Source organism: Macaca mulatta, chromosome 5 (genome assembly GCF_049350105.2).
Source record: "Macaca mulatta isolate MMU2019108-1 chromosome 5, T2T-MMU8v2.0, whole genome shotgun sequence".
NCBI classification, from domain to species: Eukaryota; Metazoa; Chordata; class Mammalia; order Primates; family Cercopithecidae; genus Macaca; species Macaca mulatta.
This window is the reverse complement of record NC_133410.1, coordinates 124,594,872-124,666,960: the sequence shown is the minus strand read 5'-3', so window position 1 is coordinate 124,666,960 and position 72,089 is coordinate 124,594,872.

The window sequence follows — 72,089 nt, the reverse complement described above, 5'->3', positions numbered from 1 at the left end:
AGCAGCACATAAAAATCTAATCCACCACCATCAAGTAGGTTTCATTCTGGGATGGGAGGTTGGTTCAACATACACAAATAAACAGAGGTAATTCATTGCACAAACAGAACTAAAGACAAAAAACACATTATTATCTCAATATATGCAGAAAAGCTTTTGATAAAATTTAACATTCCTTAATATTAAAAAGTCTCAATATACTGGGTATTGAATAAACATACCTCAAAATAATTAGAGCCATCTACGTCAAACCCACAACCAGCATCATACTGAATGGGCAAAACCTGGAGACAATCCCTTTGAAAGCCAGCACAAGACAAGGATGCCTGTTCTCACCACTTCTATTCAACATAGTATTGGAAGTCTTGGCCAGGACAACAAGCAACAAAAATAAATAAAGCACATCTAAATAGAAAGAGAGGAAGTCAAACTATCTCTGTTTCCTGATGACATGATTCTTTATCAACAAAACCCCATAGTCCCGGCCCAAAAGCTCCTTCAGCTGATAAACAATGTCAGCAAAGTTTCAGAATACAAAATGAATGTACAAAAGTTATAGAATTCCTATACAGCAAAAACAGCCAAGCCAAGAGCCAAATCAGGAAGGCATTTTCTTTCACAATTGCCAGAAAAACAATCAAACACCTAGGATTAAATCTAACTAGGGAGGTGAAAGACCTCTACAAGGAGAACTACAAAATACTGCTTGAAGAAATCAGAAAAGATACAAATGAAAAAACATCCCATGCTCATGGATAGGAAGAATCAGTATCATTAAAATGGTCATACTGACCAAAGCACTGTACAGATTCAATACTATTTCTATCAAACCACCAATAACATTTCTCAAAGTACTATAGAACAGTATTTTAAATATCATATGGAATCAAAAAACAGCCCAAATAGCCAAGGCAATCATAAGCAAAAAAGAAACAAAACAACAACAACAACAATAACAAAAGACAAAGTTGGAGGCATCACGTTTTCTGACTTCAACATATACTACAGGACTATAGTAACCAAAATAGCATGGCACTAGTACAAAAATAGACACATAGACCAATGAAACAAAATGGAAAGCCCAGAAATAAGGCTGCACACTTATGATCATCTGATCTTCAGCAAAGCTGACAAAAACAAACAATGCAGAAAGACTCCCTGTTTAATAAATAATGCAAGGATACCTGGTTAGCAGTATGTGGAAGTTTAAAATTAGACCCCTTCCTTACACCATATCCAAAATTCAACTCAAGATGGACTAAAGACTTAAATCTAAAACCCAAAACTATAAAAACTCTGGAAGATAACTTAGGCAATACCATGTTGGACACAGAAACAGGCAAAGATTTCATGACAAAGACGTCAAAAGTAATAGCAACAAAAGCAAAAGTTGACAAATGGGATCTAATTAAACTTAAGATCTTCTGCAAAGTAAAAGAAACTTTCAACAGAGTAAACAGACAACCTGCAGAATGAGAGAAAATACTTGCAAACTATGCATCCAAAAAAGGTCTAATATTCAGTATCTATAAGGAAATTCAATATTAAGAAGAAAAAACAACTGCATCGAAATGTGGGCAAATGACATAAACAGACTTTTTTCAAAAGAGGACATACATGTGTCCAACAATCATACAAAAAAAGCTCAATATCACTGATCATTAGATAAATGCCAATTAAAACCACAATGAGATACCATCTCATAACAGAATAGCCATTACTAAAGAGTCAAAATTTACAGAGACTGGTTAGGTTGCAGGAAAAAGGAAACACATACAATGCTGATGGGAGTGTAAATTAGTTCAATCGCAGTGGAAAGCAGTATGACGGTTCTTCATAGTGCTAAATACAGAACTACTATTTGACCCAGCAATCTTATTACTGGTATATACTGAAATGAATATAATTCATTCTATCATAAAGACACATGTGGCACTATTCACAATAGCAAAGACATGGAATCAACTTAAATGCTCATAATGTTAGACTGGATAAATAAAGTATGGTATATATACACCATGGAGTACCATGCAGCCATAGAAAAGAATGAGATCAGGTCTTTTGTGGGAACATGGTTGGAGCTGGAGTTTATAATCCTTTGCAAACTAACACAAGAACAGAAAACTAAATACCTCATGTTCTCACTGATAACGGAACTTAAATGATGAGAACTCATGAACACAAAGTGGAGAACAACACACACCCAGGTCTAGTTGATGGTGAAGGGTCGGAGGAGCAGATAAAACAACTGTTGGGTACCAGACTAACAAAGAAAAAAAAGATAGAAGACACCAATTGCCAAGATCAGAAAGGAAAAAGTTGTTATTGCTACTTATTCCATGCATACTAAAAGGATGCTACCTAAAAAAATGCAGTATCTACAGACTTACAACTTAAATGAAACAAACCAGTTCCTTGAAAGATGCAAACTGTCAAACTCATACAAAAATAAAATAATTTTAATAGGCATATGTGTATTAGAGAAGTTGGTCAAATAATTTAAAAAACCTTCAAAAAGAAAGCACCAGTGCAGATGAAACCATGTTTTCAAACAACTAAAGGAATAAATCAAAGGATTCCTTGAAAGGATGACCTTTCAAACACTTAAAGGAATAAATAACGCAAATTCTCCACAGTCTCTTGAGGTAGAAAATAGAAACACAGGGAATACTACCTATATTATTCTATGAAGCCAGCACCACTCTAATACCAAATTTCAAAGAGAGACTACAAGAAATGAAAACTATAGACAAATAACTATCATGAGGATAGACACAAAGATCCTCAAAAGTATTAGTAAATTGCTTCCAATGATGTTAGAAAGAATTACACACCAAGACAAATAGGATATTTTCCAGGTATGTAAGAATGCTTTATCACTTCAATGTTAATCATTTAAATTAACAATGTCAACTGGCTAAAGAAGTAAAATTATATGAGCATATTATTGAGGAATGTCTTTTGATCCAATTCATTACTTATTTACTATGTAAACACTCAACAAACAATAAATAGAGAAAATTTCCTGAAACGATAAATAACATTTGCAAAACATAAATAACATTTACAAAAAACCTACAGGTAATGTCATCATTATAGATAAGACAGCAATTTTAATTATTTTATTCTAAGATCAGGAATAAGGCAAGGTGCAAAGATTTTCATTCCTATTCGACATTGTGCTAGATGTCCTGGCCAGTACATTGAGACAGACTGACAGGAAGGAAGAACAGATAGAAAGAAGAAAGGAAGAAAGGGAGGGAGGGAGAGATGAAGAGAGAGAGAGGGAGACAGAAAGAAAAACTATATAGATTGGAAAAGAAAGTTTCTAATAGCATTAAATGAGCTTATAAAGGAGTCCCCAACCCCGGGCCACAGACTGACACCATACCGAGACCATTATTCTTAGCAACTGAATTTAAATATAAATATGAATGTGAAAATCTATGTATCATAAAATCATATGTGCATAAAATCATTCACATATGATTTTGTGTGAATAAATTATGTTACTGAAATATTTCTAAGCTTGTAAATACTTTTGTTTTTCTTGAGCTACTTTAACATTATTTGAACTTTTTTACTAAGATTATGTTTGCCAGCTTCATGTTCCATTTTCTGTGATTGTAATTTTTTTCAAAGTTAATTTAATATATCAATACAGTCTCATAATTTGTTACCTTAATAGATTAACCCATTCTCAACATAAAATACTTACTTGACCTTTCAAAGATTTTGCCTTCGCTTCTACTTTGTCTAATATTTATATTTACACACCTGTTATCTATTTGTTAATACTTGCCTGGTGTATATTTTCTGGTTCTATATTTTTATCATTTCTGGTCATTTTGTTTATTTGATATTCCTTATATATAGCATACATTGTATATCGATGTGATTTCTTTAGTTACTTTTGTTTTACTTTAAATGTTTTAAGTCTTAGAATATAATATGAAATACAATCATTTCACACACAATATTTCTAAAAGTATTTTTAACATCTTATTTTTCTTTTTCATATTATCCTTTAACTTCTTACCATGTTTATCTTGGAATTGTTCAAGATGTCTATCTTTTTCTCTCCCTCTTAAAATATGTTTATATCTATTTCTATTCTTTGAGCTATTATACATTTAAAATATATTTAAGCTCATATTTTCTATACATATTTTGAATTAATAACAACACACTATAGCATCCTTTCACTCCATTTCTTCCAGTTCACCACCACTTTCATTGTCATAAACAGTAAGACCTTATTGTTTTTAGTATTTGATATATGATAGAACTGGTATTCTTAACTATCTATCTATTTTTTTATGATATTTGCTTTCTACTACATTTATAAAACACATTTTCATCTTTTGTTTCAAATGTATATTCCCTTAAACATGTTAAGTTGATTTGGCTTCAAAACAAGAATTCTAAATGCATTATGAACTAGGACTCAAGAATAACAGAAAGTAAATATAAATATATAATTACTTCAATATGTCTGAATCAATTAACAATTATTTGTAGGTTTTCTTCAGTAATGTTTATTAAATTTGTATTTTATCTTTTCTGTTCTGCAGTGATTTATTTGTTTTACTTCTTCAATATTGTTTTTGTTATTGCTGCTAAAATTTTGAGTTTAGAACCAAGTATTAATGGTATCGACTTTCCCCAAATATTGATGTCAGTAATAATCCAATGTGAAAACAAAAACCATGAGACTTATTGTCATTTTAATTTATCTTGCTTTTGTGATATAACATGTAGTAAGTGCATAAAGTATATTAATTGCATAAAATGTATCAATTATAAACACAGAGCTTTATAGATTTCATATATGCAGATATCTGTACAACAATCTGTCAGATTGATACAGAGAGTATATATTCAGAAACCCAGAAGTTTCTCACATGCTCTTTGCTTGACATTCCCTGCAGAGAAAACATCATTTTGACTTTTGTCAGCATAAATCAGTGTTATTTGTGAACTTATATACAGGTTCAATCATTAAATATATATTGTTTTGTGTCTGGTTTATTTTACTCCATAACATTTCTGTAAGGTTTATCCATGTAGCGATTATTCTTTTTTTTTTTTTTTTTGGTTGCTGAGCAGTGTTCTGCTGTACATATTTACTACAATTTTTAATCCATTCTCCTAAGGTAGAGTTGGAGGAAGATCTCCATGTTGGTGGGACTCAGATTACTGAGAAAATTCTGCCTAGGTGGCTTGGTATTTCTGAAAGAATATTATGATGCTGAAAGAATGAAGGAAATTTTGGGGTGACAAATACAGGAATCTTAAAAGAAATTGCAGGTCATGTGTCTCTCTACCATCACGATGTCTTTCCAGAACCTCACACTGGCAAATCCCATGGGAAAGCTGGCTGAAAAAGGAACAATGCCATTTGCAGAGTCCCAGTCCCCAAAATCCCAAAGCACAGTATTAATGGTTGGATTTATGGTTCAGACTGAAAAGTTTAATAGCCAGAACTGATGGCAGTAGCCTGCTTCCTGTCATTGTGGGGGAAAGTTAAGAAGTAGGTTCAATAAGCTTGCTTCACTGACACTCACAGTCCTCAGAAGCTACTTGAATGTCTGCCCTAATGTCTTGTTTGTCATACAGCCTCTTCAGAGAACTAGAGTGCAATACTTCTACCTCCATTTGTTCTTCCTGTATGGATGGGGGTGAAGAAAACTACGTCAAACTGTGCTCTTCAATTTTATTGAGCTACCAAAGTTATATTACAACATTTCCTAGTTAGTTTGAAAATCTGGTTTGGTTTTTACCCTGGGGGCAAATGTCCTTGCTGCATCTTCTCAGGATTGATAGAGGAAAAAGAAAGATTTGGCTGACATACTGTTTACATTTCAGAATTTTCTCTTGCTCTTTTTATTTGATGACTCCTGGATTTAAAACTTTCAGGTGTCATTTCAAAGAAAATCTTTTGGGTTTCATACTGGACTTTAAGTCGCACGAGTTTCCATTCTTTATGACTTATATATTGGCATGCTCAGTCTCCCTGTAACTATTTTTGTCTTTTCAAAACTTTTATGAAACACATTTGCATGTACACACATGAACACAAACTTATTATATGTATATAATTATATAATTCAGTTTATGCATATAAATGGTATTTTTTATATAATGTTACAAGGAAGGACATAGATAAAATATTAATATATAACTTAAAATGTGATTGTATAGATGTATAAAACATATATTCAATAAATGGGGTTTTAGGAAGGAAGGTAGACAGTTGATTTAGATTACCTAGATTCATTTTCACTTTTCCTCCTATTGAAACCACAAATTCTCTTGCAACTACAAAGTTTTTCCAAAATAGAAACTATACCAATGGACTTTACAATAAAAAGCCTAGGGATAAGATAAAACAAAACTTTTTAAATTATGAAATATTGTCGATTGTATTGGGTAAATTGAGTATTTGATAGAAGTGAAAGCATAAAATAGTGGATTTTTAAATTACACCTGTTTTCAGGTATATTTTAATTGTCTTGGGCTTCTAATGCTTTAGACTCATTTTTATGCAATAACTTTTCAAAGCTACATCTCATAAAAGAGACTGCTTTCTGTCATACATGGCTTTGGAGGATAGAAAAAGCAACTAAAGAGAGATCAGTGATTGTCTTCATTGAAGGAAAGCCTTGCTAATTTAGGCATAGTTGCACTAAATCAATGGTTCCCAAATTTTGTACATCAGAGTAACCTGAAGGGCTTATTAAGGCACACGTTATTGGGCCCCTATCCTTTTGTTTCCCATTTTATTCTGAGTTCCAGGTGGGGCTGGAAAATTTGCCTTTCTAAAACGTTCCCTAATGATATTGATGCTCCTGTTCTGAGGACTCTACTTTGAGAACCACTGCTAAAAAAATTGTAAATTATATAATACATCAAATAGAAAGATAAGCCTTATTCAGCACAGAATATATAATTAAGATTATTTACAAAATAGTTTATGTACTTTCAGATGTTTTACATATTATGTAATCATACTTAATATTAAACCTCATCTAAACGTACACCTATAGGCCTACTCTCTAACTCTAGAAATGTATCCTTTCAGGAACATTCCCTGATAATATTTTTAAAAACTAATTCTATAGAAAGTTTCTGATGGAAATCTAATGATATAGTGTATAGACTGGTGAAAACAACAAAATCCATATATTCTGAAATAGAAAAACATAGTGATAAAAAAAGAACACAAAGGGATTGTTTCATGTATAAAGCTACATCATTTTCTATTAGTTTTTCTCTGACTACAATTATTATTATATATACAGTCCATATAAATGCCACTTCCAAAAGTCTGTGAAAAGAGAAGACTTAGGAAGTACATGTAGAATTCAAGCCATCATCTTGAATAGGGTAGCCTTTAATTCAAGATAGTATGAAAAGAAGCAGGCTATTAACAGATTTACAAAAGTTAATAAAGTTTTTTTTTTCCATAATGGAGACTTTTTACTTTAAAATCAATGTGGATGTTATTTGCTATAACAAAAATGTTCATGATGAATGCTTAGAAATAGTTTAAGATGTACTTGTGAGGCAAATCAAACTAATGCATGACTGTCTTCAAGGACTGCTTTTAAGGCCATACATAACTATGAGAAAGTTTTTGTTCATGCCAGTTGGGGTTTCAATGCTTGAATATCCAATGACTGAGAACGGGAGAATCCTCAGATACAGCAAGAAAAGACTTATATCAGGTGCAGGAAGGTGGAAAGCAAGGAACTGAGAGAAGAGGAGCTGGAGAACGTGATCAGGTGGCCTTAGATTGGGAATATTGTTATCTAGGAACGAGTACTGCTTGAGAATTGAATAACTCCTTCCAGTCTTCTATCAAAAAAGGGATCAAAAGAAATTAATTGACAGTGTCATTATTTAACAAAGAATGTCACCATGGCAATTCAAGAAGCTCATTTGTGTTCATGTAATCTCAAAAAAAGCACAGAAAGTAGTGAAGCACCTTTCAGTAAAATAAATACATTTTTCTTTGGGTAAGTAGAGTATCACCAATAGGCAGTACATGTTTTCCTTAATTTATCAAATTTTTATCTAGGAAAAAGTGAATGTGACTTTAATAATTTAACCTGGAGGACTGGTGGAAAGTGGGAAATAGCAAAGTGAGGGACACATGAATCATAGCCCACGGCACTGAGGCATAAAACGTCCTCTCCTCATCCTCTGCCTCTCCTCATTCCAACACCTAACCTCTCTAACAAGAAGTGAAAAAAGGTCACGGTAATTAGTTTTAATGGAGGCCACATGAAAAGGAATAAAACTTTATTAAGGAAAAAGGAGAAACAAGACTGCTTAAAGAACATGGTGTCCTCCTATAGAAGAGACTGAATATTTTCAAGGAATGGTAGTAGGACTGGTGGTCTAAGAGAATTGAAGAAAATGCCATCAATTGGGCATAAAAGTCAAGTCAGGAATAGAAGCAAGAAATGTCCACAGAGTATTCTTTATTGTGAAACTCTAAGTATTTAAAAGGGGGTTACTCCCCAGAGATATCTAGGTGAAATTCTCAGATACTTAGATATTAAACTATCATTCCTACAGAGAATTAATTTAATTTCTTTAGATAAAGCCTTGCACAGTTAGTCCTGTGGGCTGAGGGAAAAGGTGGACCAGAGGAGGGGGAGCAAATGCATTCCATTCTCCCAGCTCCAGGGAAGCAAGTTTGATGCCTGTGCATCTATTACTACCACAGTCTGTGATTACTAATAGCAGCACAACTGAGAAAGGGCCATTGATAATGATCCATTGCCAAGAAGGAATTTTTTTGAGGGAAAATATTCTCAGAAGATAGTAAGAGAAAGTCTCTCGATTGTCACAAAAAGGTAGCCAAGGGTTCCCTTAGAGTAGGGCTTCAGGAAACTCCTGGAAGAAATAAATGAAGTTTTGCAAGATGTGTGTGCATGAGTGTGCATATATATACAGTCCCACATTCTCTCCCAGATCCGGGGCACACATTTTCAAGGATGCGGGCCTAACTAGATATGCACAGAAGTTAGAGCTCTGCAATGTGGAAAAAGCTAAAAAAAAATTCTATTTCTAATGTTTGAAACATTGCTGGGTTTGCAATAAACATAAACAAATCAAAGGCAAAGACCTGAAATATGAGCAATAAGGAAACACAAAACTAGTGTTGAAGCTACAGATACTTGCTTTGGGATTAAGAGACTAAACTTGTGGCCAGCAACAATGTGTAGCAGCCAGTACTCAGATGCCTACATTAAACTAGGGCCCCCACAGCATGCCACATGGTTGCATCAGTGCCCATTCACTCCTGGACAAAAGCAAACCTAAATTCTTGGGAGAAAGAATCTCTAATTTAGTCTCTTAGTATTATTACAAATTGGTTACAATCTAATATGTTGGACCAGTAAAAAGAGAATAATCAACCATGAAAGAATATGTCTTATTTATTTGTTTGTTTGTTTATTTTACTTTAAGTTATAGGGTATATGTGCACAATGTGCAGGTTTGTTACATATGTATGTATACATGTTCCATGTTATTGCAGCACTATTCACAATAGCAAAGACTTGGAACCAACCCAAATATCCATCAATGATAGAAAGAATATGTCTTACAATGAGCTTCAGCAGAAACTATAGCTTTAGATTATATAAATAATACATAAAGAATTATATTACAAGAATATAAAACATCTAAGGCTGACACATTTAAAAATGAAGATGAAGGCCAAGTGCATTGGCTCATGCCTATAATGTATGCACTTTGGGAGGTCGAGGCGGGCAGATCACCAGAAGTCAGGAGTTTGAGACCAACCTGACCAACATGATGAAACCCTGTTTTTACTGAAAATACAAAAATTAGCTGGGCGTAGTGGCAGGAGCCTGTAATCCCAGCTACTCGGGAGGCTGAGGCAGAAGAATCACTTGAGCTCAGGAGATGGAGGTGGCAGTGAGTCGAGATCACGCCACTGTATTCCAGCGTGGGCGACAGAGTAAGACTCCAACTAAAAAAAAAGAAGATGATGATGATGAAGTTAAAATCAGCAAGCAAAAGCAGAATGATTAATTGGAAGGTAGACATAAATAAATACATTGGAATAGAGGACTGAGAGACAGGGTAATGAAAATATGAATGTGAGCTTAGTCATATGAAGGATAGCCAGCAAAATGGGATATAGGATCGCGGAGGAGCATATGCTGCACTACAAGATTGTTAGCGATGTTTTAATTCTTACATTGATTGAGGGTTCACAAAGGTTCAATTTAGTAGTCTCATAAGATAATATTCAATCTTTAATAACACAGTATTCTCCCTCTCTCTTTCTCCGCCGCCGTCCTCTTCATCATTATATTGAAACAAGGAGGTACAGACATGCTTGTTAAAGAATTTTAAGATTTTTTCATCGGTAAATGTGTTCTCAGAATATATTTTAATGACAAAAGAGAACAAGAAATGATCACAAAAAGTTAAGCCAAAAATTGAATTCTGCAGTAGGTGGCTTTGGTCTCTTGATTTTTTACTGATTTATTTCAAAACTATTTGATACCCACAGTAGCTCGTGTTCTGATTACTAGATATACAGGGATAAATGAGACAAATCCCTAGACGATTACGTTCTAGGTGTGCTGATATCACATATAATGTGCTGTTAGAGAGTGAATTGTAAGTGTTATGGAGATAACTTTATTAATAAAATGTGTCAGGTAATGTGAGACTGTATTAGTCTGTTTGAACTGCTATAACAAAATATCACAGGCTGAGTGCCTTAAACAACAGAAATGTATTTTTCACAGCTCTAGGGGCTTGGAAGGTGCTAGTGAAGAGGGTTTTATTCTGAGGCATCTTCTCTTAGCTTGTAGATGGTCTTCTCATGCATGTTCTTATGATCTCACTGTATGCTCCCTCTGTATGCGCTTATGTTTGCAGAGGGAGAGAGACCAAGCCCTCCTGTGTCTCCTCTTTTAAGAATGCTAACCTAATCATGAGGAGCCCATCCTCATGACCTCATCTAACCCTAATTACCCTCCAAAGACCTAGTCTCCAGATACCTTCACATTGAGTGTTACAGCGACATAAACATTCAGTCCATACCAGAGGGACATATCAAGTATTTTGTTTTAGGAAAAATGAATCATATAGTTCTTTCAGGATTCAATAAGATGTCAAATAATATAATTTCTCACCTTGACTCTACCATTGAAAAATTATTATTTTTCTCTAACTAACTTGTAAGATGTAAGATTTCTTCTTTCATTATGTGCGGAATCCTTAGTAGGGCAGAGGATACTATACTCCTTCTTTGTCTCTGGGGAATATGTTTCAAGACACCCAAGGGATGCCTGAAACCATGAATAGTACTGAACTCTATATATACTGTGTTTGTTCCTATATACACATACCTAACCTATGATAAAGTTTAATTTATAAATTAGGCACACCAAGTGATTAATAATAACTAATAACATAGAACAATTATAACAATATATCAACATAAATATTGTTACACTTTGGAGTCACTATTAAGTAAAATAAGGGTTAATTGAACACCAGCACCATAAGAACCCAACAATAGATGTGATAAGCTAGAGAGCTACAAGTGACTAATAAGAGGGTGGCGTGTATAGTATGGATACAATGGACAAAGGGAGGATTCATGTCTTGGGTGGATTGGAATGAAACAGCATGAGATTTCATCACGCTACTCATAATGGGGCAATTTAAAACTTATGAATTGTTTAATTTTGGAATTTTCTATTTAGCAGTTTCAGACTGCAATTGATGCTGGGTAACTGAAATTTTGGAAAGTGAAACCATGGATAAGGGGAGAATACTGTAGTATATTCCATGAATGATATATATATACACACACACATATATGACATACACATACATATGTGTATATATATATTTTTTCTAATTTTCTTTTTTGTTTTTATTTTAAAGTAAGGAGAAAGTTAAAATTTAACTTGAGTATATATGATATACCTCATTACACCCATGAGAAGTTATGGTGACATTTAAGATTTGCACTTTTGAGAAAAAAAAAGAAAGATTTGCACCCCTTTCCTAGAAATTATTGTCATCAAAAGTTACACAGAAATCAGCGTAAAATAAGCTGAAATCAAATCATAGTATACATTCCCTGCTTTAGAAATTTTATAATACTTAACATACAAATTTTCTTTCATCACAGAAATATGTTTTTGGAGTATGACATTGAAATGAGACAAATATTTGGTTAAGGTAAAGTTATTTGAGCAGACAGATTAGACTTTAGAATTTTCTTGAATTTAAAATTTCATACTTGGTGCTCAAATACCTTGGGTCCAGGCAAGAAAGGACCAATTAGGGTATCTTGCTTCAGAACATGGATCAAATCAATAAAAAAGAGTAGGTACAGGTACAGTCCCACAATCTTACATCAATAGAAGTAAGACAGAGAACAAGATACAAAAAAAATGTAGGTGGAAAGCAACTTGTCAGCCTGTAATCAGATAAGGGGCCAATTCACTCTCCCCTGTCTAGCTAGCTATCAACAGCAGGATTAGTTCTGTCTGTCTGTCTGTCTATCTATCTATCTATCTATCTATCTGTCTGTCTGTCTGCTGTCTGTCTGTCTGTCTATCTATCTATCTATCTATCTATCTATCTATCTATCTATCTATCTATCTTTCTATCTATCCTCTATCTATCTCTGCCTGGCAAGAATATTCCTCATTAATTTAGGGAATATTTTGCTTGCAACAGAAAAACAACAGAGGATGGAGAGTGTGTTAGCACAGTTTTTCCTAATTTTTGAAATGCATATGTGGTTGTAACATAATCAACCCTAAGACAGAATTTACTTTTATCGTATTAAAAATCAATCAATTAAGAAAATTATTCATAATAATAAAACTAGCTACCATTTATTGGGCACTTAGTATATATTAGACATGGCATCATATTTTTAAATGCATTTTAATTGAATTTTCATGAAAACAATGTGTAAATTTTACTTGTTTTATTTTGAAAGCTATGAACTAAAAACACAAGACTTAGAGGATTAAATTATAATGCAACAGATCACATAGTTAATAGGTAGTGCAATTGTGATTCAAATACACATTTTTGTGTAGACATTATTTTTGGTGGCAGTTTTAAATTAACACAAAAACTGAGCAGATAGTTCCAAGGGTTCCTACATACCTCATTGTACCTTCCTGCCCTATGTTTCCTCTATTAACTTCCCACATTAGTGCAGTACATTTGTTATAATTGATGAGACAATACTGATACATTACTAATTAAAATCTGTAGTTTAAGTTTGACTCTTTGTGTTGTACATTCTACAGATTTTGAAAAATGCACAGCATACAATGACACACATCCACCATTGCCATATCACACAGGCAGTTTCACTGCCCTAAGAATCCTCTGGGCTCAACCTATGAATTCCTCCTTCCCCTGGCAGAACCCATGGCAACCCACTTATCTTTTCTCTGTTTCATGGTTTTCCCTTTTCCAGATGTCAAATAGTTGGAATTACACAGTATGTACTCCTTTCAGATAGGCTTCTTTCACTTAACAATAAGTATTTAACGTTTTTTTCATTTGTTTTCATGGTTTGATAACTCATTCTATTCTTTTTATCACTAAATGATATTCTGTTGTACACATACATCAATTTATTTATCTATTAACCTGTTGACGAATATCTTGTTTTTTTCCCCATGTTTAACAATTACAAATAAGACTGCTATAAACATGTGTGGTCAGATTTTTATGTGGACAAAGGTTTTCAATGCATTTAGGTAAATACCGAAGAGAACAATTGCTGGATCAAAGGATAAGAGTATGTATAGTTTCATAAGAAACCACCAAACTGTCTTTCCAAAAGGCTATACCATTTTGCATTCCCACTAGCAACAAATGTGACTTGCTGTTCCTCCACATTCTCACCAGAATTTGGTGTTGTCTGTTTTAAATTTTGATCATTTTAATAAGTGTGTAGTGGTATCTAATTGTGGTCTTAATTTGTAATATCCTAATGGCATATGATATTGAGCATTTTTGCCATCTGTATTTCTTCTTTGGTAAACTGTTTAGATATTTCACCCATGTTTTTGAAAATATGTTGCTTGGTTTCTTACTGTTGAGTTTTGAGAGTTCTTTGTATAGTTTGGATACCAGTCCTTTATCAGATGTATATTTTGCAAATTCTATTTCCCAATTTACGACTTGTTTTATTATTCTTAACACTTTTTTTTGCAGTGCAGAAGTTTTCAATTTCAATGAATTTCAACCTATCAATTTTTTTCTTTCATGAATTATGTTTTGGTATTGTATCAAGAAGTCATTGCCAAACCCAAGGTCACCTAGATTTTCCAAATATGCTTTTATCAATACATCTATTGATTAAAAGCATAAAATAGGCCGGGCGCGGTGGCTCAAGCCTGTAATCCCAGCACTTTGGGAGGCCGAGACGGGCGGATCACAAGGTCAGGAGATCGAGACCATCCTGGCTAACATGGTGAAACCCCGTCTCTACTAAAAATACAAAAAAAAAAACTAGCCGGGCGAGGTGGCGGGCGCCTGTAGTCCCAGCTACTCGGGAGGCTGAGGCAGGAGAATGGCGTAAACCCGGGAGGCGGAGCTTGCAGTGAGCTGAGATCCGGCCATTGCACTCCAGCCTGGGCGACAGAGCGAGACTCCGTCTCAAAAAAAAAAAATAAAAAAAAATAAAAAATAAAAAATAAAAGCATAAAATATTTCTTTCAAACTTGAACTATTTAATTTTTATGTATTATTTATTTTGGTGCTTTTATTATACATCTGTAGACTTAACTGAGAATGTCATGAGGGTATAAAAGTACTGTAGTTGATGTAAGATTTTTTATTAAAATTTTAGGAACATTTCTATCACATATCAGACAGATGTGGTTTATATTGAAGAGACTGAGCAAACACTCAAAAGAATGGAGGAAGATCCAAAAGCAGTATGTTAAGACATCATACATTTCTTTCTCTAGAGCTGTGCTTACCCACCTGTATGAATGAGTTCTTTTCCTGGTGTATTTTAACCTGGAATCTATACTGGGAAGAATATTACCTTCTGAAACTTTCCTGGTTTTGTGTAACCTAAGTTAACTGTAAGTACACTTCTGATAAGCACTTCAGTAGTTGATCTCAGCACATATACTGGAGTTTTTAGATATTTAAAACTGCCTGTGATAGTTCTGTGATAAAAGGAAAAATAATTAAAATATCAGTTCATACTATATCTTATACATGGTATAGATATTTTGTCTCCTTCCTCAAAAATAAACAACTAAATTCCAGTCAAAACCATATTCAGAGAATCAGAAATAAGGCACAGAAATAGAGGTGATTACCCACAAGGAAAAACTGAGATTTTTCTCATAATGAGTTTGTATTATTCAATTATCAATCTGTTCTGAAGAAAACAAAGAATAGCTGTAGGATAATTACATATTTGAGATTTTGCAATAAAGTTTGAAATGTCCTCTAGGTTTTCATTTTTTTTAATCTGTAAGAAGAAACAGACATATCTAGTGTTCAAGTCCAAAGCACTGTTCAAATATTATATGCTGTACCATTTAGAATTTATGTAACATTTAGAGAATCTTACTGAGCTGGAAAATAGAGATATGCCCTTTTTTGCCAATTTGTTCTTCACTCATTTTCCAGTCTAGTAGCAAAATAACTGTTCAGAGAATGAAAGTCAGTAAAAGTGCTGTAGGCTGTTCATGGTTTCCATTGGGAAGAACTAGTAGAAATAGTTGATAAAATTTATAAAGGTCTAAAGTGAGGGCACTTAGTGTCAGAAATGAAGCATTTTTAAAACTGCTTTTGCAAAGTGACTCTAAATATGCTCTCTCCAGATTGAAAACATGTCAAATGCGTTACTTAAATTGATTGAAAAAGCACAATATTATGCAAATTTTTCTAAATTAAGTTCATGGTTCAGTGATCTAAGTACCCTACCAAAAATTAAAGTATGTTCTCAGGAATATGAAATCTAATTCTGTTTTAAGGAATAACTGGTAGATAAGGCCTTGGACAAATCAAAGGATCTTTCTAAGACCTAAATTTCTTTACAGCTGAATTTCTTTTCAGTTACAACAGTGCTATGACTTAATAAAACAAAATTTAATAAACATTTTACCAGGCAATTCTAAGGAGTAGGAGAGTATATCTTTCTAACAAAAATATCCTATGACCCTTTATTCTCTCCCCAGAATCCACCCTCCCCCTCTACAATCACCTACTGCAGAGGATTGGGGAGTTCTCTTCTCCAGATTCAGAAAATACTTCACTCTTAGTATCAGAACAATGGACTTCAAAACTACATTCTGTGTTGCATGCCACTGAGATATTTTTGCATTGCATAACTTATTTATTTGAAAGAAACTATTGTATTTTGTAAAGCTGGGTTAAATAGCATTTTATTGATGAAAAGAGTTAAAAAGCTAGAAAAAAAATGCTTGATTTACACTCATGAGGCAACTTGTATTAAACGACGACCAATAATTTTAGATGTCATGTGTTTAAAACATAGTCTCTAGTCTTCATATTTCTACCCAGTTTTTTTCTTTTTTTACTACACACAGTAGATTTTTTAAATTCAAAGAGTTTGGAGAGTATTAATATTTCTGGTTGTTTTGACTTGTTTACATTTGTTAAGATCTGAAATTTTCTTTGAGCTTATTTATTGTAACATAAGCACAGAGGTTTATATTTCAATGTTAGGACTATTTGGTCATTGATATATACATATATATACATCAAATTTATATATCTGTATAATTTCTGAAAAGAAAAAGAAAAACAAAACAAAACAAACAAAAAATCTTATTGACCTGAAAAGGAACTGAAATACACTGGAATGCATTTTAAATTATCACCAACCAATTAAAATTACTGTTTTCCACCACCTACTATAAGACTCAGGAGGGGTCACACATTGATTTTGGACCTATGTACAGTTTTACTAATAGTATTTAAATGTCATTCTTTGAATTAGCCAAGACTCATTAACAAGCACGTTTTCTTCTATGTAGACAATTATATATGATACTATTAGTAGTATCAATTAAGATAGATAAAGTAATAAACTAATTGAATGCATGAGAAGTCTAATGTCTTTGCCTTCCCTGATAATGGATTGCACTCTATTCTCATGTACAATAAGCCAGACACAGGATCAATAGAATTTTATGCTTAGAAAAACTACTAGCCTGAAGGGTACCAATATCTAATTTAGAACTCATTACTCACATTTTAAGTTAATCAATGGGAAATATGTCATATAATCAAAAAGTTATTTCTGAAAACATGTGCTCATGTCATTTCACTCCAAAATACTGGGAGTTTTAAAGTTTTCATATCTATATATGAGCCGTCTAGCTTATAATTGCAATATAAAATTCAAAAAATTTATCTTGTTTTGTTTTGTCTTTTGCTGTTTATGATATTTTTAAGTTACAGAGGTGGGTTAGTGCAACAACATTCCAATAGTTGCATAACTCAGTTGCTCCTAATAAAATCTGAGGAAAAATGTGAAGTTATTGAAACTTGCCTGAGCGCTCCCTTGGTGAAAGTTACACTGATTTTGATGGAGAAACTAATCTTTATTTTGCAGAGTTTCTGCGAATGATAGTGTCTCGTATCAATCACTACCTTGCATTCAAGTATAAAGCAGCCTTGGGAAAGCTTCTAGCTTCTAGATATTTTCCAATATTCTTGATAGAAGCAATTCTGTGAAAATGATGGAGGTGGATGACAAGTAGAATTCAAGTGAACCTTACGCAGGTAACACACTCAAATGAAGTTAGAGTATTTTTAAGCAAATGCAAAGTGAATGAGCTTTGTAGCAATATAGATTTTAACCAAAGCTTTGTCAGACTCATAAGCCTTACTTCTTATCTTACCCTCACAAATAACAGGAGATATCAGAGTAATAGCTTATTGCACAGGAAAGAAAAAAAAAGAATTTCTTGTGAGAATATATTTTATTGTGGTAGATATGATTCACAAGCATACAGATTAGTTGTATGAGCCCTTTGGTCTCTAAGCACCGTACTGCTGCTTTCATTCAGTAAACTAAAATTTAAATTAAAATATTTATATTATACTTAAATATGGGGAAATTGGTATGGTAAAATACAATTAGTTGTGAGTATAACTTGTTACAAACTTTCTGGAAAGCAATTTGGTATTATCTACTAAAATGTAAAATTTTAACATATGTTTAACGGTTGACACAGCAACTCTGTTGTGAAGACATTACCTTTTATGAATGTAATCATAAAAGTTAACCAAGATGTATTATGATTTAGCTCAACTTGAAATAACAAAAATCTGTTTATATCTAAAATGTTAATAAATAAACTTAGTAATTGATAATCTAAAGGAGTATACCTAATGAGTTATATCTGCATGTGCTGATATGGAATATTCTTAAGATTTATGGTTACAATTAAAAGCTAAAATATAGAAAAAATATATCTATTTTATAACACAAGGAAAAGTTAATAGGAGAAAATTAGAAACAAACAAACAGATAATAGGAAGATGTGGTTTATCTTTCCAGAGGTAGATGCAGGAGCCATTTAAAAGAGGATAACTTTATGCTAAGGATTATATTGTTTTGTTTTGATTAACTTTTTAATCACATGTATATGCAACTTTTATTTTTTAATAATATTCAAACAATATTTCCATGGGATGATAGGTGGGTATGCCTAACAGAAATAGAAAAGCAATAACTAGTATAAATATACATATTCATAAAACACATTAAGATCTATGTTCATTCTCATATGAAGTTATACAATATATTTTCCTCTATTTAGTATGTTTTGTGTAGCAATGCTATGGTTAATTAGGCAAGCATAGTTGTCAACATCATTCTTTCCTGGATTAGATAATTTTTGTCCTGAGATAGATATTTGACCATTGTGACTTTGAAATCAGAATATAAATTATTGTTTATCAAAACCCCCATAATACCTTTTATGATTATTTTGTAAGCAATTTTTAAAAAGATGAAAATATAATGTTAAATATTAATTAATTTATATTTTGGACCACTATGAACTTATAAAATATATAGTATAATGGAATGGATTTAAATAAATATATATTAAATACATATATATATAAAATATATGTTGAAATTATTTGAAAATTAATAATAGTTTTGAATGTTAAGTCCATGGAAATACACTAAATAAAATGATGATATTACAATTAAGAAAAAGTATTGTTAAGCTTTTATTGAACTATTGGTCAGACACTGAGCTAAGCACTTTAAACACAGTGTTATGTAGAATTAAATCATGAAGCATCATCAAAGCAACCTGAAAGAAAGAACAACTTGAACTTTAAGGATAAGATATGTCAAAATTAAAACACTCATGAAACTTTATGGAATCAGTGTTCTTTTCAATAATGGCATGTTCTGCCTCTGTTAGGACTAGAGTATGTTCTCTGGGGTTCTTATGGTACATGAGAAAGTAGCATAGAGAATACTGGCTTTGAAGAATGACTGTCCAGAATCCTGAATCAACTCTACAAGGCACAGCACACTTCAGGCTGTGTTACACACAGTAAAATCTTTAAATAGATATTGAAAGTCATCTTACCATCCTAATGTGGAAGACATTGCAATGTTTTCATAATTTACTGTTTTTACTTTTTTTGTCACCCCATCATTTATCACATCCTAACAAAGAAAACTTTACTTGTGTCATGGGATCCTTGGGGTGTCACTTCACCAGCAGGAAATCTCTGTGGCCAGTGGCACATTTGCCCAAGTTTTACTCGGGCCCACTGGGCTCAAGTGGTGGCCACTTGGCCTGGCAAACTGTGCTCAGCTTCCACTATCAGCCAGGATCTGACACCTGCCATGGGTGAGCAGGCATGCAGCAGCATCGGGTGCATGAGCGAGTGAACCTAGGGTCCAGCCACTACACACAGCCCAGCATGACAGCTGTGGAGGGGTAGGCAGCTCCAGGTGCCAGCAAAGGCATTGGCTCTCTGCAAGGCTGCAGCCAGACTAGAAATATTTCAAGTGGGTTCCACTGAGGACTCTGGGGGATGCAGTGGGACCTGGAAGCTTGGAGATGCCAGGAACTGCAGTGCCCCAAAGAGTGTGTCACAGCCCTGGCTCAAAAAGTTCCCAGGTCCGGGATCTTCAAAGGGTCACAGCTCTTCTCTCCTTCTCTTCACCAGCAACATGACTAGTGGGGGCGTGTGTTTCAGTCCTGTTTGTGTTACAGCTCTTTCACTTCCACTATTTGGCAGGTCTTGCCCCACGTCCAGGAAGAGTGAGGTACCTGGACAACTGGAGGGTGAGCAAGGAGAAAAAGTGCTTTATTGAGCAATAGTACAGCTCTCAGGAGACCCCAAAATAGGTAGCTCCTTTCTGCAGGCAGGTTTTCCTGATAAGTGCAGCTCTCAGCGAAGAGGAGACCTGGAGTGTGTAGTTCCTACTCACAGGCAGGTCATCCTGTCATCTGAAGAAGTCTGGCTGAGCCTGGGGTTTTTATGAGCTTCAGAGGGGAGGGAGTGCATGCTGATTGGTCCATGGTAGGCCATAGGTGGACCAGGAAAAGCACCATAAGTTCTTACTCCATTCAGGGAACTGGCAACTTGGCTCCTGCTTCAGGTCATCCCTGACTTGAAGGTGGGACTTCACGAAGCACCCGCCTCTTTCTGCCCAGAAGCCTGTCTGCCTCCTACTGCCATCAACCTGCCACCCATGGCTCCCATGGCCCCCAAGCTGTTCATGCCAAGGGGCAACTGCAGGCCCACACCAATCTGCCCTCAGCCCATTGTTGGCCTCCTTCCCATGCTCATTAGTGCCCAAAGTCTGGAGGTGGACAAGGCAGCAGGAAGCTGATGTGTCAGTGCTGCCCTGAGCCCAGGTACACCCACCTGGTCACTTCAAAATCAGAGCAGGGTCCTGGAGCAAGGAGAGGCCAGGTGGCAGGAGCAGGCTCTTCCAAGCCTGTAGAGGAAGTGGGGCTTCCTGGGCCCCCAAGAGTGCAGGGATTCCAGGGTCCACAGCAGTGGCTGGGCAGCTGCCACTGTGCCTGGGAGGGTGGGACTCCAGGTTCTCCAATCCAGAAACGCATGGGTTTCCCACCTGTTCCCAGCTCCCACTGGCTCTGTGGAGTGAGCAGCCCTAGCCACATCTCCCCTGCTGCAGCCAGTAACTTGGCAGTGACCACTGCAGATGGGTTGCCACTGCTATCAGTTGGTGATTGAGCTTTGTCTTTTCTCATATTTTCAAATACAATATTGTCATTTTCTGGACTAAGATACATGTTTATAAAATTCTATTAACTCTGTTGATCTACTTGTTTTGTCAAATTGATGATATAAGGCTTAAATAGGTATTTTAATTTGATAGAAATATTGATAGAATATTTAATGGAAATTATATTTTGGAGAAAATGCTTTATGGCAGAAATCCCAGCCACAGGGCAATGTACAGAATAATGATACAGGAGCAATTTGCTTCCCACGTTTGTTTTCTATCTACATTTCTTTATTTGTTTCAAAACTTCATTTTTAATTTAATGATGAACATTTAGTTAAACCATATTTAATGCTAAAATTTAACAAAAATATAGTTGGTTTAATTCTACATATATTTTTATTATATATAATTCTGATATATATTAGACTTTTATTATACAAAATTCCTACATATATATAATACTATATCTATTATAGAATTAAACCCTCTACTTGCTATTGTCTCCTGGTTCAACTGTCTTTTATATGAAGTAACCAAGGGTATTGGGGGACTTAATTCCAGGAATTTTAGAATCTTCTCAAAATTCAGGAGAGTTATCTTGCAAGAGAAACCCATGTCAATAGCTAATATCAGATTTTATATTGTAAATTATGTACTTAGGAAAATTTGATATTTGTAAAATATAATCTCATACTCACAAATATTTTGAACTTTCATATTAAATAGGCATTAATCCAAACATGTAATGATCACTTCAACCTAAGTAGAAGGCAAATGAATATGTCCAGGTAAAGTTCTAGTTAAAGTTTATTATATAAAGATAATAGAAAATAAATGTGCACTCGTAATGATTTGATTTTTGTATAATTATTTTATCTCCAATGGGTCTATTATCTAATATGGATTAGACAGCATATTTACTTGGTTTGTAGAACACACACAAAAAAAGACATGCATTTTTCCCTAGCCGTGTATCAAACAGATATTACAAGTGCTAGAAAGAAGCAAAGAAATGCCAGACTATTTTTAACAATTCAGAAAACATTTGGATGAAATTTGGAAGTTACTTATTTGGGACCCAAATTTTTCTCATCATTTTGGTAGGGGTATTAGACAAAATAATTTTCAAGGTCATTTTCTACTGTAAGATTCATAATTCAAATCCTTAAAGCTAAATACCTAAAGTGATCATTGGCCAACCTTTCCATTATGATTAGTCATATATTTGTTTGAAATAATTTTGCCCATTGGAAAGACAATTTTAATATTAAGAAAAATACTTGATCACTACATAATCTATATATATAACAAAACATGCTTCTATCCCATAAATTTATATAAATAAAAAAAGAAACATAGTATCAATTAAGAAACACATATAATTTTTCAGCTCAGTATACAGTAGGGATTAAAAGGGGATCTATTGGGCTAGATTTCTGGGATTCACACTCTTGCTCTATCAATTATTAGTTATGTGGTTTACTAAAGTATGTTACTTAACATCTCTTAGAAATTGAGTTATCAGAAAATAAGATATACTAAGGATGTAAAACCTCAATAATATATTTGGGATTACTAAATACATGTACTGAGTCACAAGTGGTCCATATTCATTCAACCAAGAATGTCCCTAGAATTATTGGTCTTGATAACTAAGTATTTTGAAATATTTGCTAAACATTTTTAATAACTTATTAATTCTAGTGTTTAAGAAAATTATTGTGAGTTAAATTCACATTAATGTGAATTAGAATTCCTGAAAAGCATAGGCACAATTATATTCACATTAACATTATGACTTAGAACAAAAATATTGAAAAAAACCCTTTATTTTAACCTTTATATTTCAATGAAAGGTATATATTCAATGTGTTACATTTCAAAATTTGCCAATAAAAAAGAATCTTATTAATACATTGGCTTGGGTTCCTTGAGCCCTAAGAAACACCACTCTGTGTGCCTGCACTGAATACAAATGTATACATGAGTCCGAAGTATACAAGTAATATGTAGTTACCACATAGAGGCTTTCAACACTGTATAATTCAACACTGTATAATTTCACTTGGAATTTTTCAATAAGTATATATACTAATAAACCACAGCATTTAATCAACTAAGTGTTACAGGTGATCTGAAAAGGCATGTTAATGCAAATTAGGTCATTGGAGGAGTTTTCTTCAGATAAGGGATTCAGACCCAGGACTTAAAGAAGTAGTGGAAGTAAAATGATGGGGAAGGAACTGGAAATGAAATGAGGACCTTACAGACTCAGCAATGATACTGATTTATAGAAGAACATATTTGAAAGATAAATGAATAGCTTGGTCAGAGCGAAGATATGTCATACAGCGAGATAGATTGTGCAGAAATGCGAAAGGAAATGGGTGTGATTTTATCATACCAGAAGCAAAGAATTTTTAATTCTTTTTTAAGACTGATTCAACAATAAATCTAATGTAATTCTTCAAAATAATTTGTAAACAAAAGGTTGGCCATTTATATTCATTCATTGGCAAATATTTCTTTAATGGGAGTCACAATCTTCTTAAAATGAACCAATATTCATTCAATACATATTTAATGTAAATCTCAAATATTTTCTGTATGTATATACCATGTATACACAAAGTATATCATATGTAAGCCCATTATGTATATGTTTGTAACGATATATTCATACATTTATACATGTATGTTTGTGTATAAATATATCTTTATGCATTTATACATTACATCACAAATATCAAATTTAATTAACAATTTAACAAGTGATAATATACAGCCACTATATATAGGGGCTATATATATACATATGTATGTGTGTGTATACATGTATACACTAGGGATCACACATTATGCATCTTTTAAATTGTTAACTAAAGTTTGTATTAAAAGCACCTCTTTCTAAATTATTGCTTTTGCTTTATCAATGAAATTACTTAGACTATTACTATAGATTTTTTATTATGTTTATCCATTTGTCAACTTCTGAAAATTCTAATTTTTCACTTTTTGTATTTTGAAATGATACCATCAGGAACATACCAATATATGATCACTATAGCATTTTGGGGGGCTTCTCTTTAATTATTGTATTATATTCCTTTTTAAAGCTTCTAATTATTCATTTTTACCTTAAATTCTTTTTCATTTATGCCAATATTGTTACCGGAGTTTTTCAAAAATTGGCTGTTGATGTAATTTTTGGTGAATATTTTTCTAGTTAGATAATTTTTTCTTTAGCCTTATGTTGAAAACTTTCACTGAAGTGCCAGTTAGCATTTCAAATCATCTTCTCAGTCATCTTGAGAAATTTCACGATCTTAAAATATCATTTGGATACACTGTCCATTTACTTTTGTCATTATCTTTTAATATTTCATCTTGATTATTTGTGTTAGTCATATTCCTTTAAAAATATGTAGGCAAATTATATCAATAATGATATAAATGTAATTATATCAATTACATTTCTCAACTTCATCAAATTATGAGGTCACAGTGTTTCTTGTATATTATGTATTCTCTCTGTGTTCAAATTTTTATTTAGTAATAACACCGTTTAATATAAATTTTAATAAAAATCTGGGATTTATAATCATTGTTGGTCTTTAGTATGTCTGAAAGTATCTTTATTTTGCCCCTATCTTGAACATTAATTTGGCTGTGTGTAAGAATTCCACAACCCTTTGAAGATACTACTACCATGTCTTTTATCTACCTCAATGGCTGCTGAGAAGGAATCATTATTCCTTCATTATTTGTATATAATCTGTTCTTTTTGGACAGCTTTTAAATTGTTTTCTTTATCTTGGACATTCTGTAGTTTTAATAAAATTTGTTTGGCATGACATTTATTATTTTTTATCTTGCTCAACCTGAGACTAATTTCTTGATTTGATTCTAGAAAATTCTTTGCAAGTATATTTTCAGGTATTGCTGTTATCCCATCTCCTACAGTTTATTCATTTGAAACTTCCAATTAAAGAATATTGAATTAATCAACTTCGTGCCTTTTATGTGGATGCTCATATTTTTATATACATGCATCTGGCTGAGCTTCTTCTAACTGATTATTTTGTTGTTTTATGTGTAAAGTATAGAGTTCATTTTATCTCTTGCATTTTTTATTTTATGACTCTACACTTTATTTCCAAAGCCAGTATCACCTCTTTTTCACACATGTATCAGATATTATTTGATTTCTCCTTGTTTTTATTTTACGATCTTTTAAAAAATACACGCTATGCTTTTAAATTTTATAATAATGGAACATTTCCCGTATGTTTATTATAAAATCTTTGAAGGAATATAACTTAGAAATTTTGTTTGAAAATATGGTATCTCTGATTTTTTAATTTGTTGGCTACCATTGATTTCTGTATTTTAATATTTTGCAATGCAAACCTTGTTGTGTTTTTTAAAACTCTTTATTTTTACTCTACTCATCTTTTTCTCTTTAGCATTTGTAGGTGTAAAATATGACAGGCTCTATCTCACACAGAAGTTCAATTGGCCCGTAGAAGCCAGACTGTTGTTTGTTCCATGACTTTTTTAGATTCCAATGAGCAGTTCAACAGTCTTTTTAAGGCTCTCTCTAATGAGTTCAGAAGACCGTTGTCTTTAAGCAGTGAGTCATCTAATGGCTCCCAGTTCTGTGCCAGTACACTTTGTCTCCTTTTCTACAAACATTTTAAACATATTTTATAACCTCTGCCTGTTTCAGGATCTAAATTGAGCAAGCCCATGGCTTCAGACTTTGTTTTCTGTTTATTTATCTGTTTCTATTCTACTAAGACACAGGTATTTTGTTTGAGAATGGATTTTTTTTAACCTTCACTTTTGCCGTTTTGAATGAACAGAGAGTTTTCAAGTGTGAATTTAACTGTACTCCATAGATCTAGAAGAAGTCATTTTATTGCTAAAAATAATAATCTACAAATAATTGCTTCCTTTTGAACTCTGGCTTTCTGTGCATACAATTCTATTTTCCATACTGGTTAATACTTTACAATTTTTTTTGCTTGTTTCTATCTTCCCCATTCTTTATGTCAAAATGCCCCATTTAGACAGTAGATTTATTATCTTTATTTTTCTTAACCCATGTCCTTATCATTTTTTCCAATCATAAGGCTATAATTTATATAAATATATAAATGTCACCCATATACTAACTATAACTCAAACATTTCCTCTCCATTCTAGAATTGCATAAGCCATTATCTACTCAATATATCCAGTGGAATATCGAATATGCATCATAAACTTAACATGCACAAAAACAAGCTTCTGAACATTTTGCAAAACTATTTCCTTCAATACCTTCATAAAGCCTTAAAAATTGCCTCTCATAGCATTGTCTCAAGAAGTTCATGGAAATCTTGCTATATAAGAATAAGGTGCACAAAGGCAAGGAGAGTTGAGTTAGGATAAGTAGAATACTACATATGAGAATGTAAAAAGAAAACATTCTGAATTCCCTGGATCATGGTTCAGATACATTTCACAATGTCAGTTATGTAGCACAAACAGAAAACTAGTAAAGGCCAAAGCAGGACGTTTAACATCTAATACTTTTCACCAAAAACAAACAAACTAACTAAAAATTATGGTGTTTTCATTACCATAGCTCTGTAGCATAATTTGAAGTCAGATAATGTGATCTGCCCACTTTTGTTCTTTTGCTCAGGATAGCTTTGACTAATCTGGTTCTTTTGTGGTTCCACATAAATTTTAGAATGTTTTTTTATTTATGTGAAGAATGTCATTGGTATTTTCATAGAGATTGTATTGAATCTGAAATATATTTCCATATTTCAGTGTCTTCTTCAATTTCTTTTATCAGTGCTTTAGAGTTTTCATTGTAGCAATCTTTCACTTCTGGTTAATTCCTAGGTACTTAATTCTATTTTTAGCTATTGTAAATGGGATTATTTTATTATTTCTTTTTCAGATTGTTCAATGTTGGAATACAGAAATGTTACTGATTTTTGTGTGCTGATTTTGTATCCTGCACATTTACTGAATTTGTCAGTTCTGGTATTTATTTATTTATTTATTTTTGGTGGAGTAATGATGTTTTTCTAAATATAAGATTATATCATCTGCAAAGAAGGATAAATCGACTTCTTTCTTTCCAGTTTGGATGCCCTTTATTTCTTTATCTTGTCTAATTGCTCTAACTAGGATGTTGAGTACTATATTCTATAACAACGGTGAAAGTGAGCATCCTTGTTTTTGTTTTGTGATTATAAAGACAATGATAGTTTTACTCAGAATGCCAGCGTGTGAACTGTTTTTAATTTGTGAAGATACATATATTTTAAGCCAGAATGTAAATTGCCTATGTCAATGAACATACTGTTGTGCTCTGTTGACTATATATAAAATACTATGTATAAATATACAACATAATATATATGTGTTTACTTATAGAACATGTATATTTTTACTTTTGGAGAGGGATATCAAATCTGTCTTAATATAGGAAGCAATGCATTGGTTGATTATATATTTTTCTTTGCCTTTAAATATACCATACATGTTATTCTTTATATGCATTTATATTTTTACTGCCTATATCTCTTTAGAAACCCTATCTTCTTAAAAAAATTCCTACAATTAACAATCTCCACCAGTATATCTTTAAATTATATCTTTGTCCATTTTGTGCTGCTACAATAGACTACCACAGACTGAGTAATTTATAACGAACAGAAATTTATTTTCTCGCAGTTATAGGTATTGGAGAGTCTGAGACCAGAATCCAGTAAGGTCCTTCTTGCTGTGTAATCAAATGGCAGAAGATGACAAAGCAAAGAGAGGGCCACAGGGGACCTTTACTATTATAAAGGCACCAGTTCCATCCACGAGGGTGGATGGCTCATAACCTAATCACCTCTTAATGATTACAATGGGAATTAAATTTCCACATGCGTTTTTATGGGGACAGATATTTAAACCATAGGAAATGATTATCTATTCTTTATTCCCCCTGGTATTTTTTCATTCCTTTGGCTCTGCAGATTCAGTTCTCTCTTGGGTTTAAAAATATTGTTTTACATTTCTTCTCACATTCTCAGATTTTAAATACAATATCTTATTCTCAGAAAATATTTTCTCATCCATCCTGCAAGTTGCTTTCATTCAAGCCCATACCTCTAGCCTCATTCTGTAACTCTCTATCTCAATCAGCTTCTGATTGTTTCTTTCATAGAACTGCCATGGATATGTTTACTGGTAATCATCATCCATTTCTAGCTAATGTATGCTGATTCTGCAGACAGCAGCAGAGATGGTGCCTCTTGGCTATAGCAGGTCTCTTGATTGTGGGAGATGCTCATTGTGGTATCCTGTGGAGCCAGCAGCTGTAGAGGCAGTTTGCTGTGTGGTTTCCTAATCCTAGAAAAGACAATGTATTTGTTTTTTTAGGGCTACCTAAACAAATTACCATAAATTTGATAGCTTAAAACAACAGAAGTTTATTCTCACAGTTCTGAAAGCCAGATCTCCAAAATTAAGTAGAGGCAAGACTATTACTACTCCAAAGATTCCAGGGGATAATCTGTTCCCTGCGTCTTCCAGCTTCTGGTGACTGGCAGCATTTCTTGTGGTTTCACCACTCCAATCTCTGTCTGAGTCTTCAGGCAACCTTCTCTTCTGTGTCTTCTGGGTTTAGAGTTCATCCACATAATTCAAGATAATCTCCTTTGAAGATCTTTAAATTAACCACATAAACAAACACTTTTTCTCAAAATTGTGTTCACAATTTTCAGGATATAGAGACCTCCTTTTGGAGGCCACTATTCAATCCACTAAGGCAGTATTCCCCTTGGGTTATCAGCTTGGCAGTATAAATTAGAGAATCTTTCCTAAAATTAAATTTGGAGTTGCTTTCTTTAGGCCTTGCAATGATTCTTCAACCTCTTATTAATCCATGATAAACTATTTTCTGATTAAATTAGATAGAAACTCTGACAAAAATAGCACTTTTCTAAATTTATATTTATTTCATTAGAGTAGTAATAATTGTTATTATTACTGTATGCCCCACAAATATGTTTCTGAAAGATTAGAGCTATTCTTGTTTAGTTTACTGATGTGATCAGTATAGGGCCTGGTAAAAAATAATTAAATAATTAAAGGCCCCATCAACAAATGAACGTCGGTGACCTGTGTATTATCTTGAATTTTCATTTTCTATATTCCATTTTCACTATAATTTCTGTGGCCTTTTTCTTCCTTTTGTCATATTTCATAACATATTGAGAATTGTTCTATTTTGTTCTTTAATTGGCATATGTAAGATCTTAATTCATAAATTTATTTTTAGTAATAGGTTTCAATTTTTTTCTTGTATTTTTAGATTTATTGCTATGTATTCTAGCCCATTCTAACATTTAATTTTTTCTCTATGTCTCATTAAGTTATCTTTTTAAATCTCTTAATGAACATTGCACTCTGCATCTATTAATTCAGAGTCCATGTTTTCCTGTAATTCACTAACACTATAGTGAAGATTTTTTTTTAAATTTACCTTAGTTTACCATGGCAAATACTTTTACTCTTCTACTTCTTCTGCACTTCTGCATTGCCATCTTATATTTTGTGTTTTGCAATTTTTAGAGGCCCCAGAAGAATTATGTGCTCAACACAAATTAGGACTTTATGAAATTTATATTGAATAAATTGACTTTTTAAAAAATAAGGAATGAATGTTGAGTGAATTTGTCTTCTTTACATTCACTGGCCCTTTGATTCTTTTTTGAAACTATTCTCTAAATTCTCAAGATAAAGGGCTAGTGTATCTGCATAATTCCTAAACCAATTTCTTATGGCCTCAGAACTGAGATAAGATCCAATGCCTCCACATTAGTCATCTTATGAATAAAAGATTATCCCTGGGCAGGAATGCCTGGAGGCTTCCTAGTGGTGAAGCAACAGGTGATTGGCCTGTTCCTGAATGCTCCAAATTCTAGGACTTTTTCTGCAGCAATAGCAGCCATGCTGCCCATGTTCCCAACTGTACTGGTCCTGGGTGACTAGGGTCACCAGGATTAGGCCAACCCTTCTGAAACAACTTGTTTCCCTGGTTAGTGTACAGTTTTAAAAAAATATTATAGAGATAACATGAATAGAAATAGCTGACTAGTTGCAGACAAGTGGAACAGCTCCCATGGAGGGACTGAGATGACTGGTGTGCTTTTAACAGATCTTCAGAGGGAAGGTGCTGAGAGTGGACAAAGAAGACAAAGTGGACAAGAAGACAAAGAAGCTGGGCTGCAGGGAGAGAAAGCTGGGAACCCTGCATGGGCTATTGCATGCTAGGACTCTTTTTTGAAGCATAATAGCTCTGGGAGAACTGGTGAGTTGAGCTGAAAAAGAACAACCTGCTCTCCCCACAGTACTCTGGAACCTCAGCCTGAAGGGACCACTCAACCACTACAGGCACTTGATGTGGCAGGGAGAGCTGCTTAGAGAAGTGGTAGGGCAGGAAACCAGCTGATGTGCAGCCCAGGAGGTTTGGTGAAAGAGTGTCTGCAATGGAGCATGGCCAGGGATGGGCATCTCCCTAGGCTCAACTTGTTCCCGTAAGAGACGTTGGCCCTAGGGGAACTGTCAGATCTAATCTCTACAGGGTGGTCTTGTACATCAGTTGGCATTGGTCTGACCTGAGAACTCTTTGGTCTGTTTACCAATCCTGGGGCGCCAGCCTGACCATGCCTGCTTACAAGGCAGTCTGAGGTGCCCTGGAGCCCACACTACAGCTTCCATGCCTGGGGGACCTTGGCTAATCAGTGGAGAGCTCCAGCAAGGCAGACCATATGGCTGCATGCCAGCCCCATACTGCAGCCTCTCTGGAGCCCAGAGCAACCCCTTACATCACTTTGCCAGTGAGTATCTGCATAGGCAGGTTTTGCTTTACTTGCTCCTCCAGGACATGGGAATTCAGTATGCTCTTCATCCCCCACCAACTGGCATTGCAGGCAGAGTCTTTGGTGGGCACAGAGCCAGCAAGTCCCACCTCCACTGGTGGTCCACCCTTGGGCTAAGGCTGTGCAGAGAACAGGGAATCCTCCCATACCTTGAATAATCACTCCCGCTTTTGGGAAACAGAGAAGGCACCCAGGTCTACACTGGCCAGCACCCCACCGCAAGCCAACACCACCTGCATTGCAACAGATCTCAGTCTCTAGCAGGGGCACCCCCCTCCCCACTTCCAGCTGCCACTGTGCTGAATACCACAGGGAAGCAGGCACCTCTTCATCCACTAACACTCGAATGCAGCTTCCATAACTCGGCTCCCCAGCACAGCGGACTTCCAACATCAGGGAGCCAGATAATCAATTCAGGTCCCAATACAAGTTCCACAGATGTAGAGCCACAGTTAGAGAGTTTGGAGCTGAGAGTTGGACCCCTAAAATCTCCCAGAAATAAAGCCAGTTAGCTGAATCTACCCTATACTACAATTAAACTCTCAAGGTTATCAAATACGATAAAGGAAATAAAAACCTATTCAAAGGTCAGCAACCTAAAAGATTGAAGGTAGATAAGCCCACAAAAATAAGAAAAATTCATCACGAGAATGCTAAAAACTGAAAAAGTCAGAGTGCCCTTTTTCTTCTATATGATTGCATTATATCTACAGCAAGTGTTTGGAACCAAGCTGAGGCTGAAATAGCTAAAATGACAGAAATAGAATTCAGAATATGGATAGCAATGAAGCTCATCGAGCTACAGGAGTATGTTGTAACCCAATACAAGGAAGCTAAAAATCATGATACAAAAAAACGTCAGGAGCTGAGAAACAGTACAAAGAAGAATGTAACTGATCGGATAGAGGTGAAAAACACACTGAGAGGATTTAATAGTGCAATCACAAGTATTAATAGCAAAATAGACCAAGTGGAGGAAAGAATCTCAGAGCTTGAAGACTGGCTTTCTGAAATTTGTCAGGAAAGAATGAATAGAAATGAATCAAACCTCTGAGAATATATGATTATGTAAATAGATGAAATATAAATGCTGATTGCTTTCCCTGAAAGAGATAGGAAAAATGGAACCAATCTGAAAAACATATTTCAGGATATTATTTATGAGACTTCCGAAACTTAGGCCAACATACAAATTCAGGAAATACAGAGAACCCCAGTAAGATAACTCACAAGAATATCATCCACAAGCCACATAATTATCAGATTCTCCCATATAAAATTGAAAGAAAGATAATGCTAAAGGCAGCTAGAGAGAAAGGTCAGATTACTTACAAACGGAAGCCCATTAGGCTAACAGTGGAACTCTCAGATGAAACCCTACATGCCAGAAGAGATTGAGGGTCAATATTCAACATTCTTAAAGAAAAAAAAATTCCAACCCAGAATTTCATATCCAGCCAAACTAAGCTTCATAAGCAAAGGGGAAATAAGGTTATTTTCCAACAAGCAAGTGCTGAGGGAATTTGTAATCACCAGACCTGCCCTACAAGAGCTCCTTTAAGAAGCACTAAATATGGAAGAGAAAGATTGTTATCAACAATTACAAAAGCTCACTGAAGTACACAGACCAGTGACACTATAAAATAACCACATAAACAGGTCTGCAAAATAGCCAGGCAGTATCATGATGACAGAATTAAATCCACATATATCAATACTAACCATAAATGTAAATGGGTTAAATATCAAATTAAAATACACAGAGTGGCAAGCTGTATAAAGAACCCAAACCCAGTGGAATGCTGTCTGTAAGAGACCATTCTCACATGTAATGACACACATAGGCTTGAAATAAAGAAACAGAGAAAAATCTACCAAGAAAATGCAAAACAGAAAAAAGCAGGGTTTTCAATCCAATTTTCTGACCAAAACAGTCTTTAAACAATAATGATAAAAAAGGACAAAAAAAAAAAAAACAATTATACAATGATAAAGGGTCCAACTCAATAAAAAATTGAACTATCCTACATATATATGCACCCAAGAAAAGAGCACCCAGATTTATAAAGAAGTTCTTAGAGACCTTCACAGAGAAATACACTCCCACAAAATAATAGTGAAAGACATTAATACCCCACTGACAATATTAGACAGATCATCAAGAGAGAAAATTAACAAAGGTACTCCGTACCTGAACTCAGCACTGTATCAAATGAACCTGATAAACATCTACAGAACTCTTCAACGAAAAGAACAGAATATACATTTTTCTCATTACCACATGACATATACTCTAAAATCAATCACATAATTGGAATTAAAACACTTCTCAGCAAATGCAAAAGAAAATAATAACAACCAGTCTCTAAGACCACAGTGCAATGAGATTAGAATTTAGGATTAAGAAATTCACTCTAAACCACACAACTACAGGGAAACTGAACAACCTGCTCATGAATGACTACTGGGTAAATAAATAAATAAAGGGAGAAATAATTAAGTTATTTGAAATCAATGAGAACAAAGATACAAGATACCAGAATCTCTGGGCCACCGTTAAAGCAGTGTTTAGAGGGAAATTTATAGCACTAAATACCCACAAGAGAAAGCAGGAAAGATCTAAAATCAACAGCCTAACATCACAATTAAAAGGACTAGAGAAGAAAGAGCAAACAGATTTGAAAGCTAACAGAAGACAAGAAACAACTAAGATCAGAGCAGGACTGAAGGAGATACAGACATGAAAAACTCTTAAAAAATTAATGAATATCCCTGATGAACATCAGTGCTAAAATCCTCAATAAAATACAGGCAAACAGAATCCAACAGCACATCAGAAAGCTTATCCATCATGAAAAACTCAACTTCATCCCTGGGATGCAAGGCTTATTCAACATAAAACAACTTAGTAAACATAATCCATCATATAAACAGAACCAATGACAAAAACCACATGATTATCTCCATAGATGCAGAGCAGGTGTTGATAAAATTCAACACCCCTTCATGCTAGAAACACTCAATAAACTACATATTGATATAACATACCTCAAAACAGTAAGAGCTATTTATGACAAACCCACAACCAATATAATACTGAATGGGCAGAATCTGGAAGCATTCCCTTTGAAAATTTGCACAAGACAAGGATGATTTCTCTCACCATTCCTATTCAACATAGTATTGAAAGTTCTGGCCAGGGCAATCAGGCAAGAGAAGGAAATAAAGGGTATTCAAATAGGAAGAGAAGAAGTCAAATTGTCTCTGTTTGCAGATTACATGATTGTATATTTTCAAAACCCCATTGTTTCAGCTTAAAAACTCCTTAAATTGATAAGCAACTTAAGCAAGGTCTCAGGATACAAAATCAATGTGCAAAAATCACAAGCATTCCTATACACCAAGAAGAGACAAACAGAGAACCAAATCATTTTCACATTCACAATTGTTACAAAGATAATAAAATACCTAGGAATACAACTTACAAGGGATGTGAAGGAACTCTTCAAGGAGAACAACAAACCACTGCTCAAAGAAATAAGAGAGGACGCCGGGCGCGGTGGCTCAAGCCTGTAATCCCAGCACTTTGGGAGGCCAAGGCGGGTGGATCACGAGGTCAGGAGATCGAGACTATCCTGGCTAACATGGTGAAACCCCGTCTCTACTAAAAATACAAAAAACTAGCCGGGCGTGGTGGCGGGCGCCTGTAGTCTCAGCTACTTGGGAGGCTGAGGCGGGAGAATGGCATGAACCCGGGAGGCGGAGCTTGCAGTGAGCCGAGATCACGCCACTGCACTCCAGCCTGGGAGACACAGTGAGACTCTGTCTCAAAAAAAAAAAAAAAAAGAAAGAAATAAGAGAGGACACAAAGAAATTTTTTAAAAAATCATGCTCATGGATAGAAAGAATCAATATCGTGAAAATGTCCATACTGCCCAAAGTAATTTATAGATTCAATGCTATCCCCACCAAGTTACCACTGACTTTCTTCACAGAATTAGAAAAAAACTACTTTAAATTTCATATGGAACCAAAAAAGAGCCTGCATAGCCAAGACAATCCTAAGCAGTAAGAACAAAGCTGGAGGCATCACACTAACTGACTTCAAACTATACAAGGCTACAGTAACCAAAACAGCATGGTACTGGTACCAAAACAGATGTATACACCAATGGAACAGACCAGATGCCTTGGAAATAACACCACACATCTACAACCATCTGATCTTTGACAAACCTGACAAAAACAGGCAATGGGGAAAGGAGTCCCCATTTAATAAATGGTATTGGGAAAACTGGCTAGACATACGCAGAAAAGTGAAACTGGACCCCTTCCTTAAACCTCGTACAAAAATTAACTCAAGATGGATTAAAGACTTAAAACATAAGACCTAAAACCATAAAAACCCTAGAAGAAAACCGAGGTAATACCATTCAGGACATAGGCATGAGCAAAGAGTTCATTACTAAAACACCAAAAGTGATGGCAACAAAACCCAAAATTGACAAACGGGATATAATTAAACTAAAGAGCTTGTGCACAACAAAATAAACTATCATCAGAGTGGACAGGCATTTTACAGAATGGGAGAAAATTTTTGCAATCTGTCCACCTGACAAAGGGCTAATATCCAGAATCTACAAAGAACTTAAACAAATTTACAAGAAAAAAACAACCCCATCAAAAAGTGGATGAAGTATATGAACAGACACTTCTCAAAAGAAGACATTTTTGCAGCCAATAAACTCACCATCACTGATCATTAGAGAAATGTAAATCAAAACCACAATGAGATACCATCTCATGCCAGTCAGAATGGCAATCATTAAAAAGTCAGGAAACAACAGATGCTGGAGAGGATGTGGAGAAATAGGAACACTTTTACACTGTTGGTGGGAGCCTAAATTAATTCAATCATTGTGGAAGACAATGTGGCAATTCCTCAAGGATCGAGAACCAGAAATACCATTTGACCCAGCAATCCCATTACTGGGTAAATACTCTGAAAATTATAAATCCTTCTACTATAAAGACACATGCACACTTATGTTTATTGCAACACTGTTCACAATACCAAAGACTTGGAACCAACCCAAATGCCCCTCAATGATAGACTTGATAAAGTAAATGTGACACATATATACCATGGAAATACTATGCAGCCATAAAAAAGTATGAGTTCATGTCCTTTTTAGGGATGTGAATGAAGCTGAAAACCATCATTTTCATCAAACTTACACAAGAACAGAAAACCAAACACCGCATGTTCTCACTCATAAGTGGTAGTTGAACAGTGAGAACACATGCACACTTGGACGGGAATATCACATACCAGAGCCCGTCGGGGGGTGGAGGGCTAGGGGAGGAGAAAAACTTATTATAGGAGAAAAACCTAATGTAGATCATGAGTTGATGGGTGCAGCAAACCACCATGGTACGTGTATAACTATATAACAAACCTGCACGTTCTGCAGATGTATGCCAGAACTTAAAGTATAATTTAAAAAATTAAAAAAACAAAAAGGAAATTCTGACACATGCTACAACATGGATGATTCATGTGGACATTATGCTAATAAAATAAGCCAGTCACAAAAACTTATTTCTTTGCTAGTTAGTTACATTTCATCAAGAAAAATTCTTTAATTGCATGTTTCTGAGCCTTTAGCTGTATAATTTACATATGCTGCCTTTAAAATGAAAAAAGACTCCACAGAACGTTCTTGGGTTATTTGCTTTTATCTTGTAATCTTTACAGTTATTGGGCCATTGACTTCTGGAGTTTAATTTTGGAGGTCTATATCTTACCTGTTTCTTGTTATTGCTTGTTTATTTTTAGATATACTCTCACTATTACATACCTGACAGCATAATTTCTTGGTCTTCATTTCTAAACCCTTTTACATCTGCATGTTTATTAGGAAAAGTTTTCATAATTATAGCTTTAAATGTATATAAATCTCTTTATTATTTTTGCCGAGGAAATTTTGAACTGTTTCGGTCTAATAAAGTATTTCTATTTTGGTAAAGGACATCTTCTATCATATTATTAATTTTTATTTATTGTTTGTATTTTATTTGATATTCTTCAAGATGTTGAACATTCTTAATAGAATGAAATAATTTCCTGTTTTCCATTACCTGTCATTTTCATTTTAGTTATTCATTTGCTCTTACATTCTACATTTGGAAATATATCCCGATTACATCCCTATACATTTGACTAAAATTTTTGCAGTGTTAATCTGTTTTATCTTGCTTCTAGGTGGATATTATTTTGTTTTATTTTTTGTTTCCTGCAACAATTTATTTTCCCAGATACTTTTCTTTTTGCTTCCCTCCTCGGTTGGACATATTCTATTATTTACTCATTATATCCTTGCCTTGTTTTGTAGAGGCCATACTTTTTATATCCTACATGGGAATGTAAAATAGATTATATATGTAAAATATATACATATATGTATTTTTAAAATTTTTTAATGTGTGTTTTCCATTTTAGTCTTCATTGTAATATTTCCTTTCAAATACCAAAATTATTTTTATTTACTAATTTTTAATTGTAGAGAAATAACTGTGTTTGTTTCTCAGTGGGCATTGAGGTAATGCTTATTCGTATCCATTGCTTCATTTTAGATATTGCCAAAATCTTCCACTCCATTCTTTAGATTCTGTTGTTTCTGGTAACGAATCATTAACGCAGTTCACTAGAATAAGAAGGTTTTCACCTGCCTACATTGTTTTTCAACTTTAAGCATACTATCTGAAAAATCTGAGTTTTTTCTTGATAAACATGCAGGAAAATGCAAAGGACTACTCTTCAGCCAAGGCTTCCTTAACCCTTCTATCCCAACCACACTCTGTGCTCTTTGATGGCACCTCCCAAGATAAGAGTTCTCCACATAACCTGCATAAGATATTTGTCAAATTCTCTTCAGTGATAAAATGGGTTAGTCTTAGAACTGTAGTACCTGGATGTATGAGAAAGTCATGAAAAAATTTTATAAGATAAATAAAAGAAAGAGGTTTGAAAGAAGCTTATAAAATGATGATGCATTGGCTACTCAAAAGACACTTCCATAGAGTAGGGGCAGGGTCACATTTTTAACTATTTTCTCAAAATTTTCATCTTAATGGAGGGGAAAAATGTAGTTAAGACCAAAATCTTATTATTTCTACTTCAGATGCAATAGTAAGGGTTTTAAACAGAAAAAGTACACATATATCTATAAGCATTGTTTACCAGTTCAAATCCTTCATCACTTTCACTGGTAAAATTCACGGCTTACTTGGCTTATTGCATATTCTTACTATTTCTCTATGGTATTATTGCTAACAGTTTTGTTGTGCTCAAGGGTACTGTGATTAAGAAATGAGAGTAATTAAATCAGGAACTACTTAACTTCTGACATGCTAATTTAGAACTTAATAAACATCGTAAAAAGGAACATGGGAGGTATGTTAGGACCTTTCACAAAAGTATGTCATTACACAATTTCAGGTGCATGATTACTTAAATTATGCCTTTTAAATATACATAAGAACAAGATTTTACTCTGACCCACAAAGACTCATTTTATTTAATAGCTCATTGTCTTAGTTACGTTTATTGCTCTGGGGAATGTCGTCATTGTAGTGGAGTCAAGACTGATAAGCAAAAATTAATTTAAAACCCATCATGTGCCAACAGCTCACATCAATATATAAACAATTTTAGGAGTCAAAAAATTAAGTTTGAATATTATAGTGACAGAGTATCAAAATGTAGTGATAGTTCAACAAATATCTCAACAGAAAGTTGAGTTTTACTAACAAAGAGATTAAAATGTGAGAAAAGCTATAAGATGTCAATCAGTGCATGGGTAACTGAAGGAGAGAAAATCTGACGTAAAACAGAAAGTAAGAATGAAAATCTGTGTGAACCCAAATAAAATGTTCACTACTACAAAATCTGTGTCCTTACAGAAGGTCACTTGAGAACTGTAACTGTTATTGTCAGCATTTTAAATTAATGAATATTATATGAATGAAACTGTGTAAAGTAACTGGAGCATATCGTCTTGGAACCAGTGATCACTCAAAACTACTTAGTAGGCCATGCATAAAGAATAAAAACACAAATAGCATATTTTATTTCTATACGATTATAGCCTTGGTGCTTTAATCTTGCGTATGAGATTAAATAGATATGGTTAGCTAACTTCTGGTAATTTCAATGCATTCTTTCTGAAAGTTATCTTTTAGATAAAAAAGTGTGGAAATAAAATTAGTATATATGCATTTCATAGAAGTATTTAATAAAATATTGACATATTGGAAGCCAGTCTGATATTCTCTAGTGAGAGAGCGTCATCAACCTAATTTTCATTCAGCTGTTTCAAATGGCATATATTCTGCAAAAAACTGCATAGACACATTTATCAACTTCTGCAGGCTCTGAATTATAGATTCTGTTTAAGAATGTGTTAGGCGGATGGGTGCGGTGGCTCACGCCTGTAATCCCAGCACTTTGGAAGGCCAATGCGGGCAGATCAAGAGGTCAGGAGATCGAGACTATCTTGGCTATCATGGTGAAACCCCGTCTGTACTAAAAATACAAAAAATTAGCTGGGCATGTTGGCAGGTGCCTGCAGTCCCATCTACTCGGGAGGCTGAGGCAGGAGAATGGCATGAACCTGGGAGGCGGAGGCTGCAGTGAGCCGAGATAGCGCCACTGCCCTCCAGCCTGGGCAACAGAGCAAGACTCCGTCTCACCAAAAAAAAAAGAATGTGTTAGGCATGCAAACAAAAAAAAATGAGCTGAGAGCTTTAAAATACTAATTTCATGATGTGTGTAATATTTGTTAAGCATTGCAACTCACAGCTAATTTATTCAGTATCTAAAAGATTATAATGATGAGGAATAGCTTCATGATATATAAAATCTTAATAAATCTAATTTTATTTTACATACATTTATTTATTTAGGAGGTTGATAACCTTTCTCTATTCCTTTTGTTGCCTGGCTAAATCATACTGGACTATTGCTATATTAATATTCCACTTTTTTTCTCACCAATCCTGTCAATGTGGCACAAATTGTTTTTTACCCAAATTGTTTTATTGCACCTTCCGTACAAAAGAAAAAAGGAACAAATTGTATCTAGGCACACTATTGTCCAGCCAAACTATCTCATCCAGTCTTCCATATCATTAGAAATGGTGGATTTTTTTTTTTAAATTTGAATACCAGCCAAAGTGGTATCTGCCATTTCCATTGGGTAGTAGGAAATTGGTATGTCAATTTCACACTTTCTTTCTCTTTTCTGCCAGAGGAAGCAGACATGGCAGTGACCTAGCTTCAACCATGCTTATAGCAACAGTGCCCTAATACAGTAGTTGGAAAACTGCAGGCCACAGGCTAAATCCTTCCTTCTGCCTGTTGTTAAAACGTATTGGAATGCAGCCATGCTCACTCATGACGTGGAGTCTGAGGCTACTTTCCCATCACAGTGGCTATTTTGAAGAGCTACAACAAAGTAAGTACTTCTGGGAAGCCTGAAATATGTACACTTTGTTCTTTTACAGGCATACGTTTCCAGACCCCTGTCCTGGGAAATGGAGGAACAACAGGATGGAAGCAGCCTGGGTCCCTGAAGGAACACACTGAGCAAATCTACACCACTGCCAGGAGTGACAGATAAAAAAGAAACTCATTTTTGTTTTTCAGCCACTGTATTATTGGTTCTTCTAATTACCAACATTTTGGTGTTTTCCCAAACTAAGCCAGTCAGAAAAAGAGTAAGTAAATGAGCAATGGTAAGGAAATAATACAAGTAATCAAAATATCTAACCAGCAGTCTCCTAACTCTGAAATAAGGCTTTACTTCATTCTGGGGAGTTTTTCTCTTTCAGAATAGACATCATAGAGAAACATATTATTTTGCAAATAATAATAATAGCACATTGTTGGATTTTTGTAATAGACACTTAGTGTCTCCTTAAATGTATAATTCACGTGCAGGCAATATAGCTAGCTGATTTTCATAAAAGATCCATTTGCCTAATGAATCCTTATCTGAAGTGCTGTGTGAGTATTAATAAACCTTTTAATGTAATATCGAAAGAATTTTATATGTGCAATTTTAACATTATTGGTCTTAACATAAATAACATATTTTAATTTGTTCAGGGAATATTCCATTTATCTGATGTATATTTCAAGTCACTATTGCCAAATTTATATTATTAAATGCTCTCAGATCCATAAGAACCAGTTATTTAGAGAAAAGTCACAATATTGTTTCTATTTTTAAGAATGATTTAACAGAAGCAGAATGCAGGTGAAATTGGTACTAATTATGAGACCAATAGAGCTAGGATAAGGAAACCCTACCAGCACCAAACATTGTTCTATTTGTTTTGTGAAACTAAAATCAGTTGAGGAATATTGAATCTCCCGAGCTTCTCTTTCCATATTTCCATTATATAGGCCTTAGCAAGTGGATTACTTTGTGAGGTTAACTAAATATTCCTTCCAATTTCTAACCTCTCTACCTGTTTATATCATTTGCTGTAACTGGGTGATTTTATAATTTCCCCCAAAACATAATAACAGGGAAATGTGTTTTTGAATTCTGGAAGTCATAATCTCCAAAAGTAAATTTAGTCCATGATATTATGTTAATAAGATTCCTGAAATACCAAGCGTTGTGTGCTGGTAATTATACTTTTTTATACACCAAATTCAGAGATCAAAAAACTAAGAAGGAGGAAATGGAAAAACCCATTACACAGCAGAGGGATGTACACAAAGTTAAAAGTCTAATGACATGAGAATAATTCAATTCGCTTTGACTGGATTCTGAAAATAATATTAGAACATCACAAGTAACCTTTAGTGGATTAAATAACATAGAAATGGTTAAGTCCATTTCCTCAATATCCAAAATCTCAATAGCACTGTTAATACCGTCCAGCAGGAACAGAATAAAAATATTATGACAAATAAAATGTGTAACATAAAAGACCTGAGAAAGTATTACAGATTATATAGACAAATCACAAAGCCATTCAAATAAGAAGAAAGAAATTTTGATTAAAATTAAAAGGAAACAATACAGTATGATATGGGCAACATGTGTTCATGACTCAAATAAAATATACCATATGCAATGATTAAAATATAACAAAAGTCAACTTATGTACTAGTCGTGTTTGATGCTTATTTGTAAGCAATGTGACCTCTTATTTACATAAGGAATAAACAACTTATTGATCTTAATTTGGATAGTTCACTGAATCTCTATGATGAGGGAGAAACAGGGTCAGAAGGTTGGCTGGAGAAAAAGAAAGCTAACCAGCCAGAGATATTGCCCATATCACACACCAAACTAGATGAGTGAAAATAGCAGCTGTTAAACCTCAACACCAGATGGCTTGCACCACGGATACTGAAATGGACATTGAATGCTACTGTTTCCCATGAAAACTAGATTTTCATGGGAAAATCTTCAACTAATGACAGCTTTTAGCTCTAAGTGCATTTTACGTAGTTTTTGCTTTTCTTGCATCATAAATCCTGAAGACATGTCACAGGCAAGGGCCTCGGAGGCTAAGTAATTTGTGGGTGTCCTGGTTAAAAGGGGTGACTTCTTCAATTGGAGGTAAACTCTATTCATTTACATAGTAAGAATTATCCCATCCTCCAAAAATGGCATATATGCTAGGAAACCAAAAAGAAAAAAATGTCAGGCCGGGCGCGGTGGCTCAAGCCTGTAATCCCAGCACTTTGGGAGGCCGAGACGGGCGGATCACGAGGTCAGGAGATCGAGACCATCCTGGTTAACACGGTGAAACCCCGTCTCTACTAAAAAATACAAAAAACTAGCCGGCCGAGGTGGCGGACGCCTGTAGTCCCAGCTACTCGGGAGGCTGAGGCAGGAGAATGGCGTGAACCCGGGAGGCGGAGCTTGCAGTGAGCTGAGATCCGGCCACTGCACTCCAGCCTGGGTGACAGCGCGAGACTCCGTCTCAAAAAAAAAAAAAAAAAAAAAAGAAAAAGAAAAAAATGTCCTGAGTAATCCAAACTTTGGCTTCACAGTGTCAATACAAACCTTTCTTCCTATAGTTTCACTACCCTTGACTATGCTTCCAGTAACAATTCAATTATCCTCAATCAATACGAAGTACACCTCAAGGCCCATTAATTCCACATCCATCTCCAAGCCCCAAATCTTTGGGTAACGGTCATTCTTTCTCTCATTTTCTCATTTCCTATATTCAAAGAGAAAGCAAAGCAAAGAGAAAAAAATCTGAACATAGATAAATATAACATACATATACACACACACATAAAATATAAATATATAAAACTTAGTATGTATTATAAAATATAGACAGATACAGAATATATTTATATATTACATCAATCTATACATGTATTACATCTATCTGTATGATAGAGGTGTGTCTGTATATAATACAACAGTGAAGAGATGCTCATATGAGATACAGTTGTCATATCACTTCTGTAAGTGGTAACTGGGCATGACTGACATGTTTTCTCTTCTCTGTTATCCATCACTTTTTTGTTTCTATGGGCTCCCAGCTGCGGGTGACTTGCCCTTAGAGTTATGCCTGTGGCCTTAAACTATACAGAGAGTACCCAAATGGCCCAACATATGTAGTTAAAATTTCCTTAACACTAGCACAGTGTGTTTGTTAATAAAATAAACACTCTAGGTTCTCCTCCCCACTCTTTCCTTCCCTCTTTGTGTAGTAGTAACCCTCATTTTTTGTCCTCAAGTAAACATAAAAACTCATGTTGTTCTTGCAAATGAATTATTAATTATAGTAATCAAATGACCTTTCCCACTTTAATATCTTAGCAACAAGATATGTGTATTTTGGCTTTGGAAAAAATGCTTCATATATGGGTCACTAATATGAGCATAGTTTGAATGCTTAGACAACTCCTGTTTTTTTAAGGACAGTACTTTTGGGTGAAAGGATATAAGTATAATAACATCAGAAAATCTCTTGAAAAATAACTTTATTTACTCCGAAATAAGTTCTTGAATGTGAAGCAATGTGGGTGGAATATTATTTCATAATTAAAGCCATTTAATAAGTCCAAAGAGCCCTTCAATAATTCTTCAGAAAAAAGTAAGCATGACAAGCAAAAACAAATTCAGATGAAATATGTATTTTCATGAGAAATATCACTGGCTCCTCCAAAACAGAAAAGGTTTCATTGTAATCAACTGCTGTAGAAAACATGCTGTTCCCCTGAATTATAGTGTTGTATTGATATCATGACTAATTTCTACTAAAGAAAAAGTAGCCACATCATGTGAAGAGAATAACATGTTTTTGAGGTCCTATATGGCTTCTATCCTGACATTAAATTTGCAAAATACAGAGACTCTACTCAGAGTTCTCCCTTCTGCTTAATCTAAAACATCACTTATCTTCCTTTATGCTCTTACTCTGATGTAGCACATACTGTTTTCTGAAATAATATTGTCTATTCTTTGTATTATCTATTTAATTAGCTAAATTGTAAGCCCATTATTTTGCCTGTTTGTTTTCTGTATCTCCTGTGCTTAAAATAGTGCATGATACATTAAAACCCTTAAATAATACTAACATTGGTCATGTGAATGAACAAACATGGCAGAAGACAGGAAAGGTGGCTGAATTAATAATCTGTCAATTTGTCTGGCTAATTTCTAAGAATCTATTCAATAATCAGACATCTTAATGGTAATTCATAGAGCACCTATACTTTTGTGCTACAGATAATTCAAGTGCCTCTTTCCCAAACAATCATGACACCAGTTACAAAATGTTGCTTTTTCAAAGTCTGTGATCATCTAACCAATGAAAAGATAGTAGCTAATAATTTTCTTAGGCCAGGTCTTCTCGGCAAGGGGAAATCAGGGAACACTCCCTGGAATGGTTTTCCCCATTCCATATGATACTAGCTGTGGGTCTGTTGTATATGGCTGGTTTTGTGTTTTATTATGAATGGATTTTGGATATTATCAAATACTTTATCTTCATCTATGAATACGATCATGTGATTTTTCTTCCTTTAGCTAGTTGATGTAATGAACTTCATTAATTGATTTTTGAATGTTGAACCTACCTTGCATATCTGTAATAAATCCCATTTGATTATGTTGAATAATTATTTTTATACATGTTGGGATTTCGTTTGTTATTTTCCTGAAAATTTTGTATTTATGTTCATGACAGATATTTGTCTATAGTTTTATTTTCTTACAACCATTCTGTCTGGTTTCAGTGTTAGGGTAATGCTGTCCTAATAAATTGTGTTGGGAAGTATTCCTTCTGCTTCTGTCTTCTGGAAGCGATTATAAAGAATTGGTATAATATATTCCTTAAATTTAGAATTCACTAGAAAACCCGTCTGAGCTGGAGCTCCTTTTTACTGATGAACAGACATACTCTAATAAATTGGAAGTTCTGGCAAAAAGACCATACGTATTAAATTTATTCCAAAGCCCATATTTTCTTGCATTTTGTATTTATTCCTCTATATTATGCCAAGTAATATCTGAAACTTCAGTTTCTTCACTATTTTGTAATTGTTGAATCAGGGTTTGAGTCAACCATTAAAGCAAATAAGCTCTAGGGCACTACTCTCCACTAACACTTATGTAATGAAATACATGTTTTATACCTGAAAACCCTGCAAAACAAACACAGAACAAAAGATTAACAGCCGTTGGGCAATTATAATAGTATCAGAGGCTTGCAACATAATATTAACTATGTTCCAGATAAAAAATCAAAATTACCCAACATTAAAAAAATAAACCAAGCACATAGGAAAACAAGACAAATGCTTGACAAGTTTGGCTCCAGGCCAAAATCCTAAAAGGCTCCTGGGTCTGATCTTTCAGGCCCAGATCCAGGCAATTACAAAATCTTTACCTAGATGGTCTCATGGGGGAAAACTGCTCTCCCATAAAAAACTTGGTGCACAATCAGTGGACTTCAGTCCCTGAAAAAGAGTTGCAGTCTAACTCAGGAGACTTCCATCAGAGGCCTCTCCCTCAGCATTGAGCTAATCCCCACTTTTATGCTGATAGACCTACCCCTTACTCAATACCATTCTGTGGGGAAAAATGAAAAACCGGACTCTGGGAGGCCGAGGCAGGCGAATCACGAGGTCAGGAGTTCGAGACCATGCTGACCAACATGGTGAAATCCCATCTCTACTAAAAATAGGTGGCGTGCGCCTGTTATCCCAGCTACTCAGGAGGCTGAGGCAGGAGAATTGCTTGAACCGGGGAGGCAGAGCTTGCAGTGAGCCAAGATCTCGCCACTGCACTCCAGCCTGGGCGACAGAGTGAAAATCCATCTCAAAAAAAAAAAGAAAGAAATCTGGAGGTCCCAGTGCTTTTTCCTGTTTAGCCTCTTGCTTTTGCTATATCAATGAGTGACTAAAAGCTTTACTGTTACTTTCATTTTGGCTGTTGCTTTAACTGACCACCTAAATACCTGGGAGCTCAGTTCTCTGCAGCTCAGCTCTTGACAATTCTCAAAGGAAAATGAAATAAACAAATGTCAAACCTTCACAGACAAAGACTTCAAAGTGCCTATTGTAACCAATCAACATGAGATAAATATAATATATATTATAATAATATATTATATATTACATATAATATAAATATAATATTATATATTATATATATATAATCCAAAACAATACATTCACTAGATAGTCTCAATAACAGAATGGAGATAGCAGAGAAAAACATCAGTATACTTGAAAATAGATGAATATAAATTATCCAATCTCAAGAAGAGACAGAAAAAGTTGGAAAAACAAAAAAAGAATAAAAATATATTATCAGAACTAAATTGTAGGACAATATAAAAAAATTTAATATTTTTATTATTTGAGTCCCCAGAGGAGAGAAGAAGGAAATTGGTGCAGAAAGATATTTGAGGAAGGAATGGCTCAAAATTTCTTAAATTTGGAAAAATAGATAAAATATATACTCAAGAAATTATCCAATCTCAAGAAGAGACAGAAAAAGTTGGAAAAACAAAAAAAGAATAAAAATATATTATCAGAACTAAATTGTAGGACAATATCAAAATATTTAATATTTTTATTATTTGAGTCCCCTGAGAAGAGAAGAAATTGGTGCAGAAAGATATTTGAGGAAGGAATGGCTCAAAATTTCTTAAATTTGGAAAAATAGATAAAATATATACTCAAGAAGCTCAGAAAACCTCAGACAGAATAAACTCAAGTAGAACTACACCCAGACACACCACAAACAAACTACTAAGAAGTCAAAGATTAAAAATAATAAAAGCGGCAAGAAAACAAATGACACAATACATATACAAGAACAATTATCAGAATAACTGCAGTTTTCTGATAATTCACCAGTTGAAAGAAAAGAACCAGCAACCAAAAATTCTTTACCTTTTAGCTGTGATGTGGATATTTTTTCAAATATGAAATCTTGGATAATTTCTCAACAGCTGACTTGCTCTGAAAGAAATACTAACCCAAGTTATTTACGCCAATGGGGAATAATCAGAGAGAATTTGGAACTCCAAGAACAAACAGCAACAGAAATGGCAAATATCTAGGTAAATATGAAATATTATATATTTGCTTTTATGCTTTTATTTTTTAAAATATATATTATTGTTAAAAGCAAAAATTATAAAATTGTCTTGGGGAATTCTCAGTATATGTAGATGTCATGCATATGACAACTGTAATATTATGTGGAGAGGCTAAAGGGACTTATACAGTTTTAAAGTTTATATATTTTATTTGCAGGGATAAATATAAATTTTAGGTAGACAGTGGAAGGTTAAATATAATGATCACAAAAAATACAAAGATATGGTCTGAATCCAGTAGATCAATTAAAATGGATACTAGAAATGTTTAAATAATCTAAATATGGTACGGAAGTAGAGCAGAGAAACAAAAAAATGAGGAGAAAAATGACTAATAAAATGGTAGACCTACATCAAATTGTTTCAACAATCACATTAAATGGAAAGGAGTTCTACAGTTTCTTAGCTGTAAAGTTATGAAACTTTATAAGTAAATACAAGTTATGCATATATATTTACAATATGACTTAGAAATCCTGCTCCTCAGTGTTTAACTGAGATAAATAAAAACTATCTTCATAAAACCTGTATGCAACTGTTCTTAGCAGTTTTATTCATATTAATTTCTAAAAACTGGAAGCAATTCAAATATCTTTCAACTGGCAATTTTTTTCAATCTGATAATTCATAGAATAGGATTCTACAGAGAATAAAAAGAAATAAATATTTATAGATGCAAAAACATAATTGATGATGCTAAGTGAAAGAAGTCAGACTAAAAAGGCCCATTATTCCATGATTTCACTTATATGGCATTTCAGAAAAGGCAAAATCATACAATTGACGGGTGGTTGCGGTGGGCCAGAGGTGAGAGGATGGACTGACTGCCAAAGGGGATTATGAGGGATTTGGGGGGTGAATGTTCAAACTGATCTATGCTTTGATTGTGTGGTGGTTACGTGATTCTATGCATTAGTTGTAGTTCAATGACCTATACAGCAAAAGTGAATTTTACTATATGTAAAAACAGTAATTTCAGAGCACAAATTTAAAAATAAAACAGTGCCTTGGAGAAATATTCAACAAATATGTGCTATAACGGCCACTATTATTCACATAATAATAATGTTAGTACATTTAAATATAGAATGACAGGTAAATGCAACCATTTCTATAAATTTACCTCCATCTACAATTATCTTCTTTGCTCTTTGTCTGTTCTTCCAAACTCCACTCCCACATATGTTTTCTTAAATTTTGTTTATATAAAAGAGAAAAGTCTTGAAATACTTTTGTGAAGTCAACCTTCTACTTTTGCTGTTAACTTTAATTTGCCCATCAGAATATAGAGGTCCTGATTCTAGTTGTATGTATAGAAGCAATGAGCAGTGGTGGAAAGAAAGGTTAGAAAGGGTGATTTCTGGAAGGAGAATTAGCTTTCCCTCACACGTAGTTCACTAACATTAAGTAACTGCACAAACTGCACCTAATGCAAGAAATCATTCCTGAATAATAACCAGCTGTTCAGGTGGCAATCCCCTCTGGGGATCAGGAGATGAGTTACCAGGAGTCTCATTTTAATTCTTAGCTTCTCTCTATATATTCTTAAATACCTTCAATTTTGTTTGTAAATCTTGTGAAATTGAAAATCCTAGTAACATTGCAACTTGGCAAGCAACCAATTGAGACTTTGCATGTGGATTTTACTTACCTTAACTTTACGGTTTCAGGAATTAAGAAACTCTTTCATCAGAGTTATAGAAAGTTCCTGTGATTCAGTCTGCACCTTGAGAGTAAATTGTAGACGTTTTGGTTTATCCTTCTCTTTTTTTCTGGTTCTCTGTAATTATTCGAGATATCCAATCTGCCTTCAATTCTTGTTTCCTCATCTTCTTCAAACAAACAGTTGTGGTTTTTTATTATTTTAAATGAAGGATTTTTTATTAGTTTTAATCAATGGCCACTTGATTTTCAGTCTTGAATTGTGCCCTTCAATTCTAGGTGACCGTAAGTTACTATTTAATTAGTTGTTTTACTACTGTGTGCCACATGCTTCCAAATTCTATTCTTTAATACTTTCTGAATTTTCACTGTTCTCAGCCCTAACTGAACCAGATAGCCAATAACATATTATTACTTTTTAAAAATCTTCTACCTACAGTCAGCAAGCACTCTGTTATCTAAACCTCTACTAGTCAGCTTTGGTTTGAAAAAAATGCAAGTTTGAAGAAAGAAAAATAAGCATTCAGTGAATTTAGGGTAAATCAGGAGAAGTACTTTACAGTATTTCCCAGAATTCAGAAAGAATTTGGTAAATAGATGCTAAACCTTTTGTACCTAAGATGTACAAAATATAAGCAAAGGTACTGGATAAATGAACAAAGAAGACATTTACATGTGAATATGGCCAAAACTGTAATATTGATCAACATCAAAGGAGTATCAGTCAGTCTTCATTTTGTGACTTTTCTATAATTAACTTTTTCATTAATAAAAGGACAAAACTACACAGTTTTGAATCTTTTTCCTGAATAATGCTTTCTAAGCACTCTTTCACCTGTTTTTATTCTATATTTTCTTTTATTTAAGGAACTTCCATGGTTTTATTTCTACTTAGAAAAAAAATTGCTAAAAGAGTGAATATTTGTGGGTGAGCAAGGAGTGGGAAGAGTCCTAAGGGGGACTTTCAAATTTACACTGTTTCTTTAATGCCTGATTATGAAATAGATGAATAGCATTTCACTAGTTTATTTCCCATAAGCTAATTATTACAACATAATTTCAATTGTAATAAAAGCAAACATAGAAACCTGAAGGATACAAACAATCTAGTGTAAAGTCACTTTTGTCTACAGGGTTTAGGATACTTTGTAAGATGACTATTCCTCAGAGCTGGTGGTTACAAGTGGTACAGTAGCTAAGAGTGTAGATCCTAGAAGATTATTGTTTGAATCCAAATATTAGTTCTGCCACTAACTAGTTGGATGACCGCCAGCTATTACTTAACCTCACTGCGCTTCAGTTTCTTCATTCATGAAATGAAGGTGGGAATAATCACTATTTCATCAATTTATCTGAGGACATAAATGACTTATAGACAAAGAATATAGAACAGTGCCTGGAACAGAGTAAGGGGCAAAATTTTATTATGAAATAGAACTGAAATGTGTTTTGGCATGTGGAGAATGGAGACAGGGCTAAAAGGTAGGTCAGTGTGAAAAACAAGAGTCGTTGCTGTTTTTTCTGGGATAAGGTGCAAAAAGCTAATAATAAAGAGCCCAGAGCAAACAAAATGCAGAGAAGATACTGAAAATCACAAGGAATGTATTGGGTGTGCAATGGAAATGCAGTGAATGCTCTTAAGTCTATGAATTGTGTGGTGTTTGTTGTGATTTTCATAAGGCCTTTAACAGCATCTCTTAAATGTATGGTAATTGCAAAATAAATGATTTTCCAGTCCCATTTAAGCATAATATGAATTGCTTCTTACTTGTAAATATATAAAAATATCTAATATATAGGATACCTTACAATTCAAACTAGAATCACAAAGAGGAGCAAATTAGAAAATTTTTATTAATATTAAAATCTCTAGAGAAGTAAGGAGTTCAATTTTCAGACAATACAAAATGCAAAGATGCCTAATATCAAAATATACATATTACACCAAAATGCTTACAATATCTAAAGTCCAAAATTTACAGGATGAAATCATTGCAAGGGACATGGAAGATGTAGTCTCTGAGATGGCTAGTACTAGCCTTTGGGAGATCCCAAATGTAGAGGTAGGAGGGTATCACAAGTTATTTGAAACATGTATAGAGAAACATATTAGAAAATAATATAATCTTTTAACAAAAGGTCTTTTAAGAGTCACTGGTTAAACCTAAAACAGTTTATTTCTTGAATGTCATTTAAAAATTAATAATTGAATGTTTTTCCATATCCTGAAGGAGAACTAAGTCTACATTAACCATAGTCAATAGGAACATCTATTATTTATTAGGTATATTGGATGTTTCTATCACTTGGCAGCCTTTGGGCACATTTCTAATGGAAAGAAGGATACTATAGAGTTTCAAACAGTCCTCATTTGCAGATTTAAGTATAGAAATGGAAAAGTTAGGTTGCCCTGCAAATACGACATTTGTATTTATATATTCATCTAATACCACTTAAAATGGAACTTGCAAAATAGATTTATTTCTGTTATTCTTTTTATATGGCCACATTTTACAATAATATGAGCTCAGAATATTCAACGACCAATTATATCCTGAATGTTACTCACCTGGGAAAGCTGAAAGTTATAGACCTGCAGGGTAAATGTCAAGTGAATGTGGTTCACTATGGCCATATCTGATTAGCAAAGCTGTTTTCAGCATAGTCAATTGCCAGGCATATGTAATTTGCCCTGTATTCCTGAAACATAATGGAAGAAAATAGGGTACTTTGCAATCCCTAGACAATTAAGGCAGCAGGGATGGGGCATTAAATTCTAATTAATAAACATTTATTGAATATCTAAAATCATAAAATAAATGGGATAAATGATGTTGAAACTTTTTATGGGATATTCTTCACAGCTCCTTCAGCTATTTAAATACTTCAATTTTTTATATATATAGATTACATTTCTGATCAGATACTTGAAATACAAATTATCATATTTAGATTACAAATTGTTTATTCATGTATGTCTTAACTCTTTTTTTTTTTTTTTTTTGAGACAGAGTCTGGCTCTGCCGCCCAGGCTGGAGTGCAGTGGCCGGATCTCAGCTCACTGCAAGCTCCGCCTCCCGGGTTCACGCCATTCTCCTGCCTCAGCCTCCCGAGTAGTTGGGACTACAGGAGCCCGCCACCGCGCCCGGCTAGTTTTTTTTTTTTTGTATTTTTTAGCAGAGACGGGGTTTCACCGTGTTAGCCAGGATGGTCTCGATCTCCTGACCTCGTTATCCGCCCGTCTCGGCCTCCCAAAGTGCTGGGATTACAGGCTTGAGCCACCGCGCCCGGCCTATTTTCTTACCTTTCATTGGTGAAATTTAGTCCTTCAGGGCATTACAGGCCATGTCTGAGCAAAAGCTTAGGAAAGTATAAATTTAATTTATAAAATAAAAGTTTAAACACTTACATTTGAAAATTTAACATTTGTTGTATGTAATGATACTAGCAATCTGCAGACTTAATAAAAATGATTATATGATATACTCCTACAACAAAATAAATTAATCTTACAAGCATATAAACTCGGTGCTTGAAAATTAAGGGTGTAAATTAAGAAATATTTCTATAATGATCTAAGCATTAAAACAACAACTGAATATATAAATGATTAGCAATTTACTTTGAGTCCTAAATAGGTTAGGACTCACACTAAAGCAAGTTAACTTACCAAATTTTTCTTATATCAGGGAGCAAACACATTTAAAAAGTATTATCAACAGATAAATATGTTTATTTTTTACCTAATAATGTTTTCTAATTTTTAGAATGAGAATATTTTAATATATAATTGTAGATGTTTTTTACATTAAATTGAAAATAAGAAATCAAATATCTTCAAGTAACTATCACAGCATATTGTACAAAGTGTTTCTTTTTTTATTATTATACTTTAAGTTCTAGGGTACATGTGCACAACGTGCAGGTTTGTTACATATGTATACATGTGCCATGTTGGTGTGCTGCACCCATTAACTTGTCATTTACATTAGATATATGTCCTAATGCTATCCCTCCTCCCTCCCCCAATCCCATGACAGGCCCTGGTGTGTGATATTCCCCACCCTGTGTCCAAGTGTTCTCATTGTTCAATTCCCACCTATGAATGAGAACATGTGGTGATTGGTTTTGCTCAGAATGATGGTTTCCAGCTTCATCCATGTCCTTCCAAAGGACAAGAATTAATCCATTTTCATGGCTGCGTAGTATTCCGTGCTGTTTATGTGCCACATATTCTTAATCCAGTCTATCACTGATGGACATTTGGGTTGGTTCCAAGTCTTTGCTATCGTGAATAGTGCCACAATAAGCATATGTGCGCATGTGTCTTTATACAATGTGATTTATAATCCTTTGGGTATATCCCCAGTAATGGGATGGCTGGGTCAAATGGTATTTCTAGTTCTAGATACTTGAGGAATCGCCGCACTGTCTTATACAATGGTTGAACTAGTATACAGTCTCACCAACAGTGTAAAAGTGTTCCTATTTCTCCACATCCTCTCCAGCACCTGTTTTCTGACTTTTTAATGATCGCCATTTTAACTGGTGTGAGATGGTATCTCATTGTGGTTTTCATTTGCATTTCTCTGATGGCCAGTGATGATGAGCATTTTTTCATGTGTCTGTTGGCTGCATAAATGTCTTCTTTTGAGAAGTGTCTGTTCATATCCTTTGCCCACTTTTTGATGGGGTTGTTTGATTTTTTCTTGTAAATTTGTTTAAGTTCTTTGTAGATTCTGGATACTAGCCCTTTGTCAGATGGATACATTGCAAAAATTTTCTCCCGTTCTGTAGGTTGCCCGTTCACTCTGATGGTAGTTTCTTTTGCTGTTCAGATGCTCTTTAGTTTAATTAGATCCCATTTGTCAATTTTGGTTTTTGTTGCCATTGCTTTTGGCATTTTAGACATGAAGTGCTTGCCCATGCCTATGTCCTGAATGATATTGCCTAGGTTTTCATCTAGGGTTTTTATGGTTTTAAGTCTGACATTAAGTCCTTAATCCATCTCAAATTAATTTTTGTATAAGGTGTAAGGAATGGATCCAGTTTTATATATTAAATTGAAAATAAAAAATTAAATACCTTCAAATGACTATCACAGCATATGTTACAGAGTGTTTATAAGCTTTAATTTAGGTGTGATAAATGTTTATCCAGTTACAGTGGAAAAATATGATATAGTATTTTTAACTCAAAAGTTTAGCCTCTAGCCTTCCTTTATATATTTTTTGCTTTATGAAAAAACAATGAAACCATCAATATTGATTATAACACAGGCAATAATGAATGAACAAAATATAATCATAAATACAACCAGGCAGAATTAAAACACCCTTATGATAAAGAGACATGAGGTAAGAACTTCAGGTTTGTGTGTATATTTGCTTTCAAATAAAGAACACAGTTGGGCACAGCGGCTCACGCCTGTGATCCCAGCACTTTGGAAGGCTGGCCAAGGTGGATCACCTGAGATCAGGAGTTCCAGACCAGCCTGGCCAACATGGCGAAACCCTGTCTCTACTAAAAATTAGCCGGGCGTGGTAGTGCATGCCTGTAATCCCAGCTACTAGAGGGGATGAGGCAGGTGGCAGGAGGCAGAGCTTGCAATGCAGTAAGCAAAGATTGTGCCACTGCACTCCAGCCTAGACAATAGAGCAAGACTCCATCAAAAAAAAAAAAAAAAAAAGAAAAGAAAAAGAAAAAAAGAACACAACAGTGTGAGAAATAGAAGGTGGAAGTGAAAAATGCTTATGGTATCTTTCCTCTTCTGTCATTTCAAACTAATGGATTAGGTGGTGTACTTCTAATTCTTGTTTCTGAGTATGAAACTGAACTGGCACAATCGACAAAAACTAGAAACTAATGAAAAATGGCACAATAAAAACTAGAAACTTTGCTGAATTCAGAAAAAGAGAGCAGTGTTTGCATATATTGGAAGGATCTATATTTGTAGGTTTTTCAAAAGAACCAAAGTGAGACCTATAAATAAGCTTGTTGTTGAAAAAAGGTTGCTGCTAATTGGGCTAAGGAAGCATGATAGGCTAGAACTAAGCGGCAAAACATTGACTGTTACAATACTGATAATGGGAAATGCTAACTCTAGGAGCCAAGATCTACCTATTTATATGATGTATTGCAGACTGATCTTTAAGGCAGTTTCTTTGAGGATATCTTAGAAGTATAAGCGATTACTGCAACTCTGCTGAACATACCACACGGAGGGCAATTCTAGTTTCTTATCTAAAATTAGGCTAAACTGTGAACTCTGAGCAGTAATCTAACCCTGACATTAAACTCTGTATTGAATGCCACACAGTTTTATAGCTCTTCAAAAAGCTAGTTAATTTGTATTCTGATACTTATCACATGGGAAAAAAATAGGATAATGTACAAAATATATTTATCATCCTGATCATAATCTGCTTTTATACTGAATTGTCACTATTTTTACAGAATGTAAATCATCCAGAAATGGTATTTGTTAGGTTTTTTACAAAACTTAAGAATAGTTTTTTTTTCCTTAAAAGGAGGAGAAGAATAAATGCAATCCTAGTGACAATGAGAGAACTTTACTTTTGAGTGTCCACTGGCAGATGGTCTCCTGCCTTGAAGTCATGGTTAGGTCAATGAATAAAACGCACATATTTCAACAGAAAGTGCATCCTATAATATAAAATCATGCTTTAACTCTACAATAATTTCTGCAATTTTATTCTATTTCAGAAAAAGTAAACTTCGTTTGAGTAGTCTTTTATTTACCCCAAATGTAATATATTTATGAAATAAAATATATCCAAAAATTTCCAGTCTTTTCTAGACAGTCTATCCTTTAAATATTTGCAGGTAATAAAGACCATACCATTGACTATGTCAGCAGTATTTTTTTGTGTGTGATTTCAGAGCCATTTTCCCAACAGTAAAATAGGGTGGTTAATCCTAATGCTTAATACAAGGCATTTGCTTAAAATATTTATCTAATAAATAACAGTTCACAAAATGTATACAAAAAAAGAAAATAATAACAGTTACAGAAGAGATACTAAGCTAAATATATTGAATCTGATCAGGAAATGAGTCGGGAAAATTTTAATTCAACCATAGCAAATCTGTTTATGACTCTTTTCAGGAGTCAGACTGAACTATTTTCTAGTATATGTGCTGGAAAGTAGTTCTTTTTTTCAAGTGTGAGAATCTTGGCAAAATTAATTTACAAATACAGGGACATGGATGGAGCTGGAGTCCATCATCCTCAGCAAACTAACACAGGAACAGAAAACCAAATACTGCATGTTCTCACTTATAAGTGGAAGTTCAATGATGAGAACATATCCACACACAGAGGGGAATGACAGACACTTGGGCCTATCAGAGAGTGGAAGGTGGCAGGAGGATGAGGATCAGGAAAAACAACTAAGGGGCACTAAGCTTAATACATGGGTAAGCAAATAATCTGTACAACAAACCCCATGACACAAGTTTACCTATGTAACAAACTTTGACTTGTACCCCTAAACTTAAATAAAAGTTAAAAAAAAGAGAACTATACTGCTCTGCCTCAAAAAAACATAGACACAGGAAAATGAATTTTAAAATCAATCAAGAGGACTAAGAAAAACGGATAAAGAATAAGAACATTTTTCTCATAATTTTAAAATTAAAAAAGAGTTTAAAATATATAAAGGTATTTTAAACATTATCTTGCCTTTTTTTCTATCATTAGACCTAGTATTATCATAAGTAAGTCATTTATAAAAGATGATGTTGGTCTAATTTTATTTTTTTTAATTTGTTTTATATTTTTCAAACTTTTATTTTAGAAAAAGGAAGAAAAATAATCAGAGAAATCTGTCATATTTTTAATTAACTTTGTCCTGGCTACTAGGATATTTCTGCATATATCTATGTTAAGACATTTATGATTCCATTTTTAAAATTAAAATTAATGATATGTGGATCTCTTCTTTTTTCTCTATGGGAGTAAATGGTGCATCTATCACTTTTATTAAATTTGATTTAACTCCTATACAACAAAAACATTTTTAGAATTTCCTTAAATTTGCTGTGTCCTGGGTGATGTGTAAGACAGATTTTCTAGAGTAAGACTCTCTTAATTTTATTACTTTACCAGTAAAAAAATTAACTTGTATCTCAATAAATATTTAATTATTTATTTATGTTATGTACTTGTATTATTATGCTAATATATGACATACATATTACATCTAAATAATAATGAAAAATAACAGAGTAAAACAAAAATAATATAAAAGTTATGCTATTTTTTTCATATGAAGATTGAAATCCTCTTGAGTACACACAAACAGCAATGTTTGAGAGTGAATAGGTCATACATATTCATGTATTTAAGGATGCCTTAAATCACTGTATCATCATTATTTGGTCCTTTATATGAAATTGAACATACCACTGTATTTAGAAATTAAATTTCAAAATATGAACTTCATTTTTGTTTTGCTTCAAATATGATCATTTTTCTACATGTACTCTTATATATTGCCCTGTCTCAAAACTAGTAGTAATATTTTAAATAGTATCATTTCAGTGGTCAGAGTAGCCTAACAAAACTAAAATAGATCTTAATTGTATTTTAAGGATCACATTTTTTAAACAGATATACATAATTGAATTATTTGTAACACATAGTCTTTTTAATAGCTAAATTTTAAGACTTACATCTTTATTCATTTATGATGAAAATCGTTTTAATGCTATTTTTATATTCACATTAAACTCTCTACAGGATTGCATATTTTGAAACTTGGGATAAGCATCTTTTCAGTGTTTTACTAAGAATGGGATCTCTAATTCTTAAAAAAGAAATGTGAAAGTAAAGAAAAAGCAGAGTGAATAAAAACATAAATATTCCCGAGTTCACATTCCCCATTCACTCACTTTATCTTAAATAAATTGTATTCTATATTACACATATATAATTGCATATGCTATGTTATATATACATATACATCTCTCTATATCTATGTATATCTATATCTATATCTATCAAAGTACTTTGATGTATTGGCCAGAAATCCAGGCCATTTGGACTGACAACACTTTCCTTGTAAACTTGTCTATGTTATTTTTTATTGTTATTTTTTGTTTAGTTAAGAATACAGAAAACTAAAATTCTCAAATTAGGATTTTTATGTATCTCTACATAACACCTTCTACCTTTGAATCTCAAAGCATATTATTAGCATTAATTAGCAGTGCCTGAGGATAATGTGTGAGATACAAATTGAACAATACTCAAGACATTGGACAGATGAGTAAACTAGGCTTTAGTGTAACTGTTAAACATCTATATGAATCCTAATTCATAGGAAGTGATGGGTTTCTGCTTTTTAAAGCTATAAATTCCAGACAAAAAAATAGAGAGAAATTAAGATTGAAAATTTCAAGAAAATTTGACGAGTAAATATTCTGAAATTGACCTACTTATTAATCTCAATGTATGCTTAGAATTTAAATAATGATAAAAATCAATTATTTTTAACCCTTCCCCCAATGACTATGTCCTCTGTTGTTTCCTGTTATTGACTTGTAATAACAAATACAACACAAGATATGTATTTAGCTGTTACATACAGCATGTCAGTCTGCATGGCCCATAGCATTATTGAATGCCAGTCCTGTATTTGGAGCATCTTTGGAATAGAATAAATGTTCAAACTGGCTGATTGGAAGTGAGAAAATAATGCAGTGGCAACAACAAATGTTTTCTTTAATTATAATTCTTAATTTATTGAGAACATGTCTCTTGAAATATTTAAATGTGTGTGTATATCACATGTAAAAGCAAATAGGAAAAGTGAATGACTGTAAGGTTGTTGTCATCACTTCCAATGGCAAAACCGCAATTCCTTTTCAACCAACATAATATTTGCTATCTCTTTTCCATTGTTATACTTGACGAAGCATGTGAAAGAGTAATTACATTTTATACTAACGTTATCTATTAACAATTTCCTCCTCTCACGGTCCTTAGGAATCCTTATTCTCGCCATTACCTCTGCTTCAGCTGTTTTTTCTTAGCCCCCATCTTGCTATTAAAAATACTATTAAACTTTTGGATCGCAGTTTTTACTGTTTTCTCTGACCTCTTAAGCACCCAGAAATCTCTTTTTCCTTAGAACTTCTGCATCTTTTATTTCTTCTTCAGAAAAAAGAAAAAAAAAAAAAAGAAAAGGAAGTGGCAAAATGCCTTGGATTCTTGTTTTAAACTTTTCATTTTTTAAAATACATTTCCTTTTTAAGTAGAATTCAAGCTCCTCTAAAGTAAAAGTTGTGTTTTATATTTGCTCATATGTATGTGAGCAAATACTTGGGCAGTGTGTGTACATAAAATGTACTGGATTGATAATCTGCTAACATTATTTAGTTTCAGCTATTATTAGCTTTTGATAAATAATTTTACATCTCTGATCTATAGTTTCCTTGTCTATAATAAGGGAATATGTCCTCCAATGCTTGTTCAGAGAATCAGAGGGTTAAATAACAGGATAATGAGTTGGAACAGTACCTAAGTACTTGGGAAACCTTCAATAATTATTAATTGAACCAAAGTTCACATACTACATTATATTTAGGACATGGTAAACAGTCTATATGTGTATGGAAAATACATGACAGGACTTTACATATCACATATATAGGTTTTTAAGCTAGCCTTGTATGTATCTTATTTGATGTTCAAACTTTATTAGAAAGATGGCTATATTCATTTTGAAAGTACAGATGTAAATTTTGTGTGATTTCCTCACATACTTTTGCAGACTCTAACTTGATTCTAGATCTTTTCATTTTTAACTCCAGTTTTTTTTTTTAACGTACATGTTGAGTTAGAGTGTAGATGTGTTTTATTATTTAACTATACAGAGTTTCCTCTTCAAAAGGAAAAAGGAAAAATTTCCAGGAATATAGAGTAGATTTTTTCACATTTGCCCACTGTGAACAGATAGCATGGTTTATAGTTCTTTTATTCTGCAGTCCCCTACCCAATATTTGGTCCTGAGTTGGTGATCAATAAATACTTGAATACTGTTAGTTGGCTTAAAAGGAAAAGAAGAAATATATGTTTTCTTGTTTTCGTTTTTACATATACTAACAGAGAAAGAAGAGTATTAGCAAGTGAAATCTTATTTAGATGCCAAACTCCCTAATTGAAATGGAGGCTTTGACCACCCCTCCATAAATCACTTAGATTCAGCCTTTTTGCTTGTGATTAAAACAAAAAACAATTGGAACTCTATGTTTGCCTAGTCAAAATGTGAACAATTTGTATGGCACAATGTGAATAATAAGCGAAAAATAGGATATTGTCATTTTATTAAGAAGTATGACAATATGTTCATGGGTTCTACTTTTCATTTATCTCACTTAGTCACAAAAGTGAGATGTCAACCCCCTAACAGCATAAGGATGAATGACACAGCACTTGCTATTCCTGCTATGATATGAATGCAAAGGAATAGCTAATGAAAAGCAGGGGTAAAGAACAGCCTTCTGGTCCTGAATGTGGCATCGGTTTCCCATGTGTGGTAACAAGCATATTAAACCTTTTTTTATTTCTCTCACCATTCTGACAGGAATACTGCATAAAAATATGTCTGCTCCCTTTAATCTTCAATAATATTTTGTATTAATATACAAAATATTAAGTCATAGTCTACATAGAACTAGGTTGCACAAGAAAGTATAAAGACTAATGTGTTTTTATAGTAGTGCAAGAATTAATTTTACATATTGTAAATAATCATAGGAATTAAAGAGAATCAGATTATAAAGAAGAAAATTTATGAGATTAAATTATACTTTTTTCTGATTTAATTTAAAGACAGTTTATGAGTACAAAAATGTAATAAGACATGACGTTTTTAAAATTATACATGTAGGTGCAAAGACAAAAAATATTTCAAATGAGTTAAAACCAATCAAGTCCATAAAAATTATGCATTTAATCATACCTGAGTTATCAAGAGTAGAGTTTGGCTTCCTTGTCAGTGTGTATATGCACATTCCAGCCCGATACTTGAGAAGGAGTCAGAGCACTCTTCCAAATAATGGACCTTCAATGAATGATACAACATCCTCCATGATACTTGCCTCTTTCAGTCTAAGCATTCCCACAGCATTGCATAGTCATTTACATGCCATGCTTTCTAGACATGGCCCCTTTGTTTTACTTCATCAGAATTCCCTAGCTTATCAGTGCTATACTTAAAATGATTATCCAGAATTGAATATGGTAATATAAATGTTCTAAGCCTGGTCCAAAATGCATGGAAATTATCACCATTCTTGACCTCTATATCACAATATCAGATACTATCACTACCTAATATTCACTCATCATTTGAAATTGCTCAGAACTCTGAGTTTACTAACAGTACCCTTCACACATAACTCACTGCTGAAAGGTAAATCCTGATGTGTCCAAGCCAATTACAATGGTCCCATCCAGTGGTATGCTTATAAATATTTAACAATCATCTCTACAGATTAAAAGATAGATACAAAGACAGAGATAGAAAGATTAAAAATTAACTGGTTCGTAGGACTCTTATTTGTTTGCTGATTGTTTTGGTGTAAAGTCTCCCGTTGTGGAGCTATTAACATGTTGCCACTGAATATGGAGTTAGAAATTGTTGCCCACAATTTGTTTTCATGAACTGTTTCAAGCCATGAACAAGCTGTTCCCATCTCTCATGACAGAACTAATTTCATGCAGAAACTGAGTTTTGATTTAAACATGTGTCCGACTCTGCTAATAAACTTTGAAGAGAAATTCTTCTTAACCACCTTACATCCCCACTCACCTTCCCAGAAATATCTTAATTTAAACTGTTTAATGTATATCCATCCTGACCAATATAAAGATAGACAGATGATAGATAGATGGATATGTTTGTATTTACGACATGCATACTCACAACTGTGTGAGCTTCCATAACTGACATCTATTCATATTCAAGTGAGAACTGCTCATATTTTCCTATGAAGATCATTTTTAAATTAATAATATATCTTGAATATTGAAGATTTTTCTATAACTGACAATCTAATGTTAAAATAATCTTAAATGTTTAAAATTTTGCTTGACTTTGAATGTTGTATTTTTATTGCCCAAAAGGCTTCACTTATCTCTATTTTTTAAAAAAATGAAGTGTGTATATTTGATTTCTCTTTTCTATTGGGTTCCTGATTTTTCTGCTAAGTTATAAGCAATTTTGTTATGCAAGATATATAAGCCTTCCAATATATACAACAAATGCTTTTGGGCATTTGTTTCTATTCATCTATTTTTTTAAAAGAAGAGATTACAATAGTTAAATGCTGCTATTCATTTCTTCTCAGATGTCTAGCCAGTGTGAAAGATCTTCAAATGTGAGGGGCTATTTTCTTGATTAAAATAATAAAAATAGTCACTTGTACATATCCCCTAAGGATTTTTATAAACACTTATATTTGAAGGTTTGTAAAAATTACGTAAAAAGTAGAAACCATTCTCACACTGTGGTCTCTCCTCAGAAGGATGGAACAGGAAGAAGCTGAGATATGGGATGAGGCACAAGCTCAAGGTGGGATCTGGATATCTCCTGAGTTTGTACTTGCTTTATTCAATCTGGAGTCATTCTTTTCATCTAACAGGTACCTCATATTGACTGTAACAAATTGTTTGTGATAAAATGTTATTTTCCATTTAAGGGTATAGCACCAAGGGGCAAATAGAATTGTAAAGAGGAGGCTGGAAACTTTGAAAATAAATTTCCCCTTTTTCATAGTTTTTGCATAAAAGCAATCCTGAATTGTAATTTTGGATTGACACTCCCTCATAATAACTGTTTTCTCCACGGGAAGGTGATCTCAAAAACATATTTTTCATGTCTATTTAAAGACGTGATCATTGCTGCCTCTCCCACTTAGTCAGCACACACCATTTATTCTTAGTATTAGAGCTTGGGAGGGAGCCTAAAACCCACTCAACTAACCTCAGGCTGACTTTGTGCTTTTACTCCAAATTAAACCACCACATCTACTGATTGCACAAAGGCATAATCAGCTATGGTTGTTGCGTCTCCAATAACAATGTCATGGTTATAATAAAATTCCTACCTTCCTTTGCCTTCAGCTGTTCCCATTGTTTGCATTTACAGGTTCTTTTTCAGTTGTACACACAAAGTGCTGTTTTGGCATAATGCCATTTATCAGATTGGCATATTAACTCCTTGAATTCCCTCTCAAATTTTCTCCTCATACATTCACTTAAAAACAAGGAAGAGAAAAGGAATTTCTGTGACTCTCTGGATATTTTTCTATACCTACTCTTGGCTTGGAGCAAAAGTGTTCTTGATAAAGAATTGGCATAAAAATAAAAAACTATTTACATTTTTTTAAATACCTGTAACTCTTTTGCCTTCCTTTAGTACAGTGTACTTTTACATTTCCTCCTAGCTTCATACAAGCTTGAGTCCCTCTTCTATGGGCGGAGTTAATATGATAACATAATTTACAGTAGAATGCTTATAATACAGGTAAATGCATGTTTTTATTGTCTTTAAGTAAGTATAATGATAAAATGGTTAAAGCACTTAGGTTATCCTGAGTCAACTCCCATTTGTGTTTATAATAAACTCTAAATTCTCCATTAAATGTCTTTTTGCCCACCTCAGCTTATCTATGTGCTCTATCTTCATTTCAAATAAAATAGCCTCAAATATGTCTTTTTTGACTGATCCTGTGAGCCAGGGTCTCATTCTTTTGCCCCAGCCATAATGTAGTAGTGCAAACACAGCTCACTGCAGCCTTGATTTCCTGGGCTGAAGAAATCTTCCTGCCTTAGCCTCTCCATTAGCTGGGACCAGAGGCACACACCACCATGCCTGGCTACATTTTTTTGTTTTTCATAGACATGAGGTCTTGCCATTTTGTCCAGGCTGGTGTCAAACCCTTGGCCTAACAATGCTCCTGCCTCGGCCTTTCAAAGTGTTGGGGTTACAAGCATTAGCCACCACGCCCAGCCAATAATTTCTATTTGTTCTGAGTTCTAATATACTCTGAATCAGTACTATTGGCACAGCCAACACAACATAATACTTTTTGAGCACCTACTCTTGTCAGAAACACATCTAGTCACTGGATTGCAGATGTATATACAGCACAGAGCTTCCCCTCACAGTATTTGGTGCTCTTGTTGCTGCTTCTTCCTTCTTCCTTCTTCTTCCTTCTTCCTTCTTCCTTCCTTCTTCCTTCTCCCTTCTTCTTCCTTCTTCCTTCTTCCTTCCTTCTTCCTTCTTTCTTTCTTCTTCTTCTCTTTCTTCCTCCTCCTCCTCTTCCTCCTCTTCTTCTTCTTCTTCTTCTTCTTCTTCTTCTTCTTCTTCTTCTTCTTCTTCTTTCTTTTGACTTTGTTTGTACAATGTTAAAGCTTAACTTTTTCTGCAGAAATATCTATCTCCTGTGAAGAGCGCCTATGACTTCTCATTCTTCTTACATGTTAAGAAAGGTAACTAAAAAGCACCAAGGAGATTGGGGTCCTAAAGGCAGAGACAGTGTCTATTCTCCTTAATTTTCTAACACATAGCACAGTGCTTAATGTAGAGCTAAACATTCAATAAGTGATAGTAAATAAGAATTAACATAGATTTGCTTGGATACTACAAATGCACACTACCCCAGGCATATAAAAGAACAACAGTTTTCACAAGTAAAGCTTCAGTGAGTGAACAACAGAAAAAGAGTGATCAAGCCAACATATAGATTTGTGGGGATGAGATTGGAGATATTGTGAAGAGAATGAGCAAAACAAGAGTGAAGTTTGTAGCCAAAGAGATCAAACCAAAAATGAGGAAGATAGTGTATCAAAATAAACTGGCTAATGTATGTTTTGAGTTTTCTCCAAAACTGAAAAAAAATGCTGTTCATGCTCATTAACACAATAATAGATCCTATGAGAATTAAACTCATGGGGATCATAAATGTGAGGCTAATTATCCTGACACTTATTTTTTTCATATATCATTCTTACCCCCAAGTTCGTGCTTACTCAAGAGACATCAAATTAAATTAAAAATATATTTGAAGAGATCAATTACATTGTAGTATTTAGATTTATAATTTCCTTCAGAGTTGAAGGGTATTTTTGTATAAAGAAGTAAATCTTTGTTTCTCCAGCTCATTACTTTCTCTTTATCATTGCACAATACAAATGCTAGAGAAATAAAACCTGAGATGGCACGCTAGGTAGAGTGAGAAGTAACTAGAGAAAAGTTCAAAGCGGTGGAAAGTGAAGGCTGTTTTCCATCTTGGCCAGGAAAAATGTTTCACTCTACTTATGGGGTTTGTTTTTGAGGGGGGACAGGGGGTTACGGAGTCTCGCTCTGTCGCCCAGGCTGGAATGCAGTGGTGCGATCTTGGCTCACTGCAAGCTCTGCCTCCCGGATTCACGCCATTCCCCTGCCTCAGCCTCCCGAGTAGCTGGGACTACAGGTGCCCGCCACCACACCCGGCTAATTTTTTTTTGTATTTTTAGTAGAGATGGGGTTTCACCGTGTTAGCCAGGATGGTCTCGATCTCCTGACCTCGTGATCCACCTGCCGCGACCTCCCAAAGTGCTGGGATTACAAGCGTGAGCCACCGCACCCGGCCTCTACTTATTGGTTAATTGTTTTTCTGCCCTACGCTACAGAACACATAGTTTTGGTTTACTTATAAATATATTCACTTAATATGAGAGCCAAATGTATACAAAAATTATAACTATGGTTCAAGTGAATATCTTCCTGAAATTTTCTTTCTGCCTTCAGCTCTGAAAAGTGGTTATTATTCGAGTCTCCAGTAGGTCTGCTGACAGCCATGGCATCAATTTCCACGGAGGAAATGGAAGCCTGCAGATATGTGTGCATGTACTAAGCTATCTGGAATAGGGTTTCTCTGAGGAAAATCTTTGCATTATTTTCAAATCTAATGCCAGAGGGAAAAAAAAGAGTGCAAATATTTTGTGCGGTATATAGTATAGGCATAACTAACTAAAAATAACAACCTAAATTTCTTTATATTTTCTTATGTTTAGTGAAGCTGACATCATTTTAGATATTGATAGTTTGTTTTTATCTTAAAGGAGCCCATAATTAAGAGTTCTGAAAAATATTAAGAAAATATTAATTTCTTAAAATGTATGTATATATAAAGAATAAAACTATATATTGTCATGCTAAACACAAATGATTTGAATGGATTCTGATACTTTAATTCCAGATACAAAGACATAAATCAAACATGCCCTACATAAAATGAGTTTCATTTAATTTCTTGAAATTACCTAGCTGATATGTCAGACAAGATATTTAACCACTTTGGCCCTCATGTAAGTCTACCAATAGAAAAAGTATAGCACTTGGGCATATAATCTCAAAGATTTCTTCCAGCAATACAGCTCTGGTGTGTACACCCTTTAAGCTTCATTTACTACCTCTTTGTCAGTGTTCCAACATGTCAATGTGCTATAGTGTAGAAGAGGTCATCTACTATAGTGGTTAAGAAGGCAGGAAGACTCAGCCCTGCTATTTCTAGATCTATTATAGAACTGGACCACTACTTAAAATGTATATATAATTTTCTAATTTGGGAAACGTGGAATAATGCAACACTTAATTCCTTATAAGAATAAGTTAAAGAACGCATGCAAATTATTTAGCAGAATGGATGTCATTTATTTGGTGTGTGATATGTGTTGATTATATAGCTACTGTGGAAATTATGGGGTTTCTTTAGAAGGCTGCAGGTCAAAGAAGCGTGTCAGAAGATATTAATGGTTTTGGATCTCAAAATCCCACTAATGATTTATACATGCCTAATTATAAAATGAATCATTCATCTTATGTCAACTATAGATTAGAAAGGCTTATAAATTTACAGACCAATAGATTTGACTACACACACAAATATAAACATACAAAAAGCACACATTTATACCATACACAACTCCCATGAGAAAGAAATGAAAGAGAAAAAAGTCAAGACCAATAGACTAACGAAGTATGAAAAAAAGATGTAAAATGTCTTTTGGAGAAAGATTGAAAATATTAGTGACAAATAGAAGCAAGCATCTAATAGAACCATCTCAAAAACTAAATAGTTCCAAGTAAAAGTGTTTACCTTATAAATATATGAAATATTCAAATTAAGACAATACCTATATGCTAATTGTACATTTCAAATTGGGATAAACTTCATAAACTTATGCTAACATGTGCTACTTAGCACAGATGTGAGGAAGAAAAATGACTATCCAGGGACTGAAATAGGATGTGTTGCTTATCATAATAAAGCTATGGTAGCTACAGACAAGTTACAAGTAATGCATGAAAGAGTACATCAGAAACATAGCTGGATTTTTTGACTTGGATATTAGTTTAACAACTTCAGAGATAAGTTTTGACAATTCGCATATCAAATTTCACCCTCAACTCTCTAGAAAGAGACCCTCTCTAGAAAGAGAATTGACTTTATTAGATAGATTAGATAGATAGATGATAGATAGATTATAGATAGATAGATAGTAAATACTTAGATACATAGACAGAAATATCTCTGAGTATCCCATTGGGTATATCTGGGCAATTTCTCAATAGGCATCAAATATTTGAAAACTTATGCAGCATTTTTAACTTTAAAATTCTACTAAGAATGTATCACATAGTTATTATTGCTTTCATAGCATCTACTATTTATTTTAGCAGTTTTATATTTCAGTCACTGGTATTATATTAACTCATCCAAGTTTCACTCACAACAATTTCATGAGGCAACAAATATCTTTATCTACATTTCAGTTAAGGAATTGGAGGTACAGAGATATTAGATCACACAGTACAGGTCATTCAACTTGCAAGAGGCTGAATCATATTTCAAGTTCATGCAGTCAGTTTCCACAGCCTGCATTTTATCCCCTACATTGTTGGTTGTTATATCCAAGGATAATCTGTTTCATTATTATGTCTTTGAAATCGTCATAGGCAAATAGAATATTGCCCTTGAAGGCAGAGTTATAAAGTACTATTTTATGATATGGGAAGTTATATATGGATGGAAAGTATGTACATTCAAAGAACAAATTTATTAAACATTATACCATTATGACTCCAATCCTGGAAGAGCAGTGAGGAAACAAACAGATTGAGAATAAATATATCCCAAACAATGATATCACTTCATTTGTTGGGCTATTGGTAGCTTTTGTTTATCATCTCTTTGCTTATATTTTAATTTATATTTTATAATGAACATCTTCCTTATTCTTATAAAGTAAAAATGTGTTTGTTTGTTGTTTGTTTTAATGCTGGACCATTCTGAAAGCCTCTTGAGGATCTGAGGGAATTAGTCTTATCTTAAAATTTCATTTATTTTTGATAAAGCTTTTCTAGTCAATAAGAAGTGGTCTCTTGGTTGTTGCCATAGGTTGACAGGTAAGAAGTAAACCCATTGTTTTAGGTGTGAATCACATGACCAAGATAATTATCATTATTTTTACATCATTCTTGATTTTTAATTCTGTATTGTTTTTAAAATGTGATATGCACCTTTTTAAATAAGTCACTTATATTGCACCTACTATAAATTGCCCAATGTTACTTTATAATATATATGTTTCCTCAGAATTCCAATAATCCAAAATTCAACAATTTCACTGAAACTATTAAAAAACCTGGACACATTCAATGTTTATTTCATCCATATTTCAAACACTCAATATTTAATTCTACTTTGATGGTCTTAGATTTTAATTTCTTTTAATTTTCTCCCAGTAGATCAGTTTTCTGGATGTGTTTTTCATGCCAAACAGTGAATAAAAATTCTTTCATTTAAATATCAAAGACCTTAAATAAACATATTTGTTTCACCTGTAATAACTGTTTAAACCCTAGGAAAGGAAAGCTGATATTAGAGAAATTCTAATTATAACTACAAACTCAAACTCTTTATTATGTATTCATTGAAAAGCAAGATTTCTACAAAGCTCCTTAAAGTAAACCAAGTCAATGTTCGATGTAACAGAGAATGAAGTGGATTTTCACAGCATCAGCTATTGTTTCTTTCAACATCTCATTTGACTCAGATTGCTGACAGAGAAAAAAGTACCAGTGCTCCGATACATATTGAAAAATATGGAGAACTGGTTCAGAAACAGAAGAAGTACATACATGTCCAGTGAAAGCACAGTCAAAAGGCTTTACTGCTTTATATATGACTGAAAACAGGCAGCTGTCTGCTAAAATGAGCAGTTTATCCCACTCTACTGTTGAACTGTCTACAATCCTGTCTATTTTTATATTGTTTGAAGTAAATTCTAGTCATCATTAATTATTTGCTTTTTTCTTTTTCAGGTTGTCCTATGTGAGAAACATGAATTCCAGTGCAGGTGCTAAGGTGCAGATTCCTAAGTGACAAAGCCAAAAACTCTGAGTAGGTCTGAGTGGATGTTCAAAGACAACACTTCTAAGAGTGGTTCAGAGAGCACAGGATTTTAAACCACAAAAACCTAAATCCACTTAATAGGAATATGATGTCGATATAATTTTTTAATCTTTTTAAGTCTCAGATTTAACATTTTTTAAGTGGATGTAAAGACAGTACTTATCTCATCTGGTAGTTATAAAGATTAACTAAAGAATTCATGTTAAGCACCTAACAAGTTTCTGTCACATAGCGTAATTGCTCAAAAAGGTATCATCTTTATCCTTATTATTTTATCTTTATTCATGAGTGAAGCACTTCTATATAGTAAAATATTTTTCAATCATTTAAAAAAAGTTTTGAGTATATTGTGACTTGAATTATTTTAAGTTGAAGATTAAGTTCTGATCTGGTAATGATGAATAAAGATCAGACTTTATTTTATTTTTCTCTATGTAATTTCCATTTAACTTTGAAATTCTAGTTTCTAAACCTGCAATAAATTTTAGTTTTGAAACATAATAAAGTTTTATACAAGGACAGCACTGCTCTGAATCTCTTGTATTTTAATGTGCATTTTAATTTAGTAGGATAAACAAATAAATAAATCTAGGAAAATATGATTGTATGAAAGACAATCCTGAGGAAAATAAAAATGTATCAAGCAAATACCAATACAAGAGTTATCAGAAAGACAATAAAAACATGCATTTAAAACACCAAGCACATAAAACAGCACTGCATTGAAGATAGTGGATATTATAAACTTTATTATAAATCAAAGACTAACTTTATAACTTTGTCTAGTAAAATTATATCTTAAATGCTAGAAGTATGAAGTCTGTAAAATTAAGTCAGAGTCCCAGCAGATCAGAATGGCAAAAAGAAGATTCATCATCTTGAAGCATAACTAGTTATGATTTCTCATTATACAAATGTGCCTTGAATTTCCCCATTACCAGAGGGTTATTACACCCAATAACTATTGACCTCTAGGTCACAAATTAAAATCAACCAGATCTACAACTCCATTTATATTATAATGCACCTCTCATTTCCTGGAAGAATCTCATCATGGAGATCATAAATGCAAATTGGCCACCATACACATTAGAAGTACTTGAATTTCTTTTAAATTAAAAGTAGCATCCAATATATTTAATCAGCATAATACAAGGTTGTTTATAACACCTTTAAAAGAATTCAGTTTGAGCATCTACTTAGCTACTCTTAAAAGAATATAAGGCTTTTTAATTAAATTAATAAGAAAGATGACTTTTCGAGTGAAAGTGGATAGAGAAAACAAGAATATAATAAATACAATTTGCTTTTATTCTCTTTCCATAGAGTCTTGCATTGCCTAATGACAGGGATACATTCTGAGAAACGTATCATTAGGTGGTTTCATCCTTGTATAAACATTATCGAGTGTACTTACAGGAACCTAGATGGTATAGACTTACACATCTAGGCTATATGGTATAGCCTATTTCCCCTAGGCTTACATCTGTACAGTATGCTACTGTATGAAATACTATAAGCCAACAGTCCCCAACCTTTTTGCCACCAGGAACCAGTTTTGCGAAAGACAATTTTTTCTCAGACCAGAGTTTCAGGAGATGGTTTTGGAATGAGTCAAGCAGATTACATTTATTGTGCACTTTATTTTTATTATTATTACATTATAATATATAATGAAATAATTATACAACTCACCATATTGTAGAATCAGTGGGAGCACTGAGCTTCTTTTCCTGCAACTTGACTGTCCCATCTGGGGTTGATGATGGGAGACAGTGACAGATCATCAGGCATTAGATTCTCATAAGTAGTACACAACCCAGATCCCTGGCATGCACAGTTCACAGTAAGGTTCACATTTCTATGAGAATCTAATGCCACCACTGATCAGACAGGAGGTGGAGCTCAGGTGTTAATGTGAGCAATTTGGAGTGGCTGTAAATACAGCCTTCCACTCACCTCCTGCTGTGTGGCCTAGTTCCTAATAGGCCATGGACCAGTACTGGTCTGTGACCCAGGGTTTGGAGACCCCTGCTGTAAGCAATTGA